The sequence below is a fragment of the Taudactylus pleione genome, unplaced genomic scaffold, assembly GCF_031769625.1.
Source record: "Taudactylus pleione unplaced genomic scaffold, aTauple2 ptg000655l, whole genome shotgun sequence".
Classification (NCBI taxonomy): domain Eukaryota; kingdom Metazoa; phylum Chordata; class Amphibia; order Anura; family Myobatrachidae; genus Taudactylus; species Taudactylus pleione.
The window spans coordinates 207,732-279,820 of NW_028285057.1; the positions used below are offsets into that span (position 1 = coordinate 207,732).

General features: G+C 47.1%; 1 protein-coding gene across 2 annotated transcripts; it reads left to right on the forward strand.

Annotated features, from left to right (window-relative positions):
• The first annotated feature begins 11,314 nt into the window (after nucleotides 1-11,314).
• Nucleotides 11,315-58,747, forward strand: LOC148478420 (MOB kinase activator 2-like). 2 transcript variants are annotated; one of them, XM_088455422.1, is made up of 6 exons: nucleotides 11,315-11,496; nucleotides 35,248-35,339; nucleotides 41,695-41,846; nucleotides 50,645-50,738; nucleotides 56,265-56,389; nucleotides 57,522-58,747. In XM_088455422.1, the coding sequence occupies exons 2-6, from the start codon at nucleotides 35,302-35,304 to the stop codon at nucleotides 57,797-57,799; spliced, it is 687 nt and encodes a 228-aa protein (XP_088311548.1). In that variant the 5' UTR covers nucleotides 11,315-11,496; nucleotides 35,248-35,301; the 3' UTR covers nucleotides 57,800-58,747. The 2 variants fall into 2 exon arrangements, with proteins under 2 accessions (XP_088311548.1, XP_088311547.1); XM_088455421.1 differs by having other exon boundaries at nucleotides 11,316-11,496; nucleotides 41,692-41,846.
• The last annotated feature ends 13,342 nt before the right edge of the window (nucleotides 58,748-72,089 follow it).

Sequence of the window (72,089 nt, forward strand, 5' to 3'; positions counted from 1 at the left end):
CAGGAGATATCTGTGATTCTAGTGTATGGGGACAGCGGGTCACATTGGGAGAGGAAGGTAAGCAGGAGATATCTGTGATACTAGTGTATGGGGACAGCAGGCCATTCCGGCAGAGGAAGGTAAGCAGGGGATATCTGTGATACTAGTGTATGGGGACAGCGGGTCACATTGGGAGAGGAAGGTAAGCAGGAGATATCTGTGATACTAGTGTATGGGGACAGCGGGTCATTCCAGGAGAGAAAGGTAAGCAGGAGATATCTGTGATACTAGTGTATGGGGACAGCGGGTCACATTGGGAGAGGAAGGTAAGCAGGAGATATCTGTGATACTAGTGTATGGGGACAGCGGGTCATTCCAGGAGAGAAAGGTAAGCAGGAGATATCTGTGATACTAGTGTATGGGGACAGCGGGTCATTCCAGGAGAGAAAGGTAAGCAGGAGATATCTGTGATACTAGTGTATGGGGACAGCGGGTCACATTGGGAGAGGAAGGTAAGCAGGAGATATCTGTGATACTAGTGTATGGGGACAGCGGGTCATTCCAGGAGAGAAAGGTAAGCAGGAGATATCTGTGATACTAGTGTATGGGGACAGCGGATCACATTGGGAGAGGAAGGTAAGCAGGAGATATCTGTGATTCTAGTGTATGGGGACAGCGGGTCACATTGGGAGAGGAAGGTAAGCAGGAGATATCTGTGATTCTAGTGTATGGGGACAGCGGGTCACATTGGGAGAGGAAGGTAAGCAGGAGATATCTGTGATACTAGTGTATGGGGACAGCAGGCCATTCCGGCAGAGGAAGGTAAGCAGGGGATATCTGTGATACTAGTGTATGGGGACAGCGGGTCACATTGGGAGAGGAAGGTAAGCAGGAGATATCTGTGATACTAGTGTATGGGGACAGCGGGTCATTCCAGGAGAGAAAGGTAAGCAGGAGATATCTGTGATACTAGTGTATGGGGACAGCGGGTCACATTGGGAGAGGAAGGTAAGCAGGAGATATCTGTGATACTAGTGTATGGGGACAGCGGGTCATTCCAGGAGAGAAAGGTAAGCAGGAGATATCTGTGATACTAGTGTATGGGGACAGCGGGTCATTCCAGGAGAGAAAGGTAAGCAGGAGATATCTGTGATATCTCCTGCTTTACCCTTGTGATGAATGGCCTGATAACTTCATTTTTACAATTGCAGGTGAAAATGTGCATTTTCATCTACTTTTGTAAAAATGAAGTGATGATGAATGGCCCCTATGTATCTTATATGCTTCTTAAGGTTTGATTAAAATATTTGCTGTATATGATACAAGTATATGTTTATAATACTATTTACTAAGCAGTGTTAGGAGATAGAGGGAAAAGTGATAAGGTGCCAGCCAATCAGCTCCCAACTATCATTTTTCAAACACAGCCTGTGAGATGACAGTTGGGAGCTGATTGGCTGGCACCTTATCACTTTTCCCTCTGTCTCCTAACACTGCTTAGTAAATAGACCCCTACGGTATATTCCAGTTTACATTACTGATGTCAGCACAGCCTCAGGCAGAATAACATGGAGGTGGGTAGAAGGCAAGGGTAGTTTGTGGGTAAATGTCAGTGCAGTTATGTTTGGTGTGGGACATATATACTGAAAAGGTAAATAAGCAAAATCAAATAACCTATTGAATTTTTGCTCTGTAACAATGGCAGACATGCAGGAGGCCTGTGAGGTAACATATGATATTACAGTGCAGCATGTTTATCTAAAATGGCTGATCTGACCCTGCTACTGTGATACAAAAACCTTTGAATTTAAATTCCTATCTTTGTCATTAATCAGCTTAAAGCAGACTACATTGGAATCAGCCATCCTGTGTGCTGATCCATTATTCATGAAAATGCAATGTGTCACTAACTAAGAACGACTTCCATCTCAGAGGCACGAGGCGATGAAATCCTTGTGGCTCTGTGATATCACTAGCTCCTAGGATAATTGTTTGGTACAGTTTAAGGGGTATATTTATTAGTGAGAGTTTTAGAAATGGAGAAGTTACCCCTAGCAACCAATCAGATTCTACTTAACATTTAACTACCACCTTCTAGAAGATAATAGCTAGAATCTGATTGGTTGCTATGGGCAACATCTCCACTTCTAAAAACTCTCACTTTAGTAAATATTGGGTCTATTCATGTAGAACATAAAGCATACATGCCTACCCTCCCGGTTTTCGCGGGAGGCTCCCGAATTTTCGGGTAACCCCCCGCACCCCCAGAAGGGTAGGCATTTCTCCCACATTCTGCCCACTTCCTAGTGAAGTGGGTAGAATGAGAATTCCCGCGGCGATCGCGAGTCTCCGTGTAGGGGGCGGGGCTTAATGACGTGATTCTACATGAATACGTAATTTGGCCCCGCCCCTATGTCATTCTAGCCAATCGCGGCAATTTTACCGTGAGGGAGCGGGGCTTATTTACGCGAATCATCAGACCCCACCCCCGCCGCCACCCGCCTGCTTCTCTTGCCCGGGCTTCTCCCGGGAAGAGAGATTAAAAGGTAGGCAAGTATGACATGAAGTGGTTACTAAAAGATATCACTATATAACACATCACATCTATGCGATATATATTGAAGTTTAGTAGCCATTCATGTAGATCAGTTGTGTCAAACTCGGGCCCCTTCAGCTTTTGTTGGACTACATATCCCAGCACGCCCTGCCACACTTTTAGCATGTCCAAATAGCAAAACTGTGGCACTGCATGCTGGGATGTGTAGTTCCACTGCAGCTGGAGGGCCCGAGTTTGACACCACTGATGTAGATTTACCTTTCTGGCGTCTTCGGGCGCTGTCTGGCCCCTCCTCGAACCCTGGACGCAGTGATAATACAGACATTTTGGTTGCCCGATATGCCTGCTTCTCACTATGGATGCCCTGGTGTCTGAGAGCAGCAGGTTAGGTCAGACCTGCTGCAATGGATGCTGGGAAAAGGGGGTGGAGCCAGCATCGGATGCCGCGCAGACAGCAGGGAAGTATGCAGCTTCCATGCTCTATTTGGCTTGCGGTACAGATTATGACATCCTCAGATGGCGAATCTGTACCGCAGGAGAGGAACGTAAAACTGAGCTTTCCGTTCCTTCATGAATCGCTCTCACCATACAATAGTATGGTGGTGCGATGCAGGCATGGAGCGGGGGTGCCGCTGGGGAAGTAATACACTTCTCCACGGTTACTTGCTCCATGAATTGCACAAAGCAGAGAAGAGCCCTGATTTCAGCTAAAGAGGGCTCTTCTCTGCTTCATAAATAGGCCCCTTTATCCCTAAGTTATATCTAATTCTTAATAAATACAGAAAGAGTTGTAGCACGGCACGGTGTATATTTCAGCTTTAATCAGCCGTGCCTTGTCTATTTCCTGTGGGGATGACAAAAATGAAATTGGTTTAACAGCAGTGACCGGACAAAGCTGCCGCCACTGGGCTGACACGTTTGCTATTACACAACCGGATCATGCTGCTGCTCCATAATGTTTACAGTTTGGCATGTGCACAAATATGACATTACAACTGTGTGTCAGGCTGCCTGAATGTAAGAGCACATACCTGGGACTGTGTGTGACTGCGTACAGGACGTGCAGACAGGGGTGTACCCACTGTACCTGTACTCACATTCTACTCTCACTTTTTACATGACAGGTATATTTTGAGTAGGTAGAGTTATGCTGATTAATAATAACATACGTCCGTTTCCCCAACCTCCAAATCAGAATTGTGTCTTTCTCTGTGGGGAAATTGTGTTTTCCTCTCTTTCTTATATTATAAACAACATTATGATACTCACGTGACTCTGCTTCATGTTTACCTATATACTCCACACGGTGCTGAAGGGCAAACTGCAGCTAAAAACAGCACAAAATAAAAACTAAATAAACACAAATCAATACAATACAGCGGAATCCAGGCAAGGGATTTAACATAAGCGTCAAAATACCGATGCCTATGTTAATTCCGACGGCAGAACATTGAGGACGCCAGCCCACACGAAGGTAAATCCGGGGCGCCCTTAGCAATAGCCACGCAGGGGGGTTAGGATTAGGGGCTTTAGCAGGGTTAGATTTAGATTTGAGGAGGGGAGATCAGGGTTAGGCACCTCTAGGGGGGAGTGTTAGGCACCACCACGTGAGGAGGTTAGGGTGAGGCCCCCCCCCGGGAGGGTTAGGTTTAAGGTGTGAGGAGGGGGGTTAGGTTTTAGGCACCTCCAGGGAGGACTTAGGTTTAGGCACCCCCAGGGGGGAGTTTAGGGTTAGGCACCCCTAAGGGAGGGTTAGGGGGGGGGGAGAGGGGAGGGTTAGGTAACTTACCTGACACTGTCAGGATTTCATCCTCTCGGGCTGACGCTGTTGGAATTTGAACCGCCGGCATTTCAATCCCATTCCTTTCAAAATTTGTATTTATAGATTGACAGCGCAAACGCGGAATAACTACAGCACATTTGCTTGACTGGGAATAGAGGATATATTGCTAATAAGATATTACTCATTATTATTATCTCTTATTTATACGGCGTCAGAAGGTGGCCGCAGCACCTTACCGAGACTCATTCCCAAATCACTACCTGCATTTTTGTTTATAGTAAATAAATGAATGAGACGTTAACCATATAGCACCCAAACTCTCAACATTAAACTTATAACATATAGGGGCATATTTATTACTTATTGGGTTTTAGATCATTTTAATTTCTTGCTTGTCACTTATAGCCTGTATTTAATTCAAAGTAAAGTGATTGGATCTTCGATATCTGCTGCATTCCCCCCTAGATACATCCTGGGGATACCTAATATTTGCGGCTGCCCCCAAAAAACTGGTATTTTTTGGAGGATATCCTGCAAATATGTGTTGATAAATATGCCCCAAATGAACACACAAGACATTAATCATGGAGCAAAGACTGGCCACGCAACACAATACAGGTCACCCTCCAGTCCACTCACTCTGAAACCCACCGTTTGATAAACTGACGGCACTTCCATCGCCCACTTAGCACCAGCTCAGTCAAAGGAAATTGCTGATTGATTGCAAATAACCCAGCACCAATACCTTTTCGGGATTAACAAGTGCAATAAAAGAAAGGGGGTTAGAACAGGATGCAATTCACAGGTATTATACTAGCTAATGGAAGATGCAACAAAAAAGGCTTCAGCTCATATAACTCATGTGCAATGTCGGATTATAATAGGGCCAGCTGGTGTGAACACCCACGGTTTGCAGGGTAGGTGTAAACAAATGTAAGGGTTCAGTTTATTAAGCCCTATATTTGGCTTTTTGCTGTTTATCAAGGACTACCTCCTGGAATGAATGCTATAACCAGCAGTAGTCCTCTCTGGAGCTACCAATAGACCAATTAGTCAAATAATGCCGTTTTTTTTCCATTGGTAATTAAAATTTCTATGTTTTAGTAATTTTATTCAGTTATTTTTTTGTTTTGTTTTTATAAATTCTTTTATTTTCAGTATTCATATACAGCTGAAAATTTACAGTATTGAAAACATGAGATAATAGCAAAAACATAAGACTATCAGTCATATATCAAGACAACAGTAACACATCTACTCAGAATTAAAATCTCATTCTTTTGAAATCTTTGATCAGAACCATTCGGACATAATCAATTTGACCATTCTTTTATTGTATTAGTCCGATCTCATTACTATAATGCAATGCTAAATCTGAATTGAGATCATATATTACCATCTGTATTATGGGGGATGCAATCGGGAAGCCAGCTGACGTAAGCCCGACAGCCGGCTTCCCGACTGCTTTATCCCGGTGAGGGTTAAATAACAGGCATCTAAATCTAGACACCTGTCATTTTTCTGACGCCAGGAGACCGGCGCCCGGCATCCCGATCGAAGGGATTCCGGGCACCACGAGCGGACAGCCTCGGGGAGGGAGGGTTAGGTTTAGGGCTCCCGGGGGGACTTAGGGTTAGGCACCCTCCCAGGAGGTAGGCTAGGGGAGGGTGGGTTAGGGTTAGGCACCCCCGGGGGGAGGTTAGGGTTAGGCACCCCCCTGGGAGACTTAGGGTTAGGCAGCTGGGAAGGGGGGGGTTAGGTTTAGGCACTTACAGGGGGTTTTAGGGTTAGGCACAGGGGGGAGGTTAGGGTTAGGCACCCCTAAGGAGGGTTAGGGGGGCTAGGTTAGTAAGTACTTACCTAGAGACAATCGGGATTTCCAGCGCTGTCGGGCTGCCGCTGCCGGGATCTCTCCAGCTGTCTGCCTCACTCTGCCGGGATTCGAACTCATGGCCATGCGGCCAGCGGTATTTCATACCGCTTCCGTATTATGGTGCTACAGTAAAACAAAAAATAAAAATGACTCAACTAATAGAAACGAAAAGGAATAGGTAGACAAGACAAATTATTTTTTTAATGGAGTCTGCATTAAAAGCCCAAGTTCGGTCTTCTAGTGAGTGTGCTTGTGTGACCTCTCCATGTCCCATCACTGACACATGCGCTGGTCGCGCCTACGTGGTGTGCCCCGAAGACCCAAACCAGGAAGTTACGCTACCACTACTCTTCTTCGGTGTCTCCTGGCAAGAGCATAATAGTAAATTTAGGAAATATTAATTTTCATGATGCAAATTTAGATGACAAATATTTCTCACACATTGAAAATGCGGATTGTGATAGATATACCACTCTACATCTGATCCACTTGTAGTGCCACATGGTTTTGTCAAGGTGCACAGTTATACCCCTTTCACAACAAGCTTCTGACCTGGGTTATGGTTGGGACCCCAGGGTCCAGACTTATACCCTTTTCACACTGACAAATTAACCCGGGTTATTGCTGGGTCAAATCGGGTTGCGGTTCGGTGTGAAAGGGTCCATGAAAAACAACCCGGGTTGAGTGACCCGGGAATCCAACCTTGGTAGTGAGCAGGGTTGGAAACCGAAAAGACCCAGGTCACGGTGCAGTGTTAACGGTCCGACCCGGGTCAACCGATCCAGGTCATGCCTAAAATTAGCTGATTGGCCACTGTGGAACAGTCACTGCTCACTTTTTATGACCTCACAAGTTTAGCAGGGCAGACCCAGGTTCAGTGTGAATGGGGCCTACCCAGGAATAACCCAGGTTGAAGATGCATGGGAAAATGGGGTCTGACCTGGGTCTCATTCAGGACTGACTGTGTTCAAAATCCCTGGTTGGACCCATGATTTTAGTGTGAAAGGGTTATTGGTGAGAAAGAATCAACCCGGGGTTGAGTGTATCCCGGGAATTCGATCCTGGTCGTGTCCTGGGTCAAACGCAGGACTGTCCAGTGGAGGCTGCTGTGTGAAAGGCGCGATCCGGGTTATCCGACCCCAGTGTGAACACGGTTTCAGCAGCTGCGACATGACTTAGAGCCGTGTTCAATTACCAAAGTTGGACCTGGGATTTTGATGTGAAAGGGGTATTGCTTGCTCTTTTTTGCTAACTCTCAATGAGGCTTATACCTCTTTTCTAACCGAGAACCACTGTCTATGGAATATAAACCAGCACATAATTACATGTGGTCATGTACAGATTGTTGGTTTTAAAAATGTAGGATTCGATTTTTAGAAAGTGGAAAGTAGGGGCAGTATGTAGATAGGGGCAGTATGTAGATAGGGGCAGTATGCAGATAAGGGCAGTATGTAGATAAGGGCAGTATGTAGATAAGGGCAGTATGTAGATAGGGGCAGTATGTAGATAAGGGCAGTATGGAGATAGGGGCAGTATGGAGATAGGGGCAGTATGTAGATAGGGGCAGTATGCAGATAAGGGCAGTATGTAGATAAGGGCAGTATGTAGATAGGGGCAGTATGTAGATAGGGGCAGTATGTAGATAAGGGCAGTATGTAGATAGGGGCAGTATGTAGATAAGGGCAGTATGTAGATAGGGGCAGTATGTAGATAGGGGCAGTATGTAGATAAGGGCAGTATGTAGATAAGGGCAGTATGCAGATAGGGGCAGTATGCAGATAAGGGCAGTATGCAGATAGGGGCAGTATGTAGATAGGGGCAGTATGCAGATAAGGGCAGTATGTAGATAAGGGCAGTATGTAGATAGGGGCAGTATGCAGATAAGGGCAGTATGTAGATAAGGGCAGTATGCAGATAGGGGCAGTATGGAGATTGGGGCAGTATGTAGATAGGGGCAGTATGTAGATAGGGGCAGTATGCAGATAAGGGCAGTATGTAGATAAGGGCAGTATGTAGATAAGGGCAGTATGTAGATAGGGGCAGTATGTAGATAAGGGCAGTATGGAGATAGGGGCAGTATGGAGATAGGGGCAGTATGTAGATAGGGGCAGTATGCAGATAAGGGCAGTATGTAGATAAGGGCAGTATGTAGATAGGGGCAGTATGTAGATAGGGGCAGTATGTAGATAAGGGCAGTATGTAGATAGGGGCAGTATGTAGATAAGGGCAGTATGTAGATAGGGGCAGTATGTAGATAGGGGCAGTATGTAGATAAGGGCAGTATGTAGATAAGGGCAGTATGCAGATAGGGGCAGTATGCAGATAAGGGCAGTATGCAGATAGGGGCAGTATGTAGATAGGGGCAGTATGCAGATAGGGGCAGTATGTAGATAAGGGCAGTATGCAGATAGGGGCAGTATGGAGACAGGGGCAGTATGGAGATAAGGGCAGTATGTAGATAGGGGCAGTATGCAGATAGGGGCAGTATGGAGATATGGGCAGTATGCAGATAGGGGCAGTATGTAGATAGGGGCAGTATGTAGATAGGGGCAGTATGCAGATAAGGGCAGTATGTAGATAGGGGCAGTATGGAGATAGGGGCAGTATGCAGATAAGGGCAGTATGTAGATAAGGGCAGTATGTAGATAAGGGCAGTATGTAGATAGGGGCAGTATGTAGATAAGGGCAGTATGGAGATAGGGGCAGTATGGAGATAGGGGCAGTATGTAGATAGGGGCAGTATGCAGATAAGGGCAGTATGTAGATAAGGGCAGTATGTAGATAGGGGCAGTATGTAGATAGGGGCAGTATGTAGATAAGGGCAGTATGTAGATAGGGGCAGTATGTAGATAAGGGCAGTATGTAGATAGGGGCAGTATGTAGATAGGGGCAGTATGTAGATAAGGGCAGTATGTAGATAAGGGCAGTATGCAGATAGGGGCAGTATGCAGATAAGGGCAGTATGCAGATAGGGGCAGTATGTAGATAGGGGCAGTATGCAGATAGGGGCAGTATGTAGATAAGGGCAGTATGCAGATAGGGGCAGTATGGAGACAGGGGCAGTATGGAGATAAGGGCAGTATGTAGATAGGGGCAGTATGCAGATAGGGGCAGTATGTAGATATGGGCAGTATGCAGATAGGGGCAGTATGTAGATAGGGGCAGTATGTAGATAGGGGCAGTATGCAGATAAGGGCAGTATGTAGATAGGGGCAGTATGTAGATAATGGCAGTATGCAGATAGGGGCAGTATGGAGATAGGGGCAGTATGTAGATAAGGGCAGTATGTAGATAGGGGCAGCATGCAGATAGGGGCAGTATGTAGATAGGGGCAGTATGTAGATAGGGGCAGTATGCAGATAAGGGCAGTATGTAGATAAGGGCAGTATGTAGATAAGGGCAGTATGTAGATAGGGGCAGTATGCAGATAAGGGCAGTATGTAGATAGGGGCAGTATGCAGATAGGTGCAGTATGCAGATAAGGGCAGTATGTAGATAAGGGCAGTATGCAGATAGGGGCAGTATGGAGATAGGGGCAGTATGGAGATAAGGGCAGTATGGAGATAGGGGCAGTATGGAGATAGGGGCAGTATGCAGATAGGGGCAGTATGTAGATAGGGGCAGTATGTAGATAGGGGCAGTATGCAGATAAGGGCAGTATGTAGATAAGGGCAGTATGTAGATAGGGGCAGTATGCAGATAAGGGCAGTATGTAGATAAGGGCAGTATGCAGATAGGGGCAGTATGGAGATTGGGGCAGTATGTAGATAGGGGCAGTATGCAGATAGGGGCAGTATGTAGATAGGGGCAGTATGTAGATAGGGGCAGTGGAAAACACATGATGTGATGTTACCCTAGCACAGAACATGACAGAGACAGTTCAGAATGTTGTAGTCTCCCAGTCAGAGCACCGACACCCAGCACATCACCTGCTTTTCCCCCTAGTACTATCACATCACCCAGTAGTATCCCGGCCCCTGATTCTACCTCTTACCTGGTACTACCCCTGCACCTGGTAATATCCCAACGCCTGATACTACTCATGCACCTTGTACTATAGCAGTGCCCAGTACCATCCCAGCACCCACTACCTACCCAACGCCTGGTACTACCCCTGCGCTGGTACTACCCCTGCACCTGGTAATATCCCAGCGCCTGATACTACTCATGCACCTAGTACTATCCCTGGTGCTATCCCTGCACCTTGTACTATAGCAGTGCCCAGTACCATCCCAGCACCCACTACCTACCCAACGCCTGGTACTACCCCTGCGCTGGTACTATCCCAAATCTGATAAAACCTCATCACCAGGCATTACCCCAGCACCTGGTACTACCCCTTCACCTGGTAATATTTAAGCGCCTGATACTACACTATTACTATTCCAGTTTCTGGTACTATTTTTGCACCTTGTACTTTAGCAGTGCCCAATACCATCCCAGCACCTGGTACTATCCCAAACCTGAAAAAACTCCAGCGCCTGGTACTACACCTGCACCTGGTACTATCGCAGAGCCTGGGACAACACCTGGTACCATCCTTGCACCCAGTACTATCCCTGCATTTGGTACTATCCCTGCACTGGTATTATCCCAGAGCTTGGTACTATCCCAGAACCTGGTACTACCCCTGCACCTGGTACTATCCCTGCACTGGTATTATCCCAGAGCCTGGTACTATGCCTGCACCTGGCAGTATTCCTGCACCTGGTACTATACCTGCACCTGGCACTAATCCTGCACCTGGTACTATCCCTGCACTGGTATTATCCCAGAGCCTGGTACTGTCCCAGAACCTGGTACTATGCCTGCACCTGGTACTACCTTTGCACCTTGTACTATAGTAGAGCTTGGTACTACCCCTTCACCCAGTATTCCAGTCATTCATACCGATCCCTTGTCCCAGCACCTAATAATTCCCAGCACATGCAGAATGGAGGATAAAGCTGCCTGCTATGGATGGAGGTGGTAGACATAATTAATGATATGATAATGCTTCCCTGGTTACCATAGGAGTGGACAGGCCCTCCCTCCATGCCTGTGATTGGCCCGTGGGTGAGGCCAGGCTGTGCGGGCAGGCCTGGCTATGTGGCTGGGTTGGGAAAGGGGGAGGACTGGGGGCTGTAACACGATCTGGTCGGGCAGGTTCTCCCTCTTTTGTCTGACACTGGGCTCCCGAGAAGCTGGAGAAGTTGCAGACGGAGCCAGTGCGTGCTGCTAAGAGCCCAGGACCGGACAGGCACAGGGCACAGGAGGAGAGCGGGCACAGGAGGGCAGCAGGACACGGGCACCCGGAGGCTGGAGGTGAGCACACTGACTTTCCTGCTGTCCCAGACCGTGGGCCCTGATGTATCCAGGGAAAGCTGGTCTGTACTGTGTCCAGCCTCATGGATCCCTTGTACACAGCTGGTGTATACTGTGTGCTTGTTTATACTGTATTCTGGTGTATATACTGTGTGCTTGTGTATACTGTATTCTGGTGTATATACTGTGTGCTTGTGTATACTGTATTCTGGTGTATATACTGTGTGCTTGTGTATACTGTATTCTGGTGTATATACTGTGTGCTTGTGTATACTGTATTCTGGTGTATATACTGTGTGCTTGTGTATACTGTATTCTGGTGTATATACTGTGTGCTTGTGTATACTGTATTCTGGTGTATATACTGTGTGCTTGTGTATACTGTATTCTGGTGTATATACTGTGTGCTTGTGTATACTGTATTCTGGTGTATATACTGTGTGCTTGTGTATACTGTATTCTGGTGTATATACTGGGTATTGGTGTATACTGTATTCTGGTGTATATACTGTGTGCTTGTATATACTGTATTCTGGTGTATATACTGTGTGATTGTGTATACTGTATTCTGGTGTATATACTGTGTGATTGTGTATACTGTATTCTGGTGTGCATATACTTTGTGCTTGTATTTACTGTATCCTGGTGTGTATATACTGTGGGTACTGGTGTATACTGTGTACTTGTGTATACTGTTTTCTAGTGTATATACTGTGGGTACCGGTGTATACTGTGTGCTTGTGTATAGTGTATTCTGGTGTGTATACTGTATTCTGGTGTATATAGTGTGTGCTTGTGTATACTGTATTCTGGTGTATATTCTGTGGGTACTGGTGTATAGTGTATATACTGTGTGTACTGTATTACGGTGTATATACTGTATTCTGGTGTATATGCTGTGGGTACTGATGTATATACTGTGTGTGCTGTGGCCCCTGACAGAATAGTGTACATCTGTGACCTATGTTAGTACCCAGAACGTGTTGTACTGTGCTGTGGCCCCTGACAGTATAGTGTACATCAATGACCTATGTTAGTACCCAGAACATGTTGTACTGTGCTGTGGCCCCTGACAGTATAGTGTACATCAATGACCTATGTTAGTACCCAGAACGTGTTGTACTGTGCTGTGGTCCCTGACAGTATAGTGTACATCAATGACCTATGTTAGTACCCAGAACGTGTTGTACTGTGCTGTGGCATAGGTTGCTGCTTTGATGTGAAATATAACCCTTATCCACATCCTGAATACAGATCCACTTGTCTCTGTCTTCTCCTTTTGAAGGTGTGCAGGCATAATTTCCTCCATCCACCCCTTAGAATCTATATGGTTTTCTATGTTTTTAATAGGATCCACTTTTTGGTATATTGTGTGTATTCTATTGCTTTGTGGTGTTCGACCGTCGGCTTCCTGACTGCATCCTGGAATCAGTATGTATTACTGCCGGCCGCATGGCCGGTGGTTCAAATCCCGACGCTGGAAGCCTGGCAGGGTTGAAGATCCGACAGCGGATTTAGGTAAGTAATGCTAACACCCCCCCTAACCCCAACCCTCCCTTAGGGGTGCCTAACACTAACCTCCCCCTCTAGTGCCTAAAACTAACCCCCCCCCCCCATCCCCACAGCCTACACCTAAGTCTCCCTGGGGGTGCCTAACCCGAACCTCCCCCTGGTGGTGCCTAACCCTAACCCCCCCTTTCCCTAGCCTAACCCTCCCGGGGGGAGGGGACCTAACACTAAGTCCCCCCGGGAGCCCTGAAACCTATACCGCCGCACCCCGCGGCTGTCCGCGCCCGGCATACCTTTCAACGGTATGCCAGGCGTGGGCCTCCCGGCGAAGGTCTAATGACAGGTGTCGGGATTTCGATGCCCGTCATTAGTACCCTGCCGGGATTTGACAGTCGGGATGCAGGCAGTCGTCATTTTGACCAACTGTTTCCTGACTACATACCGTTTGGAGGTGTGTATGTTTGCTATAGTGTGACATGCATGTATAACTCGCCTAAGGTGCAGGCCAGGGGTGCCCTTTTCTGGAACTTTAAACAATGAAAGCTCAGTAAAAGATTATGAAACAATATTAGGACAAAAGCGAAATATTTTATGACCGGTCAGAATTATTTCAGTCACTAGATTGTAAGCTCTCCGGCGAAGGGGCCTCTTGCCCCCTGTGTACTCACCTGTTCCTTTATACATGTATTTTTGTGTTTGCCTTTTGTATGTTCCATATTGTGCTTTTATGTTTGTCTAACATATTTGATAGTAGTTCAGTACTTTGCGTGCGGTTCAATTACATTTTATGTCTAATGCATAATTCCCCCGTGTCCTGCGCCAATTGTAATTGCAAGCAGCGTATTGCTAAATAAGTATTATTTGCACAAAGTACTGTAGATGGTCCCTCGGTGTGTCTCGTCATAAGAGGAGCATTTCTGAGCAGTCTCACCTGGTGGCTGAGGCAGGTTGTAACAGGAAGCCAGTGGGATGGATAAGCGAGTGGCTGTCTGATTGGCATTCCATCCACCTCACAGCAGGTCTGTACATGTGCCCGGCAGACATCTGCTACACCACACACGTAGGGATTCTATAGAGAGCACACACAACCCTATTGTGAAAACCATATTTTCAGCACTGGAAGGAACTGTATGATCGTCAGTCTACAGATGACCTGAATGTAGTCTCATGTCTGCGGACATAGTAACGTATAAAGTTTTTGTAACTTTCTTTGGCTTGAATACAAATTTAGTTTATAACAGCGGCCTTAGAAAAACAATAATGACATAAAGTCTTCCAGCTTTGCTGCACCTTAAATACTGCTGACTATTTGTTGGAAATCGGCCACGTTAATAAATATGCTGGGGGCATTGTATATAATTATTGCAGTAATAATGACGTTTTACAATGCTGTCAGGAAACTGACGGTCGAAATGCCGACCACTGGCTTCCCGACTGTCGAATCCCGGCAGGGTACTAATGACAGGTGTTGAAATCCCGACGCCTGTCATTAGACCTACGCCGGGAGCCCGACGCCCGGCATACCGAACGAAGGTAAGCCAGGCGCTGAAAGCCGCGGGGGGGAGGGTTAGGTTTCAGGGTTAGGCTAAGGAAAGGGGGGGTTAGGATTAGGCACCCCTGGGGGGAGGTTAGGGTTAGGCACCCCCCCTGGGAGACTTAGGTTTGGGCTGCGGGGACGGGGGATTTAGGTACTTAGCGGGAGGTTAGGGTTAGGCACCCCTAAGGGAGGGATAAAGTTAGGGGTGGGTGGGTAGGGTTAGCATTAATTACCTAAATCCGATGTCCGGATCTTCACCCCTGCTGGGCTTCCAGCGTCGGGATTTGAACCGCCGGCCATTAGGCAGGTGGTAATACATACTAATTCCACACACAATCCTCTGCACTTCTAGGTGAAAGTGCAGAGGCTTGTGGGTATAGGGCTATATAACCACTGGGGTTTGCTTCTTATACCCATTAATGTACTTTTACTAGCATTTTAAAACGTGTTTTAATGACCAGGCCCGCGGTAAGTGGATGTTTTCAGAAAAATTAAATGCTGTGAAAACTCCCCTGCTGTGAGAGCCTGAAATACTGCTGCCACTTATAATAATGTGGTCTATGGGAATGTGTCACCGCTCTACAATTCCACATTTTATTGCTGGAAAAACACCTGTGTGCATGTGACCCTCAGGGAACATTCTCTCGGGCTGTGTAACACCTGGTAGTGGAGCCTCACCTGCATGGTGCTCACCAGGAGGGGATCATTCGGAGACATACTGATAAGTGGAGCACTACAAACACAGTAACAGGTTTAACGTGCCAGATATACACTGGCCTCAACAAATCGGTGACAAATCGCCCCCCCCCCCCCCCCCCCGTGTACTGCTTTTCCCCCTCTGCCCCACCCATTTGAATTTACTCACAATGCTTATTTCCCCATAATTTAGCACCTTGGTAGATCTAAATAAATCGGGCAGGTGGGAATAATTGCCCCGGGGCTGAGTTGCATTCTGTTCCCGCTCCCGTCCCTATTACAGACATATGAAAGTGTGAGAGGGAGACTGTTCATCGTAATCCCAAGTGCAAATGTTTGTACACAGTCAGTAAACAAGCAGCAGAACACAGCACGCAGTGCGCACATATGGAGCGATGATCCCTTGTCCTAGGGACTTTGTTTGGGCTGCACATGGCGTTGGCGGAGCTCTTGGCAGCTCATGGCAGCCGTTACGCCAGGCAGTTATATAGCCAGTACATTTTGTGCTGGGGGATCTCAGCGTTTTCCCATTTATTAATGACCAGCAGCAGTACAGCCCTACAGTGTTTCTGCTGTCAATTTGCTTTCACTTTCAAGGTTTTTTCCTTGACTTAATGAACTTGAAACTGTGTGGGATGGACTCCAGACCTGGGAAACAATGTACAGCATGCTACACTACACCAGCCTGCTGAGACGCCTGAGATAAGGTATCCCAGGGCCCTTATCTGGGAAACTGGATACTTTACTTTCCTTTGTTCCTGCAAGTTCCAGTTTTAAACTTTCAAAGTGACCCCCCCTTTCCCCTAATGAATTTACGGTGCTTAATGTACTGCTACAGGAAAGTTCCTGCCATAGATTCTCTCTTGGGAAATACTGCACACTCTGTATTGGGGCTCTCCAACTTTGGGGGAACTACAAATACCAAAACCTTTGTCTTGCTGAGGGCATGCTGGGGCTTACAGTTAGTGCAACGGTTGTGGCGCTGCAGATTGTACGAACGGGATGCGGTCAATATCCCGACAGCGGGGATTCTGGTGCTCAGAATGTCGGCAACGTCATCCTGACCACCGGAATCCTGAAGGTAAGTAGCGGGGTTGGGTGGAGGGTTAGGGTTAGGCACTATGGGGAAGGGTAGATTTAGGCACTAGGGGAGGGAGGTTAGGATCAGGCCCTGAGGACGGAGGATTAGAATACTGACTGATGGCATCCCGTACCTATCCCTGTCCGAACACAGCGTAAGATGCCAACATGTTATTTGGTGTGTGGATGCTCCCTATGGAAGAAGAGGTCTTCACTACTTGCCCTAAGAGTGCAATGAGTGTGCTTCAAATAAATAGGGTTAATAAAGGGAATTAAATAACAAAACATTATATTCCATCGACTGACATTCTGTCCATTTGCGCCTGGACTTCTGTTTTCCGGCGGTGCCAATAACCATCACTACTGGTCACATCCGTATTATACATCAATCTGACTTTTGTGTGATTGCATTGATGAGATTTTCCCGGCTCTGTTCATAGGAAAGGAAGTGAAGACGTTAGACGTCATTCGCTTGTTAGATTGTTTCCAACAATAATTGCAGTCAAGTGTCTTCTGGCATGCGATGCGAGTGGGCCCTTGTAAGTGCATATAATATGTACGTACGTTAGGCAAGATGCTGCTTTTTGTTGACCTTTTATAACTTGGGAGCTTTGCCTATGCCGCCCAGTCAGGGCACAACGGTGCAAATTCATTCCTGTCTTTACCTGCAAAATCCAATATTATTTGCACGTTCCATGCGCAGGTCCTGCGCTGAGGCCCTGATTCATCACTGGTCGCAACTGCAGCGTGCGCAAACCGGCCGATGGTGCGATCACGTATGGAGATACAAACCCATGGCAGAGTGAGTGACGGGACGTCAGCGTTTGGGGGTGGTGACGGGGGAGTGGTAGGAGAATAGCAGGCGTGCCTGTCTGTATGAACGCCGTTTCCTGGGCCACTGCGAGGGCATACGCAGCTTGTGTACTCACTGCGTGCAACGAGGTTAGCAATATCTGAGACAGGTCAGAGCTGCTGTAATTGTGCGTGAGGGACCGATGTATACGCAGGATTGCGAGGTCTTACGGATGTGCGAAAGTGGTAGTGGGCGTCTCTATACCGGGTGAGCAGTTGCAGACATTAGCATATGTTCGCAGCAAAACTACGCGCGTAATCGCAGCTTCGATCCGTAGTGAATCAATTCTTGAGTCCACAAGTCTTCCCTTATGTCATTTACTAGACATCCGTATTGTTTAGGGCTACTTTATTTATTTGTAAACCGTTGTGGCTTTCCTTCTACTCATGATCCCAGCGCCGTGGGGCAGCAATACTAACCGCTGTGCCACTCCGCTGTCCCAACATAGACATTATTATTAACAATAATAATAAGATTTTTTTTATATAGTGCTCACGTACGACCCTGCCCCAGTGGAGCTTACAATCTATGGGCCTGATTCAGAGCCACTCGTTCGCTCCGAGCGATGTTTGCACAACTGCGCATGCGTACGGATCGTAATACGCATGCACGAACCAGTCATTGCGGCCGAAAATCGTTTGTTCGCTAAATAGCGAATGCCTTCTAGTTTGAGTGACAGAATGAGGCGTATGTGGGTGGTAACAGGGGAAGGTGCTTGAAAACGGGGAGTGGAGATCAGAACGCAGGCGTGCTTAAAGGTCAAAACGGGCGTTTTATGGGTGTGCATATTTAAAACAGCAGCGTCATTGACCACGTCACTGGGTTATTTTATAGCCAGAACTGCTCGCAAAATTGTGGTAGCAAAAACCAACCACAAGAATAGCGAGCAGTTCATACCCTGGTCGATGTACTCGATTAATCTAATAAATAGCGGACATGACGTAGGATGCGAGCGGCCAGGGGGCGTAGTTTCCCAAAAAACGACCGCAAGTTTTGTACGCTCGATCAGACCTAGAGGCGTGAACAGACCGCAAACAGCGAACGGTTCATTTGAATAGCCACCCCTATTTTCAGGACGAGCGAGCGCTAATTGCGTCCGGCTCTGAATGAGGCCCTATATTCCCTACCACATGTACACACACCCGCATTACACTAGGCTTAATGTTGTTTTCAGAAGCCATTTAACCTACTTGTATGTTTTTGAACTGTGGGAGGAAACCAGAGCACCTGGAGGAAGCCCATGCAAACCTGAGGAGAACATACAAACTCCATGCATGTGAGGCCTTGGTGGGAGTCGAGCGCAGGACTTCTGTGGCAACCGTGCTGCTCCCATGGTTATGTATTTTTAGGTGTGTGACCTACGGTAAAATATCAGCTAAACGACAGCTTTACTTTGTGCTACTGAACCAGTATCTTCTAGTTCTTTACGTAATATGTATGCTTTTGTTAGATTTAACAGTATTATATTTTGAATAGATGTGGTCTCCTTTTACATTGCTCAGTAGCACAGCATGGGGCTCACACAGGCAATGTCTGCTGCTTGTCATTCACAATGCAGAATTAATGAACCTGAAAACGTGCAACATAAATTATGTAGACTGCATGCTGTACTGCTATGTGATAGTACATGTCCATTTAATGTTTTTATGTATTAGGACTGATGGTGTATACTATTTTTCTGTGGTTTCTTCAAGCTGCTATGAATGATTTATAATTTTGCTTAATGTCCTGTGACTACCATGGCAACCACAGTCACATTGCACATAGTGTAGCTGCTATGAATGATTTATAATTTTGTATAATGCACTGTGACTACTATGGCAACCACAGTCACAGTGCACATGATGTAGCTGCTATGAATGATTTATTATTTCGCATAATGTCCTGTGACTACCATGACAACCACAGTCACATGGCACATGACGTAGTGCACCGATGGGCTTTGGAATGCCCCTATGAGCTTGGTCTGCTCCGTGTTCTGTAAATTAACGCCTTTCTTCATCCCCCTGATTTGACATGCTGAAACTTGTGATCCTGTGTCTCTGACAGCCATACAGATTTTAACCACTTGCCTGGCACGGTCACATCAGATGCGACCACACCAGGCTGGGCCTTCCCTGACATGGTCACATCTGATGCGACCAGTCAAAAGTGCCTACTAGGCGGCTGCGGGAAGCTAATCTTCCAGCAGATGTTTACATCAGAGGGACCTGCTGGTCCTTTTGCAACCATGGCTGCCCCTCCAGCGTGTCCCGATCACTGCTGGCGGGCGCGGCTCAGGGCGCCAGTGTATCCCGATTCATTGTGGCTAGCAGTGATCGGGCAGCCTGCATGACCCTTCTCCCTAATAGTTGTAAGCAGAAGCTGTGGCTCCTGGTAGCTGTGACTCCTGCTGTTTCCCCCTGTGCACTCGGCTCTGCATAATCTACTCCCGGCGTGGCTGCTTGCTGCTGTGTCCATGGTCCATCCCCTTCTCCCTGCACAGCGGCTGCTTCTGCATCCCCGGACCGGCCAACCCTCTTCCACTGGCTCAGCGGCGGCTGCTTTATGCCCAGCCACCTCCTCCTGGCACGGCTGTCAGTTCTCCGTGTGTCCCCGTCTGCTTGCGTGAGTAGTGTACTACAGCAGCCAGCGGCATTCATACCCCCTCCCTCCTGTTCAAGCTCCGCCTCTGTCCTGATCAATGCTGGACACAGTGACACAGTGATCGGGCATTGGATTGTGTAAGATATGTATGTGTATGTAGTGTTCACTCTAGCCCCGGCGGCAGGCAGGGTGCCGGAGCTAGATAGGGCACTTCTACACGTGCACGCACCCAAAAAGGGGGCGTGTCTATAAGACGCGTCACCCGCATCCTGTCTTAGTGGTGAGGGCAGGGTGCTTTTTGCCCTCCTGAAAGAGGGAAGGGCGCAGCGGCCCGCTAAAACAGCCTAGTGGGAATGCTATGTATGTATGTGTATATGTATGTATGTGTGTATATATATATATATATATATATATATATATATATATATGTGTGTGTGTCCGGCTCTCCCCGTATATGTCAATAGCGCCGGGTGCCCACACAGATGGGGATTCCAGTCGATCAAGTCTCGATACGGTGCCTCTGATTAGCGATGCTGTACTATACATTATACTAGGGCTCACCAGACCTCCGATAGTCTGACAAGTGGTTTTGCCGTCGCTGACTGGCACTGTTGTTGCACCAACGATGGCAGCCCCCAGCTGATTATAAGGAAACATCGGTGGTCGCAGTATCAAACAATCTATGGTTTCTGGACCAGTTGTCAATTGCCATCAGTACAGTATACCATAAAAATTGCTATTTTCTACTTCAGGGTCCATAGGGTATCCACAGGATACCTTGGGGTATAGGTGTGACGTCAGTCGCAGGGCACCAAAGAGTTAAGCTTTCAGCCTCCCAGGATGCACTAGGTCCCCCTCCTATACCCCGCCCCCGGGCCAAGGCACCTCAGTTTAGTTTGGTGCCCGGCCGGAGTCGGGTGCACCTGTTGGAGTGGGGGCTAGAAGAGCCCCTGAAGCTTTTTCTTCATGTAGCTGTGGCTGCACATCTGGATGAACAGCATGGACAGTCAGTCCTGACGTCCATGCTGTCTTCCCTACACCCCGCCGGTACCAGAACGCCGGTACTGATCCGGGGATGCTGGTGGGCGTCTGGGGTCACAGCTAGCGGTGACCCCAGATGCTCCGGACCATGGCCGGATTCAAGGGGGACAGAGGTAAGCAGCGGGGTCCCGCGGTGGGTCCCCGCTGATCACATGGTCCTAAGTCCCCAGGCAGGGGGCTCCCTGGGGACTGGCTGCAGCGTGGAGCCAGGCGACCAACCTGCGCTTCCACTACCCCCTGGGACAGCGGACCGCAGCAGAGCGGTAGCGCTGCGGCGTCCCAGGGGTTAAATGCATGCCAGGGGAGCGCGCCTTCCCTGTCTCACAGCCGGCGCCTCCCCCGCTGCACACAGCCCTCTCTGCACTGTGCTGACTGGTCCTGTGTCAGCGCTCCTCCCCCAGGCCAGCTTCTCTCTGCTCCTCGGCGGCCATCTTCTCTGCAACGCATGGTGAACGCTGCTGGAAGTCTGGAAGGAAGCATCGTGGTCTGGGTCCCCCCGCATACCTCTCCTCCGCTGTGGTCAGGTCTGTGTATGCAGCGCTGTGTCCTACCAGGCCCTGTGTCTGTGTAGTTGAGTGATCAGCGCTGTTAGTGCAGGAATTGTTATTTCTCTGCATTGTATGTGACTGTGCTAGCGCTGCCTGTAACTTTTCTTCTCTAAACTGTCAGCTTTATTACTGTCCCTGTTCTTTCTGCTAAAGCCCTTGCGGTGCGGTGCTGCAGGGTGGTCTCTCGCCTATTTAATACTTAATTGGTGAGAGAGGTCACATACGTGGTGCCATCATGTCTGAAAGTGATTTTCCCCTCCGGCTACAGTGTACCACGTGCTAAGTACCGTTAGCGGAGGGGGAGGGTAGCGCGGAGGGCCTTTGCCGGCAGTGTTTGTCCATGGCGCGGCCTATTACGGTTACAGCACCGGTACAGGAGCCGCCCTGGGCTTGTTTCGCTCAGGCGTTAACAGCTTTAGTGGGCCAGTTAGCTCCGCAGCCCGCGTTTACTCCGATGGGTTTGTCCCAGCAGTCTGTGGTGTCGTCACCCATGCAGGGGTTCCCACGACAATTGGTGGTACCCCACAGTCTCCCTATTTCCCCGCTCCCGGGTTCTCAGGAGCCAGCGTGGGTTAACTCCCTGACGAGTTCTGTACAGCACTTGTCGGATGTGTTGCAAGGGGAGTCTGTGATGCGGCCTCATAAAAGGCCGGTGGCGTCTCTGTCCGCTCCTTATGAGGATGACGAAGGGATGTCTGATGATGGGGAGATTCTGGATCCTTACGATCAGGAACCTCTCCATACTAAGGACGCTGATGCTAAGTCCAAAGTATATATTCCTGGACTTATTCGGGCGGTCCGCACAGCCTTGGTGATTGAGGACGAAGTTCCCCCAGCGGCTAAATCTAAGTATGCCTTTTTCAAAGATGTGAAGGGCGATGCCACAGTCTTTCCTCTTTCGGGTCAGTTGGTGGACCATTTAGAGGAGGCGTGGAAACAACCTGGCAAAAGATACCAGCCGCAGAGACGCCTGACGGTGGCTTATCCGTTCGCGGATAATTATTTTGCTAAGTGTGAATCCCCTCCACAGGTGGATTCTCACGTGACCCGTCTTGTCCGTAGTGCCACATTGCCGATGCCATCCATGTCCTCCCTTAAGGATGCTACGGACCGCAAGGTAGAAATCTGCCTGAAGTCCGCTTATTCCCTTGCAGGGGGGGCAGCACGGCCGGCTATGGCCATTTGCTGGGTTGCCAGAGCGATGGAGCGCTGGGCGGATTCATTAGAGGCTTCTTTTGAATCCGACTGTCCGGCCGAACAGGCGGAGTTGATTGGCAATCTCCGTGATTCGGCCACCTACATCAACGAGGCGGCTCTAGACATTAGTACTCTGGTGTCTAGAATTTCTTCAGCAGCGGTAGCTGCTCGTCGCACCTTGTGGCTGCGATCCTGGAAGGCGGACGCAGATCCAAGAAAGGTCTGGAAGCGTTGCCGTTTACCGGAGAAGTTCTCTTCGGTCCGGATCTGGATAAGATTGTGGCCACGCTGGCGGCAGCCAAATCTGCTTGTCTCCCGTCGGCCGCTGCTCCTTCTGGTTCTGGACCATCGTCCTTTCGGTCATCTAGGGCCCAGGGCAGGCCCAAACCACAGTCGTTTCCTCGACAGGCTGGCCCTAAGAAATCGGTCAAGCCCCGGAAACAGGCATGGAGTACCAGACGTCCGGCCCCCAAGCCAGATGACAAGCCTGCGGCCTGACGGTCCGGGTCTCCCCTTGGGGGATCCCAGGGTGGGAGGCCGCCTGCTGCAGTTCTCCCGGTGTTGGTCGTTCACTACGACAGACACTTGGGTTCTGGAGGTGGTCTCTCACGGGTACGCCCTCTTCTTCCGGCACAGACCCCCGGCTCGATTCTTCACCACGGGTCTACCATCAGACCGGAACAAGGCTACGGAGCTGCGGAAGGTATTGCACACTATGCTCCAGGCTGGAGTTATAGTGCCTGTTCCATTCTCCCAGAAGGGCCAGGGTTTCTATTCAAATCTATTTTTGGTACAGAAACCCAATGGGTCATATCGTCCGATTCTCAACCTCAAAGCACTCAACAAGTCTTTGCGGGTCCCGAAGTTTCGGATGGAGACCCTACGGTCCATCATTCTGGCGCTGGAACCTGGGGACTACATGGTGTCATTGGACATACAGGACGCTATGGCGGTCATGGCGGCTTCTCTGCGGCTGCAAGGAGTCCGCATGTTGCCGTACTTGGACGACCTGTTATTGGTGGCAGGATCTCCAGAGCTCCTGTTACACCACTTGGACCTGACCATTGCACTGCTGCAACGGCACGGCTGGCTAATCAACTGGCAGAAGTCCACTCTAATCCCGTCTCGGAGGATTCTGCATCTTGGAGCCTTATTGGACTCGGGACAGCAAAGGATCTTCGTGACGGAGGACAAGATCTCTGCTTTACAGTCAAGGGTGCGCAGTTGTCTGCACAGCCGCCGGGTGTCCTTACACTCTGCAATGAGGTTACTGGGCTCCATGGTGTTGGTGTTCGACATGGTGGAATACGCCCAGTTTCACTCCAGACCTCTGCAGCACCTGATCCTGTCCAAGTGGAACGGGCTGCCTCAGTCTCTGAAGTTCCAGACGATTGTGCTCACCCCGGAGGTTCGCCTGTCCCTTGCGTGGTGGTTAAAGACGACCCACCTCAACAAGGGACGTCCGTTCTGGGTTCCAAATTGGGTCCTGTTGACAACGGACGCCAGTCTTCGGGGCTGGGGAGCAGTTTCGGGTCCACACTTGTTCCAGGGCAGGTGGACGCCGACAGAAGCGGAGCTTCCAATAAATATCTTGGAACTCTGTGCGGTCTTCAATGCTCTCCTGCAGGCACAGCGGTTTCTCCAGGGTCACCCGGTGCAGGTCCAGTCGGACAATGCTACCACCGTGGCCTACATAAACAGGCAAGGAGGAACTCGCAGTCGGGCGGCTCTCGTAGAGGTCTCTCGGATCCTGGTTTGGGCGGAGCGCAATCTTCCGGCCATATCAGCGGTCTTCATCCCGGGAGTGCTAAATTGGGAGGCAGACTTTCTAAGTCGCCAGGACGTTCATCCAGGGGAATGGTCCCTGCACCCGGACGTTTTTCAACTACAGGTGGACAGGTGGGGTCTTCCAGAAATCGACCTCATGGCGTCCCGGCACAACAACAAGTTGCCGGTGTACGGGTCTCGCACAAGAGACGAAGGGGCGTCTCTGGTGGATGCTCTGTCCGTCCGGTGGACGTTCAGGTTCGCATACCTGTTCCCTCCGGTCTCCCTTCTTCCACGGGTAATCCGGAAATTCAAACAGGAAGGAGGGACGCTCCTGTTGATAGCTCCCGCGTGGCCCAGACGGCACTGGTTCTCAGACCTTCAGGGTCTGTCCGTGGACAGTCCTCTGCTGTTGCCGCTACGACCGGACCTTCTGTCTCAGGGTCCTTGTCTTCACCCGGACCTGACTCGGCTGTCTTTGGCGGCGTGGCTGTTGAGACGGCCATGCTGAGGTCCTGGGGGTTTTCCAGCTCTGTGGTGCGTACCATGTTACGAGCTCGGAAACCGTCTTCCGCGAAGATATACCATCGCATGTGGCATACGTTCTTCCAGTGGTGTCGACCGAGAGGTTATGCACCGCGGGAGTTTCGTCTGTCTCGGATTCTCGCCTTCCTGCAAGTGGGACTAGATCATGGGCTTCGCCTTGCTTCTTTGAAGGTACAGGTTTCGGCCCTATCTGTCTGGTTTCACCGTAGGATTGCTACAATCCCGGATGTGCGCACCTTTATGCAAGGTGTTCTCCGTATTCAGCCGCCCTTTGTTCCACCTGTGGCGCCTTGGGATTTGGCTGTGGTCCTGAGGGCTCTCCAAGGACCGCCGTTTGAACCACTGGGCTCAGTGGATATTAAATGGCTAACAGCTAAGACTGTTTTCCTTCTGGCCGTTGCTTCAGCCAGACGAGTTTCTGAGTTAGGGGCTCTTTCTTGTAGACCCCCTTTCTTGGTTTTTCATGGGAACAGGGCAGTGCTCCGCACTCGGCCCGAGTTTCTTCCCAAAGTTGTTTCCCAGTTTCATGTTAACGAGGAAATAGTTGTTCCGGCCTTTAAATCACCGGGTCTTTCCGTGGGTGAGGCCTCTTTGGATGTTGTGCGGGCCTTAAGGACTTATGTTAACCGCACTTCTTTGTTTAGGAAGTCGGACGCTTTGTTGTCCTCTATGGCTTCTGTAAAAAGGGTTGGCCTGCTTCAAAGCAAACTTTGGCAGCCTGGATCCGTATGGCTATTTCTGAAGCTTATCTTCATGAAGGCCTACCGGTCCCTCCTTCTCTGAAGGCTCATTCCACTAGGTCTGTGGGTCCTTCGTGGGCAGCTCGACGTGGTGCCTCGGCAGTTCAGATCTGCAAGGCTGCTACGTGGTCTTCTGTCCATACCTTCGTGAGGTATTACAGGTTTGACACCTTCGCCTCTCAGGATGCTTCCTTCGGGCGGCGGATTCTCCTTTCTGCACAGGAGCGTCCCCACCCTTAAAGGATACTGCTTTGGGACATCCCCAAGGTATCCTGTGGATACCCTATGGACCCTGAAGTAGAAAATATGAGATATGGTAAGAACTTACCCTTGTTATCTCTATTTCTACGAAGTCCATAGGGTTCCACAGGACTCCCGCCCTGTCGCACCTGTGCTGCAGATGGGCTTTGCTCTGGTCACCGGTTTTCCGTCTCCCTCTGGTGAGAATGTGATTCTTGTATGTGTCCAGATCTTTGTTCTCTCTCTTCCTTCTCCTCCTCCGGCCTATGGCTTGGTAACTAACTGAGGTGCCTTGGCCCGGGGGCGGGGTATAGGAGGGGGACCTAGTGCATCCTGGGAGGCTGAAAGCTTAACTCTTTGGTGCCCTGCGACTGACGTCACACCTATACCCCAAGGTATCCTGTGGAACCCTATGGACTTCGTAGAAATAGAGATAACAAGGGTAAGTTCTTACCATATCTCATATTTTTACGGTATACGGTGTTTAAAAAAAAATATATATTTTTTTATAAAATCGTGTTGGAAGTTCTAACAATCTTGTGCTTGACCTAATTCAATCATAAAAAAAAAAAAACGACAATTTCTGAGCGTTTAAAAAAATAAAAATAAAACAAAATGTCAGTTAAGTGGTTAAAATGAAGATGATAATTTGTGGAAGGACAGCTAAAAAGAGGTACTTGTTGTTTAAGTCAAGAAAAAAATCTTCTGTGTGGAATAGCTGCTTTCATATGTAACCCAGGTCATGATGGCCATAAACTACATAACAGCTATTTTAGTTGCTTTGTGCATTTGCTAGTTAAATATATCTTGCATGGGCTTACCTGCAGTGCCCTAGCCTAGTGCTCAGCAAATCCAATAGACTGAATAATGCAGCAGCCCACTAATTGGCTGCCTGTACTGTTTGTGTTCCCTCTAGGGTGAACAGCGTGCATGGCAAAAAGGAGGTGTGGCCACTCTGGGAGGGGTGTGGCTTCATGTCACGCCCCTTTTTCATCAACTCTAGGGGGCATACCCAGCATGGAAATGCTGGGCTTCCCCCTAGCTCTCCCCTCTCTGTGAATAGATGCTGTTGGCATGCGCACGGCATCTATTCACCCGCCGTGAGCGCTAAACCCCAACTTTTCCCACCCGTGGGACACTGCAGCCCGCGGGTAGTGACAGCTGAGGGCAGGCTGTTTTAGCAGGGCACCACTATAAGGGCATGGAGCATTTTGTAATTTTATAATCTGTCATGGTGCGGCAGTAACACTACTGTTTCTGAAGCACACTTGCCTACTTTATTGGAGTTTCCGGGAGTCTCCCCAATTTCATGACATTCTCCCACACTCCAGGGAGAGTAGTGCAGCCTACTGAATTCTTCCCGTTTTCACTGTACAGTGGGCAGCCTGGCAGGTCATGACGCGTTTCGCAGTGAATCACAAAATTGTATAGCAGGGGATGGGTCTGTGAAGCTGTGTTTAGCCGTGTGCACCTCCTGCTACTGCACAGAGTAGAAAAGTATGAGTGAAAGCTTAAACTTCATGTTCATAGTGAATTTATTCTTATTGTATTTATTGACTAACCACCGGCTATACCTTTATACCCCTTTTCCACCAAAATCCCGGGTCTGACCTGGGATTTGGAACACTGTTCCAAGCTGGGTCAGACCCAGGATTTACCCCGTTCCCGCTGCGGCGCCGACCTGGGAATATCTCGGGTCGACGCCGTTCACACTGCACCCGGGTGCAGTGCTAGCGCTAGGCGATTATGTCATCGCCAAGCTCCAGAGTCTCCTGCTCTCCCCTGAACGCCAGACCCGAGAGGATCCGCGACCAGGGGTGGGTGTCCTTCAGCGGGGGGGGGGGGGTGTCCTTACGGGAGGCTGTCTGATGTTACGGCTGTCACCGTAGACACGGGAAGAGCTAGATTACAGCTTCCTCGTATGAAACGGGGATGGGGTAAAAACCTCAACGGTCCGGACCATACGGGGAGGCTGTAATCTCTCCCTCCCCGGGGACAGCTGTCACAGACCGCTTCCGAATTAATCCAATCAGCATGCTGTAATCTGGTTTCGGGTCGGGACACTGAGCGAGACGCAGGTTTAACCCATGTAGAACTCTGCTCGGCACCCAGAAAGAAATACGACCCAGGATTTTTTCCTAGGACTCTTTTCCACTGAGCCCATAACCTGGGTTGACACGCCAATAATCCGGGCAGTGGAAAAGGGGTATTACAGATCAGTGCTAATGGAGGAAGAGCGACCCTAGCTTTGACATGAAATGAAATCCTCCCAGTACAGAAAATAGCAACTTTGAAAGGAAAATATTGTTCACCTGTTTGCAAGCCCAGAGAGTGCTCACATTGGGGAAATGTATCTGATGGTGGAACTGGTCACAAGTCACTGACTGAGCCGGAACTGTGCTTCTTATTCTGGGTAAACATTGCTGATATTGATCCTGGTTCATTTTAGGTGTGAAAAGGATGCAGAATACAAGGGGAGAAACCAGAGTAACATCATTTACTAGACTGTGGGGTCTATTTACTAAGCCTTGGATGGAGATAAATTACCAACCAATCAGCTGTTAACTGTCATTTTTTCAAACACATCCTGTGACATGGCAGTTAGGAGCTGATTGGCTGGTACTTAATCTCCGTTGACTTTATCTCCATCCAAGGCTTAGTAAATAGACCCCGCTGTATCCCCGAAAGGTTATTTGCCAGTCTCCTGGATAATTGGAACACTGTTCACAATGCTTTCAAGGTCAGAGCGGAAAATGCTAGCGTTATCTGATAACCTTTCCAGGGTGAATGAACCATTTAATTGATTGAAAGACAATCTGCTTCTCATGATTAAGAGAATATTATCAGACCCCCCCCCCCCCCCTCCATATGTTGAATAAGTACCGCGTGCTCCTGTGCATAACATGGCATTCCCTAGGACTGGTGGCTTTTGGTACAGCATGTAACAGCCAGAAAATATCCTATACCTACAATTCCAGTGTTCATTGATAAAACAAATTATGCGGCTCAAGTCAGACGGATGTAGAGGCAGGTTTCCCCATTCTGCGCTATCTTGCTGCAGGACTATTTTTAAACCTGTAAAAAAATAACTGGAAACCTTATACATATTTTCCATGACGCAGATTTTGGATCGTCTTTCCCCTCCTGACTATCCAGGATGGTAATTGGCAGTTGCTGGTTGAAACGTTATAACTTGGGGGTGATGGGGTACTCTGGCTGGCTGGAGTAACCAGGAAATGTCTCAGATCCTGCAGAACCTCCTGAGAGTTGTATCTCTGCCTTCCATGGTTTAGAAAGAGAATTTCCATCCGGCGTTATTAATATTCTTATCCTTTATTTATATGGGGCCCAAGTGTTCCGCACAAAGGACCTGATTCAGACCCGCTTGTTAGATGCGGCCGCTCGCTCCCAGCGTATGGTAATTCAGCTAAGTGACGTCAAGGCAGCCGCTCGCACGGCAAGGCATACACACGCCCACTACGTCTTGGCGAGCGATCACTTTGTGATTATAGACGCCCACCAGCCTGTCTTGAGCCGCCCATTTGCGTATGTCATCTCCAGGAAGTATATTCAACTATCGGTACATCGGGTTCCATCGGATCTGACCGCAGCGCTTGCGGTTGACTGTACCCTACCGCAAGCACTGCGAGCACTTCAGTGTATTATTCAACCAGGTGACGTGTACTATGATGCTGCCTGTTAATTATGCACGCCCAAGAAACAGCGTTGAAACACTCTGGTACACCTGCGGCCGCACCTCCACTCCCGATTTACTACTGGCCTCTCCCACAACCACCCACCCACAAACGGCCTCTCCTATCACTCATTCCACTGGGCTGTCTTTGCAGGGCGAGTGAGCACATTACGATCACTCGTACTACTTTGCGCACCCGCACTGCAAACTACACGCATGCGCACATTTGCGAACATTGTCTGCAACGAGCGGCCGCTTGCTAGCGAGCGGGTCTGAATCAGGCCCAATGTACATAAGTGAACAAGCAACAAGTGACTTCTAGTAGAACACAATGCAGAACAAGGGTACGGTTAATATACATTGGGTTAAATTCAACGCGAATTGAATAGTGTCAGGAAGGAGCTCCCGGAGTTATTCAATTCAGTGCGCTGTTAAGCCCGACTGAAGGATTTCTTCTCGCGCCCCTTCTGGGCTGCGAGCAGAAATCCGACAAAGCTACTGGCGTGATGCTGTTTTTAGTCCTTAGCGTGGCGGAAACAGCATCGCAGCAGACTCTAAAGTCGGAGAATTCTTGTTCCTGCGACTAAACACCATATTTAAGACGCGAGGACGAGCATTCTCCGACATAAAAGCGTGCTGAATTCAGTAGCTCCGGGAGCTCATTCCCGGCGCTATTCAATTCGCGTTGGATTGAATTGAGCTCATTGCTGCATTAGTGATCATAACACTCAAATAGGCAACAGGGCGTAAGCAACCAGGTGTTAGGCGGGGATGTAGAGGTCTCAATCCTGACAGCGTAATCCCGGCAAGGGATTTAACATAGGCATATAAATACAGACACCTATGTTAATCCCGACGCCGAGGACGCCGGACCGATTGTTCTCTCTGCCGGGTAAGTATACACTTAGCCTGGGGATGGGGGATGGTTAGGTTTAGGGACCCCCAAGGGGACATAGGGTTAGGCACCCCCCCAGGCACGGTTAGGGGTAGGCGGGGGTTAGGCAACAGGGGAGGAGGTTAGGGTTAGGCATCCCTAAGGGAGGGTTGGGGGGGGGGGGAGTCTGGTTGGGGTACTTACCTCAAGGTGTCAGGATTTCGACCTACCGCTGTCGGTATTTGATCCGGTGGCTAAACAGCCGCCGGCATTACATACCGATTCCGTTAGGCGCCTGAGTGAGGAGTAGTTGACAGTATAAGGAGTAGCACAAGAGGGTAGAGGGACCTGCTCATGAGCGCTTACATTCTACATTTTCTAGCACAGCCTGCAATATGACAGTTAGGAGCTGACTGATTGGTAGTTTGTCTCTCTCTAAGGTTTGATAAATCTCCCTCTGTGTGCGGCTTCCAGTATTGTACCTCCTTGTCCTGCAGCTAGGTTTGCTCAGCTGAAAATCCTGCCCCCAGGGAAAATATTGCACCAAATCGTCACTTAACTGTACTGTATAGAGATGTAGCCTTACTTGTGTGTTTCCTCTTTAAGGAATTGGCATTTCTCATAAATAACACATTATTTTTCATATCTAACTTAATAGTCTGTTTCTTCTGCGTACTGCCTTCATTGTAACATCATGAATACATTAAGTCTACAAAAAAAAAAAGAAGTTTGTTTTGTTCCTAAGAGGACAACACTATCTGCCCATATTACAGTGGTTGGGTGGGTGCTTTACATCAAATATAATGTATAACTCATCAAGAGAGAGATGAAAAATGTTCATGTTTAGCCAATTTTGCTTTAAACTATTAAAATATGTGATATTGCTGTCTATTCTGGCTGCATTTAACCATTAAAGAATCCCCGGGTGACAGTGCTTTCCCCGCCTAACAGCTGGACTCTCCAGCTGCTCAGTGATCCGGTACAAGTGTGTATGTTATTACTATGCTATTACCTATCTGTCCTTTTTGGTTTGGGGAGGAGCAATTAATAACAAAATAGGACTGCGCAGTCCTGGTGTTACTGATGTAGTGCTTTACACTGAGCCATAGGGCCGTATTCAATTTGAGGCGAAATGTCGGAAATACGTCATTTTCGCCTATTTCAATTATCCCCATATTCAATTACATTGACTTTTCACCGGTTTACCAAAAAAAACCAAACTAAGTGCTATTCTTCACCCCTTCTTCATAGCCGCAAATATGCACCTGCCGCGGCTATTAGAAACCCTGACTCCCTTCAGCAGGTAAAAATGGGGGTACCCATAGTGATCCCCCATGTCTAGACATCTTTAGGGGGGTCCCTGGAACATTTCTCGGAAATTCACGTTTTTTTGCTGATACTTACCTTTCCGCCGGCTCCCGTTTTCGTTGATTTATAATTGAAGACGGGGATAAAGCGGGCACGCGCCCGATACTTTATTCCCGGAAAACCTGCGATGTGGAGCAAAAAGTCCAGCACGGACTTTTCGCTCCCAAATTGAATACCCCCCATAGTTAGTATGTGTGTGTATGTACTTTAGCCGCTGTGAGAGAGAAGGTCATTTTGGTGGGGGTAGCGTTCTCTCCCATGCACACCACCCCTCTGCCTTATCGGGAGCCTGCTTGGAGCCACTGTGATACTTCTATGGAAAGTACTTCTCCACACCAAACGCCCAATATGAACTTTTACATATACGCACTTGTGTATGTTACGAGATTCCTTTTATGATTGCATTTTAGGCTTTAGTGGCCCATAAAAGCTGGTGCCACGTCAGATCTCTTGTGTATTTTTACTTTAATTGTTTGAATACGGTTTTATGACTAATGCGCATATTTTATAATGTCAGTTATATTATTTGCTTTGTGCTAGCTATGTACTGCTAAGTACTGAGAAATATTTTGCTTTTGACTACTTTTGTGTTTTTACGCCTGCAATCCAGTTCTTCCCTTTTGTCAAACATGTTTAGTTATTGCAGATTGTCAAGAAAACAAGGATCGTTCTCCTGTGTTTACATTTGCTTTATTTAAATGTAGCACGTATACGTATACGTTTTACAACCTGCGAACGCTTTGCATGTCAATGGTAAATACTTTGCTAAGTATAGACCGTTTCCAAAGCACTTTTTCCACACCAGGTAATGTACAGCCTTGTACAGCTGACAGGCTTGACAAGCCACCGTGCTACTATAGAAAATATAGATAATTAATCTGTTTGCACATTGATAGGGAACATACATGTCTCTAATAGGTTGCTAGATTTCTGCATTTGCATTTGATTAGGAATCCTGCTGTGTGAATGTTTTTACAGTCTGTTCACTTGTGAATAGTTCTATTTATGTAGTCACTTTATCCAAATTTATTTTTCATCCAATTATTAAAAACAAAGCAAAAAACCCCCCATCATTTTGTGTTCCCATTATTCAGACTGACCTGGTGCAGAATGCACACGTGTGCGATAACCATCGCAGCCAATTAGATGTCACCTTTCATATTATAAGCTTCGCTAGGAATATCCTGGAATCTTATGTGATTGGTCAGCGTTGCAGCACATTTGATGCATATTATCCCATTGTGTGTTTTTGCAGGGGTTCCTGTGAATATTTTGTATCTGAGAATTCCATAAATATTGAATTTACGTGATTGTCTGAATTATGCCCTGAGACATTCCAAAGCTGCCCCCCGTTTACGATCTCTATAAGTACCCCGCTGACCACTGGCATTGTTGGAAAGTATGTACATTCTACCCAATGTACTGCTTGGTAGTGTAATGCCACAGGGTTGGGACTTCTAACTTTTTATTTTTTTTTCCTTTGGGAGGGGGGCGGCTGTTAAGGTGCAGCCACAATAGTCCACTAAAGTAAGTCAAACATTTTATTAACCGTGTTTTTAGGACTCAATCCTATTAGGTGCGAAGGGGGCGAGTTACGGTTTTAACATCGTACAAGTCGCCCCCTCCTCGTGGCCCGATCACACCACAGACTAACACATATTTGCTCTCAGAACTATGGGGCTGCAAACAAAAATGTGCGAGTTTGGCGGTTTCGTAAGTGCACTGTACTGCCATGCTTACTCACGCCGCAAGTAATTAGCTCCTAATTGGATCGAGCCCTTAAGCTTAGTACACACGTAAAGATTTTCTGTCCAACCATCCAACTAGTTGATTGGTTGGAATGAAAATCTGGTAACGTATGGGAGTAACTGATGATCAGCAATTTGCTCCTAAATGCCAGAAAACAGATGAAAATGGCCGTCAGACAGGTTTGAACAAATTGTTTAGATCAAACATTTAACAAACAACAGTTTTTGTCCATTTTCCGGCGTTTGGGAGCAAATTGCTGATTGTAATTTGCTTTCATACCTTACCAGATTTTCATTCCAACCAATCAACTAGTTGGATGGTTGGACAGAAAATCTTTACGTGTGTATCCAGCTTTACGGTGCATACACACGGTCAGATTTGTGAGATGAATGATTGAACAAATGAAAATGAATGGAATCGTCCAAATCTGACTGCAAACACATCAGATGTCAGATATCGTTCATCTGACAAGCGGGAACGCGCATCGTTCATCTGACAAGCGGGAACGCGCATCGTTCATCTGACAAACATGTCAGATAGATTTTCCTTCAGATATGAACGATTTTTAAAATCGTTATCGTTCAGATCTGAAGAAAAATCTGACCGTGTGTATGCACCATTAGGATTCTGGGTATTAATGACTCCATTCCTCTTGTTCTGCGCGCTGGGAGATGTGACAACAAGATAGTCACAATACCTGTTTAGACGTTTCTTAAATTGCAAACATTTGTGACATTGTTATCCATTGATTTACTAGCCTCACTCCCACTGTTACCATCCCAGACTTTGTCACCCCTTCACAATTTTATACAGTGTAACATGCCACCTGCCTAGAGGATGCCACCATTTTGGCGGCAGAACCAGTATTCCTGAGATTGCAGCATGTGCCAGGAACTAGCAACAATCTATCTGTCTTCATACAGATGCGTCCATATACTCATCCTCAAAACGCGGCAAATAGCCCCATGCGTTCCGCCACACAGTTTTGTACCAAACATGGCTCAGTCGCACAAAAGTACTGGCGCTGGCATTGCATGCAGCAGCTGTGTGCGATTTGGATGCTTACCTGACTAAAAAGGCAAAAACCTGAGGACAGAGACCATGCATGGCCCCACGCAGCGTAGTTCTTAATCTGCGATTTATACCACCTGCAATGCGACAAAAATAGTCATCCTAACTTCTCAGTGCACTCTTAGTGATGCAGATACAGTGTGACACAGAGGTTAGATTAGTAAATAGGTGCGAAAGTCCAGGAATCGCTTCCAGTGGCAGAGTGTCTAAGTCACGCATTTCACACTGTCCCTCACAAACCATGGGTAAAGCATTGGTTAAAAAGTTCCTTGTGCCCAGAGCATGATTAGGATTCCACAGGGCCAAATATATAACACAGGGTTAGGGTGATGTAGGACCCAGCTTGGCTCATCCCTCGGTGCCTTTTGAATTCATAGATCTGATTCTTAATGGATATTGGTTTGGTGTGAAGTCTCCATCAACAGATAACTTAGACCAGCCCGATCCTGCCCTCTCAGAAGTGCCTGGAGTGTGTATGTAATGAGGTGTGTAGTTGCTCTCTAGGTAATCTACATACTTATTGTAGGATACTCCATTCTTGGCAGTGAATAGTACCAGGTTGGTCATTTGCATGACAATGCACCATTGTTCTCCAGGCCAGTACAGAGGACAGATGTAATAGACCCACTGACAGTCTCTGGTTATTCATTCGCAGGTCTCCGAACTGAAGGTGGGACTGCAGACCTCTACACCGAAACCATACGGCACAATGGTATTTCAAGCGGTCGGCAGACTACTGGGGAAACAGTATGTATTATTATTATTATTATTATTATTATTATTATTATTCTTTAAAATAATATCCCAGTGCATATACATGAAACCAATCCACCTATATTAAGGTGAATGAATTGTTTTGTGACTGGTTTTCTTAAGGATGATGATTATTAGGAAAGACAATGTAATGGGGTCTTACTGTGCAGAAGTGCAGTTTTGTCTGATTTTGTTACGTGATTTAAAGCAACAAATTTTTTTTTTATAATTTTTTTCTGTATTTATCTTTAAAAAAAAAATATTATTATTTTTTTTTTTTTAAATCAAGAACCAACCTGGTTTTGACTTTAAAAAACAAAATTGCTGATATGACTGTTTATGGTGGTGATGAACACATTACTTACAGAGATGACATGGTAAACACACACAATCTATAGTCCAAAAACAATAATGATGTATTTGGCAGCCATACAATGACATCTCTTTGTGAAAGTTCCGTGGACAATGAACTAATTATTTCACAAGTCATTGAAGTCGCTTGTTTGCAAAACTGTGGTCCTGGTTCAGAGAAGTCTGCTAATGTCTGTGTACGCAGCTGCTAGGCGGATATATGCAATAGTCACAGCCGCAGGGAGATGTATTGAGACGCCCACCTGCAGATTTACAAATCTAAGCATCTGCGTAAAAAGTCCTAGCAACAGTAGCAGATCATTCCGTTGCTGCCGTCCTCAGTAAGTCTATGGTCCAGCAAAATTCCATGTGGGAGTGAGATGCTGAAGCCATGTTTCCTGCGTATGGGATCGCAGACGCAGGCAGCATCATGCCCTAAAAAAATGGTCGCTGTGCACCTGCGTTTTGCAGAGGTGTGGATTAACAGATAGACAGTAAAAATGTCGACAGTTAGACACCAGATGTTAGACAGTCAATAGGTCGACAGGGACTAAAGGTCGACAGGTACAAATGGTTGACAGGGTCAAATGGTCGACACCAAAAAAGGGTAGCAGCGTTATTTTTTTTTAGCCCTGATCTTCACCCTAACATTCCTCTTGGTGCCTAACCGTCGGGGTAGGTGCCTGACCCTAATCATCCCTTCTAGTGCCTAACCCTAACCGTCAGGGTAAGTGCCTAACCTTCTGGTTAATTGCCTAATCCTACAAAAAAAAAAGTGTAGACGGTTAGGGTGAAGATAAAAAAAAAAAAAAAAAGTTTTTTTATATATATATACATATATATAACTATGTGTCTACCTTTTTGACCATGTCGACATTCTTAGGTGTCGACCTTTAGCGCGTCGACCTTTTGTCCCAGTCGACCTATTGACTGTCTAACATCTGGTATCTGTCTAGACATTGTCGACCTTTTTAGCCCCACCAAATGCTGCTGGCCTGTCAGCCACACTGCGAATAAGCAGCGTGAGACTACGGTAAAGTACTTTGACGCATGTACAGTGCGACTTAGACGCGGAAAGTGCGGAAAGCTGATCGCATTCAGCAATCCACAACCAAACTGCACTAATGATTCTACGGACATGCTGACCCAATTCCTGGACCTGACCCTGCAAATCCTACCAAACGACCCCATTACTGACCCATCACATCTTACCAAACGATCCCATTACTGACCCATCATATCCTACCAAATGACCCCATTACTGACCCATCACATCCTACCAAACGACCCCATTACTGACCCATCACATCCTACCAAACGACCCCATTACTGACCCATCACATCCTACCAAACGACCCCATTACTGACCCATCACATCCTACCAAACGACCCCATTACTGACCCATCACATCCTACCAAACGATCCCATTACTGACCCATCACATGCTACCAAACGACCCCATTACTGACCCATCACATCCTACCAAAGGATCCCATTACTGACCCATCACATCCTACCAAAGGATCCCATTACTGACCCATCACATCCTACCAAACGACCACATTACTGACCCATCACATCCTACCAAACGACCCCATTACTGACCCATCACATCCTACCAAACGACCCCATTACTGACCCATCACATCCTACCAAACGATCCCATTACTGACCCATCACATCCTACCAAACGATCCCATTACTGACCCATCACATCCTACCAAACGATCCCATTACTGACCCATCACATCCTACCAAACGATCCCATTACTGACCCATCACATCCTACCAAACGACCCCATTACTGACCCATCACATCCTACCAAACGACCCCATTACTGACCCATCACATCCTACCAAACGACCCCATTACTGACCCATCACATCCTACCAAACGACCCCATTACTGACCCATCACATCCTACCAAACGACCCCATTACTGACCCATCACATCCTACCAAACGACCCCATTACTGACCCATCACATCCTTCCAAACGACCCCATTACTGACCCATCACATCCTTCCAAACGACCCCATTACTGACCCATCACATCCTTCCAAACGACCCCATTACTGACCCATCACATCCTACCAAAGGATCCCATTACTGACCCATCACATCCTACCAAAGGATCCCATTACTGACCCATCACATGCTACCAAACGACCCCATTACTGACCCATCACATCCTACCAAACGATCCCATTACTGACCCATCACATCCTACCAAACGATCCCATTACTGACCCATCACATCCTACCAAACGATCCCATTACTGACCCATCACATCCTACCAAACGACCCCATTACTGACCCATCACATCCTACCAAACGATCCCATTACTGACCCATCACATCCTACCAAACGATCTCATTACTGACCCATCACATCCTACCAAACGATCCCATTACTGACCCATCACATCCTACCAAACTATCCCATTACTGACCCATCACATCCTACCAAACGACCCCATTACTGACCCATCACATCCTACCAAACGACCCCATTACTGACCCATCACATCCTACCAAATGACCCCATTACTGACCCATCACATCCTACCAAACGACCCCATTACTGACCCATTACATCCTACCAAACGACCCCATTACTGACCCATTACATCCTACCAAACGATCCTACTACTGACCCATCACATCCTACCAAATGATCCCATTACTGACCCATCACATCCTACCAAATGATCCCATTACTGACCCATCACATCCTACCAAACGATCCCATTACTGACCCATCACATCCTACCAAACGATCCCATTACTGACCCATCACATCCTACCAAACGACCACATTACTGACCCATCACATCCTACCAAACGACCCCATTACTGACCCATCACATCCTACCAAACGATCCCATTACTGACCCATCACATCCTACCAAACGATCTCATTACTGACCCATCACATCCTACCAAACGATCCCATTACTGACCCATCACATCCTACCAAACGATCCCATTACTGACCCATCACATCCTACCAAACGACCCCATTACTGACCCATCACATCCTACCAAACGACCCCATTACTGACCCATCACATCCTACCAAACGACCCCATTACTGACCCATCACATCCTACCAAACGACCCCATTACTGACCCATTACATCCTACCAAACGACCCCATTACTGACCCATTACATCCTACCAAACGATCCTACTACTGACCCATCACATCCTACCAAATGATCCCATTACTGACCCATCACATCCTACCAAACGATCCCATTACTGACCCATCACATCCTACCAAACGACCCCATTACTGACCCATCACATCCTACCAAACGACCCCATTACATCGCTGGTAGATGACAGTAAATTGTATTTTTATCATTTTATCTATGCAGACTTCCTACATTGAGAAGCATTTTGCGATGTAAAAATAGACTTGTATATCTTTTGTAGGTGTCACAGTTGTGTGACCGCACTGCATACTGGCTGCAGATACTATCACTAGTATTTATATAACAGGATGGATCTATATATGATTGTTTCCTTACCATAGTGTAAGGATGGGAAGTGATCTTACTGTACTGTGATGTTTGGGGGGAGAGGCGCAGGAAGGCAGTACTGTATGTGTTTGTATATAGAGACATTGTGGTACATATCATTTGGCGTTGAAGTTACAGTGACAGACAGCAATTTATCAGTTAGTTTGCGTTGGGCATTGTGTATTTTAGTGTAGAACAAACATAGCATATTGTTAGTTATAAAACGTCAGTCATTCTGTGCTCTATCAGTATAGTTGTGAGATGGTAGCCTATGAAATCACCGGCAAATAGTGACATCACTAATGCACTTTGTGGCTCATTAAACCCTAATGAATTGATAAGCTGAATATTGTATAGAGCGCTGTCATGGAGTGCGGGGCGACTTGTAAACCCCCAGCCTGCAATGAATTATGTATCTAATAACAAATGAGGGTCTCGGGCAAATCTGAGATCTGTTTTATGGTCTTTTTATTTTTTTTTAATGTTTTCTCATTCCTGGTCGTTGAGTGAAAATCTGTAGTAGTCACATTCTTGTCTACTTGCCATACGGACCCTCTGGGAGTTACGAAGAGGTGGGCCTGACTTTGACGCTATTCACACCATAAATAGGTGGCGCAAGGCACGTGAATCATTACATCACCAAAGCATATCGACGCCCGCCTTGAGGGCAAGTGAGCGCGCTTGCGAGAGAGTTGCCGGAGCTCGTGACAGTCCGTCTGCTCTCGCCTTATATTGGGAGTCTCCCGGATATTCCTGGAGTGTAGGCCACAGTTGTTATAATTGTGATTACAGAGCACAGAGTTCAAATATAAACCACTTTATAAGCTGTATTTATTAGGAAAGCATCCAGGAAGATCCGCCCAAAGCTTAATTACAGATTTGGGAGTAATTAAAAGGAGAGAAGTGCAAGTAGGATACTGAGCAGTGTAGCAGGGGTGTCAGCGTTTAGGCTGATTTTAGGATAGACCATTACAGTGTTGAATTGCTAGCACCTAATCTGAGCCTGTAACCTATCATTTCCTGCGTTCTCCTAAACCACTCATTAAATAGGATAATAGGCAGGTAACTTCCAAACGCTTTATATGCTAGTGATTTAGGGCGGGTGTTGAATTGATGAATCTGATGTAGACTTTTACTCTAGATTAGGCAATACTCTTGTACTGCTCAGCGTGTATCAGCAAGATGTAATTATCTAGTCTTTGGTGAGATGCTGCCGAGCCTCCAATTAGTGTCTTAACATCAGGCATGTGTGAAAGTGTCATCCAGAAGTAATACAGAAAGAAATCATTTATATTAGTATTTTGATTCATGGCCGATCTATATTTATTATATTTGTGTCCACGGTGCCATTGCTTTTTGTATGAAGTGCACTTTTTCATAAATGACAGTAGTAACTATTGGCTTTAAGATTACATAAAGTTATTGTCATATTAAATTTGGGAAGGCATCAAAGCAATGATCGGACAGTAAAAGTAAAAATGATGTTAAGCTGTGGAACCATAGAGGGTCTCCACCTACAGCGAATTCGGTCTTCAAAGCAGACTTATTTACTATGTCACCCATCTGCTGGCCGCAGATACCCTGCTGTAATGCAGCCAAAGCATGTGGAAACTGTGCGTGTTGCCTAAAAATGTATTCATTTGATATGCAGCACTTGTATGTGGGTGTGCGGCTGTGTAAACGGAACGTGGGGTGTAAATAAGCTGCGTGGTAGCACTTCACATGCTGATGGAGAGGCTCAGTCACACACAGATTATACAAGTGTCACATACCGATATCACATTAATCAGCACAGGCTCCTGGTGCGTCCTAGTCACATCACAGTGTAACTTAGATGCGTTTTCAGCAAAAAAGACGCCAGGCACTAGCAGAGTCTCGCGGTACCAAGCGTGCCGGGAGGGGCTGTTTGGCGCGACTGCAGCAGTGACGAGGGAGGACACATCTGTGGGTATGCTATCCCCTTCCGTCACCCTGGCATGATCAGAGCCACATGTGATCCAGTTATTTGGCATGAAAGCCGAACCACAGGGTTGCCTCTCTGATTGTTTTAGCGGGGCGCCGCGTCCTGCCCATTTTTTAAAGGGCAGAACGCATCCTGCCCTCAGTGGCGCCCTGCTAAAACAGCCAGCAGGTGCCATCCCCGCCCGAGGGACGCAGTGTCCGCAAATGCCGGACACGCCCCCAGGAGCGATAAAAAGTGGGCACATCTTAGAGACACCCCCTTTCCCCCATTGGCTATGGCCCCTTTTCGGATGCACTCTCAGATGTGCCCTTTTCTCTAGTCCAGTTCGTGTGTGTACAGTATAATATATGGCCACAGGTACACACAGGGAAAGTCACAAAAGACTAGGGATAATTCCTTTAATGCACGGTACCTCGTCTACGTTGAATTCTTTCCTTTTAAATGATTATGACGATCTGTGTGTAACTCTAAACCAACCAAACACATATTTTCTCCATTTCAGCAGCAATAAAATAAAAAAGAAGGCGGCAGCGGCAGACAGCGAGAAGTTGTACCTGGAGCCGCGATATACATGTGCCCGGATACTGGAAGCTGATATCTTGATGCTGATAGCATTACCTAAAGGACTGAATGTGGAGGAGTGGCTGGCCAGCAATGGTAAGTACCATAAGTGTTACATGTACCGGCCTGGCGGCGGCAGCTGTCTTGTGTTCTTCTGCGTTTGCCACGATCGTTCAGTGTTATTCTTTAGACCATACATTTCAGCCCTCTACTGTATTATCCTCAAAGGGGAAGTCTGGTAACCGTATCCTGCCAGTCATACAAAGGAAAGTGCAGTCTGCTATTGTGCGGCTCACACACTATTATAAATGTCTCCATGGGGGAATAGTACAGCCTCGGAAGGAGGTTTCTGGCAATGGCATCTCAATTTCTACTTTAAAGAACTTGAAGGATTCCATAATTGTGCTAATCTACGTCGTGGAAAAACGTCCGGGTTTAACGTAATCCCGACCTGTACATGATGATATCCATGTCTCCTCCATGTCTCCTCCATGTCTCCCTGCAACAATGGATAGAAGTCACATTGTTAAAGTCTAGTTAAATCTAGAAAAAAAACCACTGTTTATTTTAAATATCTTTCTCTAGATTTTTTTGCTTTGTATTTATTACAACTATACATAGTAGATGGTTGTTGCCAAACCCCATTTAGCCTTAGATATTTTAGCTTTACTTAGCGTCAGAATGGCGCTTTATGCGGATTTTTCGGCAGTAAGTTATGGCTCGCTGGACTTTCATACGTGTTTTCTGTGCCGTTACTGTCCGTGCCTTTCTCCAGAAAGCAAGAGCATGCCGTCTCAGCTGGTAATATGCGGGATGGGGTGCAATGGGAGATGTGATACCCGACCAATGAAAGTGCTGCTTTCATTGTGCAGATAAGTGCAGGTCATCTCTATGGAAACGGGTTCACCCCGCGTAACTACCTGGGACTGAAAGGTGCTTTTTATGAGGGGACCAGGATACGTACATATTGTTATTAATTTTTCATGGTTGTGTTCATCGCAGCGCTTTTTTTTTGCCTGCCTATCCTGCGCTGGTTCCAGGCGTTTTAAGGCTCCATACTCTGGGGCATCAAACAGAAAATGTGCGGCTCCTAAATGCATTCGGTGAAATTTAATTTTATTGAGATACGTGCAAATAGTGCATGGAGACGAGGTGCACCATATGTTCTTACACCTGCATCTCTGTCGGCGTGCGGGATGCCGACGGCCGTAATACCAGCACCGGAATCTTGACAGCATGCCGCCGGCATCCCCAAGGTAAGTAATGGGGGGTTAGAGGGAGGGTGGTTTAGCCGAGGGGGAGGTTAGGGTTAGACACTAAGGGGGGAGGTTAGGGCTAGGCATCGGGGAGGGGGAGGTTAGGGCTAGGCACTAAGGGGGGAGGTTAGGGCTAGGCACCGGGGAGGGGGAGGTTAGGGCTAGGCACCGGGGAGGGGGAGGTTAGGGCTAGGCACCGGGGAGGGGGAGGTTAGGGCTAGGCACCGGTGAGGGGGAGGTTAGGGCTAGGCACCGGGGAGGGGGAGGTTAGGGCTAGGCACTAAGGGGGGAGGTTAGGGCTAGGCACTAAGGGGGGAGGTTAGGGCTAGGCACCGGGGAGGGGGAGGTTAGGGCTAGGCACCGGGGAGGGGGAGGTTAGGGCTAGGCACCGGGGAGGGGGAGGTTAGGGCTAGGCACCGGGGAGGGGGAGGTTAGGGCTAGGCACTAAGGGGGGAGGTTAGGGCTAGGCACTAAGGGGGGAGGTTAGGGCTAGGCACTAAGGGGGGAGGTTAGGGCTAGGCACTAAGGGGGGAGGTTAGGGCTAGACACCGGGGAGGGGGAGGTTAGGGCTAGGCACTAAGGGGGGGAGGTTAGGGCTAGGCACTAAGGGGGGAGGTTAGGGCTAGGCACTAAGGGGGGGAGGTTAGGGATAGGCACCGGGGAGGGTTAGGGCTAGGCACCAGGGAGGGAGAGGTTAGGGCTAGGCTTCGGGGAGGGGGAGGTTAGGGCTAGGCACTAAGGGGGGAGGGTTAGGGCTAGGCATTGGGGAGGGGGAGGTTAGGGCTAGGCACTAAGGGGGGAGGTTAGGGCTAGGCACTAAGGGGGGAGGTTAGGGCTAGGCACTAAGGGGGGAGGTTAGGGCTAGGCATCGGGGAGGGGGGAGGTCAGGGCTAGGCACCGGGGAGGGGGGAGGTTAGGGCTAGGCACCGGGGAGGGGGGAGGTTAGGGCTAGGCATCGGGGAGGGGGAGGTTAGGGCTAGGCATCGGGGAGGGGGAGGTTAGGGCTAGGCATCGGGGAGGGGGAGGTTAGGGCAAGGCACTAAGGGGGGAGGTTAGGGCTAGGCATCGGGGGAGGGGGAGGTTAGGGCTAGGCATCGGGGGAGGTTAGGGCTAGGCACCGGGGAGGGGGAGGTTAGGGCTAGGCATCGGGGAGGGGGAGGTTAGGGCTAGGCACTAAGGGGGGGTGTTTAGGGATAGGCATCGGGGAGGGGGAGGTTAGAGATAGGCATCGGGGAGAGAGGGTTAGGGTTAAGGGTGAGGGTTAGTGTTGGCTTGCTTACCTAGAAGGGTCGGGATTCTGACTGTCGGCATGCTGCTGTCTGTATTCTGACCGGCGGCATCCTGACCACGGGATCCCATACCCAATGCCAATGAAGACGTGTGCCTCCTTGCCCGGGCACTGCATATTTAGTAGGCTGGCATTATAGTGTGTGTGACCTGGCACCTGGCTATAGGCAGCCATCTTGAAGTCCTGTCTAGAGGAATGACTAAAGATGACTGGACATGGGCTTGGATGGCGCCTTCAGGCCCTGACTGTGAAGCTTGGGTGCTTGTAGTTAGTGCCCCTATGTGGGACGTGTGAGGTGTATACACCTCATATTTCTTAGTTTAGCTGCTCATGTTATCATGTCTGCTGATCTGAGTGGAGCTCATCTGCCCTCAGGTCCTGTATTGTCTGCCAGAGTTACTAAGTGCCGGCTTTCTGTGCTTCCCTCCCTTATTAGGCTTTGTGTCAGTATACTGATTAGACTGCTGTGACCGCATTGTGCTGCCTTGTTTGGTTTGTGTGTGTTGTCTGCATTTCTGTTTGTTGCCTGGTGTGTAAAATTGCATTAAAAAAATCTTATAATAAATAAACGCAATTTAAAAAAAATAAATAAAATATGGCGAGTGATTGTGAAGTGAAGTGTACATTTTGGAATGGATTATATGTTATCTTGTCCCCATTGGTTGTAGTAGGGAGGCCGGGCATGTCCGACGTGTGGCTGGTGCTCTGGGTACACTAGGTCCTGTTTATCATGCAGTGTGTCCTGTTCTCAGTGTGGTATGTGGATGAGCTCAGCACTTTACATCAGTGCACATACCAAGCGCCTGAGTATAATGTCAGGTCTATGTACTGTTGTTCTAACCCGTAGTTATGTCACAATTCCACAGACTACTGAACAATGTAAAGAAACAAAAAATGTCAAAGGTATGAGCAAGAAGTGGTTGTAGAGCAGCTGTGGAACTACAAGACCCAGCCTGTCTAGATAGCCTCTGCCTTTTTTTCCATCTTCCGCCTCAATGGCCTGTCAGCTGCGGTGGAGCTTTTCCGCCATTTGTCCCTGGCTGGCTGCTTCTTCGTGGCAATTCCCTTCTGACTATCTCCTCCTCTCAAGGCCGTGGTTGTCCTGTCACTGATGTGCCCTCTAGGGGCAGGAACACGGTATGTCCTGGGTCTTTAAGTGACGGTCACATGACTGCTGACTTCACTTTGGCCCTTAATATATTAATTAGACTGTCTATTTAAACCCCTCTCTGAGCACAAGTTGGTGCCAGACTAATGGTATTAAGTATGAACCTGTGACCCTGACCTGACCCTATGCCATGACTGACCACTCCCCTTTGTGATTCTAAACCACGCTACGTTTACACCTACTCTCCCAGCGAGTGACATTATGGGGGCAGTTAGAGGGCGTGACCTGCGGCACTCGGCAGAGAAGCCGATACCACCTACCAGCAGCTCCCGGTGGAGGCCCAGGGGCCTGTTAGACTATGCATGGCTACACTGGCAGTACCAACCCTAAATCAATAAAAATGTTAGCTCCCAGGCCATGATGGACCTAGTAATTCCATGAAATTGCGTATTTCTGCTGATTTAAATCCACATGAAAGCTGACCGCAGGTTGGAGTGGTTTATGTTAAGGGGCCTAGCCAATAGCAGATAAATTGAACGACTGAACGATATATCGTTCAGTCGTTCAATTTATCTGCTAATGGAAAGGCCCTGAACGATGACAGACGTGCACTCCCGCGGCCGATAAAATGTGTCTTTCGTCTCTCCAACATGTTGGTCAATTATCGCTTATTGCTGACATATATTAGAAATATCTGCCAGTTTATAAGCGGTAAACGACGAACGATATTTTTAATGAAAATTTATAGAAACATTAAAAAAAATCCACTCCCTGAATGAGGTCATGTAATATCGTTCGTCGTCTGCAAAAATGTGTCATGTACATGACAGATATCTGTCACCGCAGCCCCAGGAGTTTTCAAGGGCTAATCTTTTGTCTTTCATCGTTAGAGAAAGATCTGCTAATGGATAGGCCCCTTTACAGTCACTATTGCTATGATCATTTTCTGAAGATCTCTGTTGTGGCTTCTGTAAATACTCCTGTAACAGCTGAGAGCGCATTCCTGTGCAATTTCCCAGCTACTGCTGGAACTGGTGCTGGATTGCGAGCATGACTCATGAAGGACACTAGACATTGGATGCAATTTACGGGTGGGACCCAGGCTACCAAACCAGTTTTGTAGGTGGCTGTGGAAAGCATATGATTTGGATTTGTGGCTGGAACAGATTTTACCCTTCTGAGATTTCAGTGAGTCAACATCCGTGGATTCTAGTACTCATCGCCCACTTCCAACATACACAAGTTTGTATGTTCCTGCTATTGCTCATATGTACTAAGCCTCGTAGGGAGAGAAAGTGGACAGTGAAAGTACCAACCAATCAGCTCCTAACTGTCATGTTACAGGTTGTGGACGGGATGTACTAAATGAGAAAATGCGGTAAAACTCCCGAAAATAAATTTTTCGTGGGGTTTACTGCATTCCCCAAATGTACCAAGCACCGGAATGCAGCTTCGTCCCGATGGGTTACGCCACCTTCAGGTGGCCTTACCCAATAGAATCCTATGGGCTTCTTATCGGGACGCTCGCCCTTGGGAGGGATCCGATCAGATCCCTCCCATCACCCCCCACCATTCTGTGCATGCCAGAGGGACTTCTGAGTGTAAAACCCGGAAGTCCCTCTGTCCGGAGCCATCGGAATGGACATTTCTTATCGGGAGAGCTGTCCTTTGCGATATTCTTGGTACACACTGCGGTAATGAACCACTTTATGTACCCGAAGACAGGGGGATGTACAGCATCGCTAATGCAATGCTTAGTACATCCTGCCCTTTGTTCGAAAAAAAAAAAGATGACAGTTAGGAGCTGAGGAGCTGATTGGTTGGTACTTTATCACTCTCCACTTTATCTCTTTTCAAGGCTTAGTACATCTCCCCCCTATGTCCCATGATGCTGAGCGAGCCCTGAGATTACATGTTCTATGACAGCTCCTCTGTCTGTTACAACCGTCCAGCATTGCATCCTTTAATAGCAGCATTCAGTACAGATAGAGGCATCACCATTATGGTGAATTACATGCTAAAACTTAATGTAGCAGCTTTAGGAAGAATGAGATCCTATTGGAATTGTTTCACTAACAAACAGCACACGTGTATTGACTTATTTTGACCAATCAGCATTGCTTTAGTTGCGTAATTAGCTCTATTCGCTATCAAGGGCATGCGCAAGCTGTGGCAGGGCATGCTGGGATGTGTAGTTCAACAGCAGCTGGAGGGATGCTTCTTGCCCAGCCCTTCTCTAGAGCAGTGGTTCTCAAACTCGGTCCTCAGGACCCCACACAGTAAACGTTTTTCAGATAGCCCAGTAGGTGCACAGGTGTAGTCATTACTCACTGACATGTTTTAAAAGATCCACAGATGGAGCTAATTATTTCACTTGTGATTTTGTGAGGAGACCTGGAAAACATGCACTGTTTGGGGTCCTGAGGACCGAGTTTGAGAACCTGTGCTCTAGAGTGATCAAAGGTGATTGGTTGCTATGGGCCCATAGCAACCAATCACACTTCTTCACTTTGTTATGGTATGGAAAGAATGTATTTGTATTTCTGTTAGAGCATGTTCATTATTAGGGGATCGGCTTGTTTAATATGGACGGTGGTTATCGATTGGACACATTTTCTAACTTGTGTACTAAATGTCTGATCACAGCCAGGTCAGGCTTGCGGTGTAACAAGGCAATGGGCAGCCGTGGTTGGCAATACTATATAATTTGTGACTGATTGATGGGGAGGTAGCTCCTGCACAGGATGGGTCTCAGACAGGCCAACTGTACATAGAGCCCGATTCAGTAGTGAATGCAATTTCGATTATGGACGCAAATCGAGCGATTGTTTGCCCTCGCTCATGCGTATAAGCGATTACGGACTCGCAGAGCAATCCATCGCAAAGTGAGCGACAGGCTGTCAGCATTTGTGGGTGGTGACAGAGGGGCTCGTCAGTAACATGCAGGCGTGTCTGTCCGTTTGAACGCCGTGGCTTGGGCGTGCATAAATTAGCCACTGCCATTGCATAGGCAGCATGAGAGCTCTCTGCGTGACAGGAGACTTACAGTGCCTGCGGCTGGTCAGACTTGTTGTAAATGCTGCATGACTGCACGATGTCCGTCGAAGGTACCGATGTTTATGCAGGAGAGCAACATTGGACGGATATGAGAAAGCAGCAGTGGGCGTCTTTATGCCGGCGGAGCTTTGGCAAGCATTAGCATATTATCGCAGCTGCGTTCCGTGCAAAATCGCAGCTGCGATCTTCGCTGATTCAGGCCCATAGTGGAGAATTCATAGCCTTCTATTATATGCTAATTATCTACAGGGTAATGTAAGTGTAATATCAGTGTGCCAGGAGGTCACGTTTACCCGTTTCTTGTTTGCTAGGCACCCGCATATAAGATGGACGTTATGTCACAGCCCGGTGCTGCAGATTCACCATCTGTTGCTCATTTTGATGCTGAGGTTTTTTACAGACAGAGGGATTGCTGGATCCGATTTCCCATTTCTCATCCAGATCCTCACCACAAACTCTGTCCTCATAGCTCCCTCTGCCATAGCCTGCTCTCATAGCCACATGTGTATCACAAAGGTTAGACAAAATATAGAGGCAAAGCCCCTATGAGAGCCGTCCATGTGTAAAAATAGATGGCGCCTGTCCGTGGTGCCATGTTAACCCTCTGTAAGTTGCTATGTTTCCTCTGTAATTCTCTAGTAAGAGTGTTTCCTAGGAAGCTGACCTTGAACCTCAGGCCTCTGCGTTTGGATGATATGGGGGGGATACTACTTTAATAATAACTGTACATTTTGTTGGTGTTTATCGTTAGCAGTAAAGTAACTTAAATAATTAACTTGCTTTGAAAGGGTACAGTGTGGTATCCACTGTCCCATTATATGCAGTGCCTTCCTTTTATCCCATTTAATTATGATGAGGGTACTTTGTTTTGGGTTAAGGTGTAGCTATGCAGGCTATGTACATAGGGGCTAATTCTGAGTTTGGAGCAAAGTAAAATTTTAAAAAAGCAAGTAACGTTATACCTGGGACAAACCATGTTGCACATACATTTATTATATTTGCATGCAGGGTAAATACTGTCTGCTTTTGCATGTAGCCCACAAATGCTGGACAGCTTTATTTTTACACTGCAATATAGATTTGAGCTAGGACACGCCCCATTCACATCTGAGCTAGGACACGCCCCTCTCACATCTGAGCTAGGACACGCCCCTCTCACATCTGAGCTAGGGCACGGCCCTCTCACATCTGAGCTAAGGCACGGCCCTCTCACATCTGGGCTAGGGCACGGCCCTCTCACATCTGAACTAGGGCACGGCCCTCTCACATCTGAGCTAGGGCACGCCCCTCTCACATCTGAGCTTAGGGCACGGCCCTCTCACATCTGAGCTTAGGGCACGGCCCTCTCACATCTGAGCTTGGGCACGCCCCTCTCACATCTGAGCTAGGATGCGCCCCTCTCACATCTGAGCTAGGACACGCCCCTCTCACATCTTATATCTGCCTCCTCTGCAGTGCAGCATAGCTTTACCAAGGTGCAGAGCTAAGCTGGATACACACTATATGATACATCGTTCCGACGCGGATAGTAATGGTATATCGTAGAGTGTGCACGCCAGATCCGTCATTCATGGCGGCCGTTCATCGCAGTGTCCCATCTGTTGTTCTGTACAGCAGATGGGATGATGCAATGAATGACGCTGTACAGCTCCATGCAGCATGTAACGCCACATCGCACTGCCGTACACCGGATCATGCAGTGTGTACGGTGCGCGCGATGCATCGTTACATCACATTGAACGTCGGCCGTGTACCCGGCTTTACTTGCTCTATTTGCTTTGCGGTACATGGACCCTCCACAAGTTATCGCGACGACAGAACACGAAGTAATGATAGTGTGTGAGAGCTGTAAGTCCTGCTCATGTTGCTGTATTACAGGGGATGGTTAATACTCTCTGAGTACAGAAGGATAGCGGCTAGTGACATGGCAGAGGAGCAGTGGTACTGTGCATCGCTGCAGTATCCAGACTAACCACCACAAACAGGACAGTGCAACCTGTCAGAATAAAAAGAAAAACTGACAATGACATAGCCGGGATTTATTTATTAAGGTGGCTCAGCAGTGCAGAGGACTTAAGCAACAATCTTCTCCCTTGACCGTATAGATATAAACTACAGGCAAGCAATATAAGGCGTGGTGTCTACTTCCATTTACACATTTGTTCTTTTACTTCTTGTTTTCCAGCATCTGCCTTCTACAACCACGTCAGTCTCATGTACGGATCCATCTCCGAGTTCTGCACCATTTCCACTTGCCCCACCATGAAGGCCTGGTCAACGTGAGTATCCCGCTGTGAGGGAATATCTGTAATGTAAGGAAAGTAACCGGTCATCTGTGCAAAATGGGGCAGACCTCCCTCCTTTATAGCATGGGAGCTTTACACTGGTACGGGTCACGGCCTTACGCATGTCAGAGAGGCTGCGTGTAATGGCAGCGTAGCTGCTGATGCGACCGCTTTGGGACCCGGTGGTGAGGGGACCTGTACAACTGCGTGTCTGTAAATGTGCAAGCTCTGGGACAGAATGACTGGGCAGTTGCTAATAAAACCATGGTACATTAATCTATATTTAGGCCAGCGGTACCCTTGCCCTCTGTCACAGATGATAAATTCTGTACATCAGCATATAGGCGGTGAGGATGCTTAGCAGAGTATCTGATGTCCCTGTCATTAGTGCTCTGTAATGGGAATTTAATCTAAGAATTGCTTGGTCTGCACAATGTTTTCTGACTGAGATCCCATAGGAAACCGCTGACCTTGCATATATATATATATATATATATATATATATACACATACACGTCCTTGGACAGTGGTAATAGTGCAGTTATAGACAACATACCTACTGCACGCTGGATGGCCACAGGTGGCTCTCCTGACTAGGACTCCTTTCCCCTAGGTCATTTATTGCTCGGGACTCTGGCTGTGCCCAGCAGGATCAGTCAATCATTAACCTGCCTCCAGGGCTGTGCGTGCTCTGACGTCATAGTATGGAGATTTTATAGAGGAGGAAGTCGCACAGGGGTCCCGCAGTCATTTATCCTCTCCCCGTGAGTCCGCTCCAGTCTGGTTATACATTCTTTATAAAGCTCTGGGCAGTATGTTGGCAATACATAAATAGAGCATAATAGGTGCAGGGGCCTCACTTGGGGTTCAGAGGAAATCCAGCTACAAGGTTCAGATTTGCACCTCAACAATGCAGGAAAGGGGGGGGGGATAAAGTTTGTGGGCAGATTTAAAGTTGGGGAGGGGGAGATTGTAGCTCATCTCAGCATAAAATTAAACTGAATGACATTTGTGTGCTGCAGGCAAAATCAGGCAGTATTTTCCTGCTAATAAAAAAAAATTGCAACTCCCGACCCCCCGCATCACAGCATGGTTTGCTCCAATTTTACATAAGCACGATGATGGGTACAACTGCTACGGCTTACAGCATTTTCTTATTGTGCATTTTTACATTACTCCAGTTTTCATACACGTCTCCAAAGAGGGCAGCTGGCCATTACCTGAGCTACCTATATTTTAATTTGGGCTTACTGTGACCAGTAGTTTTACTGATTTTACTGATTTCCTGGGGTGTGGTAAAAAAAAAAAAAAAGTCGACATGTTCAAATGGTCGACAGTGTTGTTGTTCTTTAATTATTTACCCTTAATCCTAACCCTCCTCCTGATGCCTAGCCATAACCCCTCCCCCTAGTGCCTAAACCTAACTCTAGCTTAACATTTTGACCATTTGTGTGTGTCAACCATTAGTTTGTGTGTGTGTGTGTTTACAATTCGTGTGTGTCGACCATTTGAACATACCTGCCTTTTGTTAGACGGCCTTTTGGGCCATAGGGTGTCGATCTATTGACTGCCGACCTATTCATCTTTCATCCGGATTTGAAATTCCTGCTGATTTTAGTAACTGGTGCCCGTTTTCATTAGAACCGCCCCTGTAGATGTAATATTCTGCAGAAAGTACAAAGCAATCGGATGGAGAACACGTACACGTGTGGGCTTGCGCGGCCATTGTACATCTGGAATGTGGGCTGCACCTTCATGGATAACAATCTTTTTACCACTTCACGTCAAAGATAGTCGCAGGAAGTCTTGTAAAGGAGACCGGCCCACTAATGGAATTCAGGCTATTACAGGAAAACAAAACTCTGTGTACGATTGTAAAGGAAAGGCAAAGGTGGAATGTCAGTTATAACGAAAGAAAAAAACAAACTATGTCTGTAAGAGCCACCGATAGCTGAAGTAGGTGTGTCTGCATGCCTCTGACGGGGGCAAGTGCACCTTTTTGATTTTGTTTTCTTTTTAAAGTGGTCAGTAATTATGTAGCAGAGCGGATAAAGGTTAAAAAACAAATATATTCAAATGGGTGTCAAAATTGTGACCCAGCACTTTGAGGTCAAAGCGGCCCAATTGTGGATAAGGTTCCTCTTTAGCTCCTGCTACCATCTCAGGTTACAAGTGAGTGAGCGCTTACTCACCATTTACTATCTACAATTGTGGATGAGGTTTGCCATGTGTGTCAGCGGGGATACAACCCTTGATGGCTTACCTTGGATAGGAAATCTATTTGCCAGGACTATCGTTCACTACCAAATTAATGATGAAGGGAAAGATCTGCGCTTGGGGTCTGATTCATCATGGATCGCAATTGCAACCGTGTCCGCAGATCGGTTGATGGTGCGTACTGCGCATGCGTGAGTTAGCATTGCGATCGCTCTGCCTTTACCTACACAGATACAACGCCATCGTAGAGTGAGTGACGTCAGGTCAGCGTTTGGGGGGTGGTGACAGGGGAGTGGTCGGAGAAACAGAGGCTTGCATAAATTAGCCACTGCGGTAGTGGGCGTCTCTATGCTGGCTTTGCCATTGCAGTCATTAGCATATTTTTGCAGTGTAATCGCAGTAGCTAGCGATCTGTATCGGCCCATCGGTCCAGTATTTTGCACTTGTCTTATTTTCGAGCAGCATTTTAGATGTCACTGCAATGAGGAGCTTGTAAAGCTAGATCCCAGCAAGGCCTAAAGAAAGAAGAACGGTTTCCGTCAGCAGAGTTTATAGCAGAACATCCATCACACTTGATCCCCAAGGGGTTTGGATTTGGGAAGTCCAATGTTACATGCAAACGCTGCCTTGTTGATCCTAAGTTGCCATGTAACGTTAGTACACAGAAACAGCTGACTCCGGCCTAAGGGACATATAATTAGCTCTCCGTACACCTGCTGCCAGCCCCGCTAGGAATTGAAGTGCTTTCAAATACGCACCCTCTGCTGAGTTTAGCCTGTCATCTATGGCTGATAGCAAAACCTCAGTGAAATGGACTGAATTAATGCTTCATTTCTTTGTTGCAAGGTGGGTGGTCTACCATGAACAAAGCAGATGGTATTAGTTGTCTGGAAATGATGAACACAACAACAGGGGACAAGAAAGCAGAGAGCTACATCAGCAGATAGCGTGATCTTACTGATTCGCCAGGAATTGGTGGCCACATGGAGGCACACATCACTTGGTGCCTCACACAGATGTGTCCTCATACACTGTGGCCTTAGTCGTGCCAAGTCCGGGTGACTCGACCGCGTTGAGCAACTTCTCACTCTAAGAATGTGCGTCTTATTCTCATAGGAAGCAACAAAACTACTTTGCTACATTGCACTGATCAATGTGATGTGCGACATTTGTACATCTGTGTGCGACTGAGTCTGAATCTTTCTACGAACTACTGCGATGCCGCTGCTTTTTCTTACGCTAAATTCCATTGTGCTTCATCTCAGTGTTTAGAATTAATTCCTGTGAGATTAAAGTCACAGTTCGGCGTCTCTAGTACAGCGTCGTTTCGCATGTGAGTAAACATATTGCAGGTGAGCCTCTGTCGCATGACTAAGGTCTATTAGTATAGTATGCCCATAGGGGGGTGTAGTCGGCATGCCGACGATCAGAATCGCAGCGCCGGAATCCCGACAGCAGTCATATTCCCGGCTCAAGAATCCCCACCGCTGACAGCCTGACGTTAAGTGTTAAGGTTAGGTTGAAGGTCAGGGGTTAGGGCTAGGCACTAGGGGGTGGGTTAGGGTTAGGCTGCGGGAGGGGAGGGTTAGGTTTAGGCTGCGGGGGTGGGGGTTAGGTGTAGGGTTAGATACTTGCCTACAAGAATCAGTATTCCAACCATTTGTGATTCCGGATCGCAATTCTGAGCACCCGGTATTCTGTGCGCTGGGATCCCGTATCCAACCCGCCCATACAAACAGCTTACGACTGCATTTACCAAGATTCTTTGTGATATATATATATATATATATATATAAAATATTATATTAGCGTTGGTTATCTGACCGCTTGTTAAAGAGTAAACATTTACGCCTGCTGCAAGAATTTTTAATTTGTCATCTTTGGTCTTAAATGTAATCTGTTTTATTTAATTTTTTTTAAAGACCATTTGTTCAATGTATGGAATGAAATGACGTTGCGCAATGCTAGGGAAGAGTCAGCCTTTAGCAGAGTGTGCTGCAGCTTTGCCAGTTACAGACCCCCCCCCCCCCAATCACATCCTCACCTGAGTACACTACAGTCCTGATAGCCGCTGTCACATGACCCCATGGCCACACACAGGAAGAGTAGACTGCATAGACATAGGTCCAGTCATTTGGGCTGTGACTGCCTCTCAAGGGGTCCTTTGTATTTGAGTCGGCTGGCGGGTCAATAAAAAGTTCACGTGATGATTGGCTGAGCATCACCTACACAGCCCTTATCCCCTCTTCTTCTTCTAATAATAATCATCAGCTGACCAGACGTTTTGGCTTGCACCATCTCAGTTGAATGAGCTGATATGAGATGTCGGTCACAATTTAGTTACATTAAAGAAAAGAAAAAAAAGGTTGTTTATTAAGTGATGAGTTCCTGCAACTGTGACGGCGACTGCAGTATGCTGAGGAAAATTATTTCCATCGTCAAACGTTTGAGCGATGCTTAAAATGTAAACACGTCGGCAGCCATTTTGTTAAAAACAACTTCTCTTAAGCAATTATTATTTTCTGTGTTTGTTTTTCCCTTAAGCGGCTGTAAATGGTGTATCTTGTACTGGGTGTACATTAATGTATTGTAATAAAGTGGCTACTAGTTTCTAAGGCGCCTATGTACTAAGCTTTATTATTACTATCCTTTATTTATATGGCGCCACAAGTGTTCCGCAGTGCCTTACATAGTACATAAACAAGAAAGCAGTGACTTACAGTACAATACAATGCGGGACAAGGACCTGGTTTATACACATTGCTGCTTAAACGACCAGAACACTGAAAATAAGCAGCAGGGTGTAAGTAACAAAGTGTTAGGTGCCCTTGTGGGGAGTTAGGAGTAGACAAAACTATAAGTAGCGAGAAGCACTTGAAGGAAGACGGCCCTGCTCGTGAGAGCTTACATTCTAAAGGGGAGGGGCAGACAGACAGGGGTGACACACATAGGAGCAGTCAGGGAGGAAGGAGCATGAGCAGCAGGTTAGGATGAGAGCTGGAAAGCTTTGATGAACTAGTGGATCTTGAGAGCCCTATTGAAGATTAGACGGAAATAAAGTACCAACCAATCAGCTCCTAACTCATTTTTCAAACACAGCTTGTAAAGTGACAGATGCTGATTGGTTGGTATTTTATCTCTCTCCAAGGCTTAGTACACAGATCCCTAAATTATGCAATCATTGTCCTTGACCTTCAGAGACCCCGTACTGTACAGTGTAGACTAGCTTATAGCAATGTGTGTGTTCAATGTCCGCCATTGCCTTGGTCAGAAGATTCATCTCTCCCATGTTTGTGTCTCCAGCCAGATCCAGTGGACGGACGAGAAGGGGCGTAAGAGGAAGTGCTCGGCCCCGCAGTATGCAGACTACGCTGCCAGTATCATTCAGAAACTGCTGACAGATGAAGACCTGGTTCCCACTAAACACAGTGAGTGATTCTCCTTTTCCTTTAGGGCTTTTCTCGCCTCTGCCTAATATTCTGCTTCTTGTTAAGTCAAATACAGAGCAGTAGTATTGAAGTTCAGTTTAGAAGAGTAATAACCGCAGCCTCGGGCAAAACGTCCCTTTGCCTATAAAACAATTTTCCTCTAGATGAGGAGTTGAGTGCATTAAATTAGATTTCATTTGTTATGGCAAAACCCAGTTAGATTCTTTCCTTTAGAAATAATAAAAAATTGCATTTCTAAAAAAATAACATTGTGCTGTAATAAAGCTGCTACTAGTTTCTAAGTACTGCAATCATTGGTGGGAAATCAGTTGTACGTGATTGAGTCTGTGCCGTTCCAGTGCCACATTGTGCCTGCCCAGCATTGCAAGTTTTCCTTTTTACTCCATAAAGATTGGAGAGAAAACTAGGCAAAGTCAGCACTACCATAACTGGCCGATATGTGCACGTTAAATTGAATCTCCCCTTTGTCCCTTACTTTCAGGGACACTGTACTGTACTGTATAGACTAGCTTGGGGAACAATCGTGTTCATGTTTCACGTATTAGCCTGAACCCAGGCCACCACAATTCACTCTAGGCATGCAATTAGTGATGCCATGAGGACAATGTAATAAGCCTGTCCTAGGGCTCCCATTATTCCAAAATGAAACAAAAAGAAAACACTAGTACCCCAGTAACCTCTGAAACTAGTTCGGGAAATAAAATCCACTCCATGCTTTCTCTTTGGTATACGTTAAAAGGAAAATGGTTAAAGGAACATACCTGCTCCTTTACTGTGAAAGTTCTCTCATTTAGAGACTGGATTCTAATCAAATGATCATAACTAGTCAAAATAATTGTGATGAGGAAGAAAATAGGGACTGCCCTGGGAAATCAGGATGCTGGGGAGCCAAAGCCTGACATCCAGGTGGAGCGATGTTGGTGAAGGTGTGTGTTGCTCATTAATACAACCAACTGCTTACAAAGAGATTTGTTTTTATCCTTTAACATGAATGAGAGTATGAAATTGACCTGAAAACCCAGAACTCTTTGCTGTAAGCCCGATGCCTACGTTTGATATAGATTTATTGCCTAAATTTTTATTTTTGTCTCTTTCTGTTTATTTTCATCAGGCAAAGAGTTTCCAAAGGCCTTTAAACCGGCTATCCAGAAGACCTTCCGGCTACTCTTCCACCTGCTGGGACACATTTACACCTGTCACTTTAAGACTGTGGTTAGCCTCGAACTGCACCCCCACCTCAACACTCTGTACCTGCATCTGCTCCTGTTCTGCGCAGAGTTTCACCTCCTCGACTCCAAAGAAATGGCCATGAGTGAAGACTTAACCACAGCCTTGATACATTCTGGTCCCTCTCCCAAAACCTCAGGAAGCCACACCCGGAACACTTGAACCAAACCAACAGGCGGGGCTATTTTTTTAATATAATTCCTACTTATACTGCCACCGGGACTTGTTACTTTTACGTATATAGCAAAAGCATATAATACCTATTTTCGCGTTATCTCCTTCTTGGCGTGGCACTATAAGCACAGCTTTTACTTGCCAAAATAAAGGTTGCGGAGTCTAGCAGTGGATGTTGCAAAGCATTCTGGGAAACGCGTATAGAGACGGCTGGCTGCGCCACATAGAGCTGGTTGAAGCTGAGTACAGGGACTGTTCCTCTTGGCGACATCTGCTGAGCCGGGCAAAGGATGCACAGAGACTTTGTTATAAGGCGGAAAACGGTGTCTTCGTTACACCTGATGGCATATTCGTGTAACTGGCACTGGACAACTCATACAGGCTTACACTTTTATATGCTGGCGAGGTCAGACGCTCCAGGACGGGCACTTCTTTTTGATATTTTTTTTTTTATTTCTTAAAAAGCATATTTTAAAAATTAAATTATAAACGCGAATTACATATTTTAAGGACTTGGTTGTAGCTGACGGTTATTTGTATATTTTACTTCAGGGGATATGTTACCTTTTTCTTACGAAACAAAAAACGCACTTATCTTTTGTAACTTATTCATTTTAAGAAAAATAGCAAAACAAAAAAAAAATTATATAAAAATGAAATCCTTCTACCTTGGTACGTGCTGCCTCTTCTATTATTGAACCATTATCTATTGCCATCATGTATATTCTTTCAGTGACCAGCTCATTACGAGTGAGGCCAGCTCAAGTTTCTCGCCCTCTATTGGACGGAAAAGCATGTGAGATAAGACTTTCATGGTGGGGGGGAAGGTTTTTTATCCTATGCAGACCATTTTGTCACAGTAAGAAGCCATTGATACGTAGCTCACACTATAATGCAAATTTCCTTTTGTAAAAAAAAAAAAAAGCTGCTAATAAAATCCACAAATATATTTATGAATGGTGGAAAATGATTATAATCAGACTGGAAATAATCATTCATTGCCAAATTTAATAGAAGTGATGATGTCACGTGGCATGGCGTCACCACATCCGGCTTCCTGAGACGCTACAGGAGTATGTACGGATCCCCATCGGCAGTGTGCAGGGCCACTGGGCTTGACTGTGAATGAGTCGGCGGGGGTGTTCTAAATTCCGGGCCAGACCTGGGACTTGGGTGTAAAAGGGGTACTTTCCCCACCAATGATTTATAAACTGGGGTTAGATGGTGCTTATTACACTCTAAAAACACAGTAGCTCGTTACTTGTAAATGCAATTACCCAGAAGCCCGATCTTCTTCTTCTGGAGTGGTGTATCTGCATAATGACCCCAGGGAGCCTATCGTGAGAATACTCCTAACACTCTAGACTGCATTTTACCTGTCTTTTAAGTAGACGGACTGTAATACTGACCCTAATGCTACAAGTCAGACTCTCATCACGTGTCATATTCACGGCTCACTGAGAAGGTTAATGCAGTCGCCTGCCTTGAAACTATTCTTTGCCCGGAGGTTAAACTCAAGATAAGAGCAAGTAAAACACGTAGCTCAGTATAACCAATAACACTGTGTGTCATTCCAAGTATATCCAATAACAGGATGTTTCATTCCAAAATTCTGCCCGTATCGCACGCCCAAATATGTTGATTGTAAATGTTTACAAGTTAGGAGCGGTTTGGCTCATATATCAGCTGAGAGCTTTTTGTTGTACTGTAACAGAAAGGTGAAAAGCTGTGACCTGCAATAATAATACGGTCACCTGTGTTATGGGACCAAAATTAACCCTTTAATGGATGGGTTTTTTTTTTTACAAACAAAAAAAAGAAATAAACAAAAACTAACATAAAAGAACAAACCAAACCGGTAACAGCAAATAATGAGCCGTCATCAGCAGTGTGTATCCCCAAGGCAAAAGGTGAAAAAAAAAACACACAATTGTTAGATGGTTACAACACATTCTAGAGAACCCAGCAAGCCTCCAGCACATTGGGTCAGTGTGTGTATAGAACCGCCAGGGCATAATGAAACATTAATTGGAAGAATAGTGGGCACCCGTTGGCCACAAAAGCAACCTAGGCCGTAGAGAGCTCCTGCACCGATGCATATGTGGAGTTCTGCCATTGGGCATTTCCTGGTAGCATACTTGAATCGATGATCAGCTGTAGTGTTCACGGAGCCATCCACCGCCTGGCAGTGCCCACTCAACCCAGCGCCAGGAGGTTATTAATCTAAATCTAGATGCTGGTTTGCAGAGTCTTTAATGCATAAATGAGCCCTGGGATCCTGCATTGTTTCTCAAACCTGGTCCTCATGGAACCTTAACAGTGCATGTTTTCCAGCTCTAGCTGGAGCACAGGTGTGTTAATTAACACAATAGTCCTACAGGTGGTACTAATTATTCCTGAGTATGCCTTGAAAACGGGATGCAGTCAGGATACCGGTGGGCGCTATCCTGCCTGTCGATATCCCGACACTTCCATACCGACATGGGACCAACGTCTATCATTAGCCCCACTACGGAATCCCGACACCCGCCATTCCGATGAAGGTATGCCGGGAGACTAAAGCTAGCCACACACTAGACCAATTATATCCAACCAGCCAACTAGTTGATTGGTTGGAATGAAAATCTGGTAACGTATGGGAGTAAATGATGATCAGCAATTTGCTCCTAAATGCCAGAAAACAGATGAAAATGGTCGTTTAGACAAGTTTGTTAAATGTTTGATCTAAACTATTTGTTCAAACAACAGTTTTGGTCCATTTTCCAGCATTTGGAAGCAATTTGCTAATTGTATTCCTTACCAGATTTTTATTCCAACCAATCAACTAGTTGGCTGGTTGGACAGATAATCTTTAGATGTGTGGCCAGCTTTAGAGTCTAGCCGTGGGGGAAGGTTAGGTTTAGGGACCCCCGGGGGGATTTAGGGTTAGGCAACCCCCGAGAGGGTTAGGGTAGAGGAAGGGGGGGTTAGGCTTAGGCACCACTAGGGGGGGTTAGGTTTAGGCACTAACAGGGGAGATTACGGTTAGGCACTAGGAGGGGTTTAGAGTTAGGCACCCCTAAAGGAGGGTTAGGTTACTTGCCTTCGGCTGTTGGGATTTCGACCTGTCGGGCTGCCGCTGTCGGTATTTGATCTGCTGGCATTACATACCGATTCCCCTGAAAACACTCACCGTTAGGGTCCCATGAGGACTGAGTCTCAGAAACGGTGCAGTAAAGGAATGTGGATTCCGGTCCTTATGCAGCGCACCGCTCAAGACCAAAATGCAGAGCCCAAGGGGCAGGGCCGCAGCAAATGCCAGAATCCCGCAACAAATATTTTAACAGCAAATGATTATTGGATCTGAGTGGAGCTGACACAGGAGATGTTTATATTTTTCCTATTATAGTAAGAGATCAGTTTTGCTAATTTTCGATCCAGTAACTCTACCCCCTTCAGAACAACACAAGTGATGTGAGAATGCAGAAGGAAGTCGCCCTGTATACACTGCACAGTTTTGTATTGTGCCGTGTATGCAAAAATGATCGAGCAGTCTGGACTTATTCATAATAAGCAGTGGTGAAACTATTGTGGCTGCAGGAGATGTGATGGCTACAGGGCACGAAGGTGAGGGGTTCCCAGCAAAACCCTTATCTGGGCCCCTACCAATATTTTACATTGGGGCCCGTAGTTGCACTGTACTGCTCCTGGTGACTTTTAGCTACACCTGGCAGCACGTGACTGGTGCTCCTCTGCACCATAAAAACACCACATTTATGCCTAAGGCCCATATCTGCCAGCCATGTAGGCTAAACAGCTAACTGAATCAACTAGAACCAGGCCGGGAATTAAGGGGGGTACTAGAAGGACAGTTGTATCTAGGGAGCCCAGATCACTCATGAGATTGTTTACTCTATGGGCCTGGTCACTCAGGAGACAAGAGTCCAGTCAAGGTTCTGACTGCTGCTGCCGGCCCTTGCAGGGGGCAGGCATGAAGAGAGAGCCCAGAGGTCAGTCAGCGCAATAAAGGGTTTTTTCTGTTTGCATTTGCGGCAGAGTGAATGGTAGAGCAGCAGCAGAAGACAGAGAAGGTAAATGAGGGCAGGCGCTGGAGCCGGACAGACATGGCGGGAGTGTGGTGCTGGAGCCACAGAGATGGGTTGGGGATGTGCTGGAACCTGAGAGAGACAAGGGAGAAAGTGGGGGGCTGTCTGGAGCTAGAAAGACAAAGGATGAGGCTGGAGATACAGAGAGGGAGATGAGGCTGGAGAGACACGGGATGGATGGTGCTGAAGACACTGGTATGGGGAGACATAGGGGGAATGATCCCATGGTCGACTGGCCTGTACCAATTGGGGAGGGATGGGGGCCCCAAAACCATGACTGTACTGGCTCCTAAGATTTTTGTTGCAAGCCCTGACTAGAACTACAAGCACCAGCATGCACATGGACGTTGTGTAGTGCCAAACTTGTGAACTACAGTTGTTCTCATCTTGCAATAAAATCTGGGCCCCATTCATACAAAAATGGTATTTCCCCCTTACTAAATGAAATAGTAAGCTCAGATTGAATTAAGGTGTCTTGCGCTTTGTTAATAGCTCATAAAAAGTTAAATAGTAAAAAGTGCCAAAATGAGCGCTCATTTTGGCACATTGTAAATGAAACAGTAGTGCCACTTATAATGGTGCCACACGTATTATCTAATTAGTTGTCCCCGGTATCTTTCTTTCTTTAATTAATTAATACAGGAGGCACCACTTATTTCTATTTGTTAATACTCCTTTAGTAGTGTACACATATGGCATTACCTGATTAAGTATGCGCTGTTGTCCGTGTGTAGGGTGTTGGATGTAGTCCTACAAGTGCCAGCTGCAGGACCAGTCATTGGGATGTACAGCCATGGGCAAAGGTTCTGAGAATGACACAAGTATTGGTTATCACAAAGTTTGCTGCTACAGTGTTTTTACACCTTTTTGTCAGATGTTACTATTGTATACTGAAGTAACATTACAAGCATTTCATAAGGGTCAAAGGCTTTTATTGACAATTACATTAAGTTTATGCAAAGAGTCAATAATAATGTAATTGTCAATAAAAGCCTTTGACACTTATGAAATGCTTGTAGTAATGTTACTTCAGTATACTCTAGTACAGTATTGGCTAACCTTGACACTCCAGCTGTTGTGGAACTATATATCCCAGCATGCCCTGCCACAGTTTTAGCATTCCCTAATAGCAAAACTGTAGCAGTGCATGCTGGGTTATGTAGTTCCATAACAGCTGGAGTGTCAAGGTTAGCCAACACTGCTCTAGTAACATCTGACAAACAGGTGTACACACACTGAAGCAGCAAACTTTGTGAAAACCCATTCTTGTGTCATGCTCAGAACTTTTGGCCATGGCTGTATGCTGCGCCTCCCAGTAATGTACTATGAGGGAGATGTATATTATCCCCCCCCCCACCCCAAGTATGCCACCATTTAGTTACAGTACCACCATCAAGGGGTCTGTTGATCCCTACACTATACCATGTATATTCTCCCCACAGACGTAATTTTCTCAGATACCCCGAGCCAGCTCCTAGTGACCCAGATCTATACTTATGTTATGGTTCTGCCCACAGATGGTCAGCCCTGCTCTAGTAGTAACGGGACAGCAATCTAATCGGGTCTGGGGGCGGGGCTATGCTCCATGTACCGGAGCCAAGGAGGGGGGAAAAAACCAAACCATCGTGGGGCTCTGTGTCATCGATGGCAGAGAACCATTCGATCACAAAACTATCGGTGGTTAACCGTCAATTGTTGGTAATCATCGATGGCCATCCTTACGCTATGTTCAATTTGGAACACATCGTGAGCATTCTGATTGTATGGAATAGACACGTGCTGGCAAACACGAAGGCAGCCATTGCTATGTGTATTCATTTTGTGTATTACAGCGAGAAGCAACTACATTTAATTTTAATCTCTGCTAGAAAAATAAAAGCCAGCATTTGGTCCCAGAACATCTGTCCATGTAAGCAGCGTTATATCGAATAAAATTCTCTCTGCGGCCAGCTCGCACAGAAACGCAGCGCAGGTTACTATTTATCTTGTGAGATGGAAATAAACTGTTGAAGCGCTGTCTAACGTAGTCACAGCAGGGTCCTCAAGATTCTCTAACCTAAACATTATACTGACTCCTTCCAGCAGGCACTCAGATAGTTTACCTTGTAAAATGTCTAATTGCAAAACAATCGTTAAATGTTTGCATGAACAGTATACAAGTCTTTCAGCCTTGGAAATAATCGGATTTGCTACCTTTTATGTAGGTGGAATCTGCTTCTAGGTCAACAGGCTTATTAACCTTGTTGTTTGAAGGCAAGCAGTTGAAACCGGGAGCATATGTCTTCATGTGACCGCCCTAGCAGGAAAAGGAACAGTACAATTCCAGCTTGTTCCTAATCCCATACTCCTAGGATGCACCCTAGGTAACCAAACAACTAGCCAGGTGAAATGACATTCGTACATAACATTTCGGCATTCCCAGAATTCTCTAAGCTGCAGGATCTTTGGCTCCTCGGAAGACCATATGGGTAACCTTACTTTGGCCCTTGAAAGAACATAATGCTTTCTTTGTGGGGTAACTCTGAGTAACGAATATTATTCCTGCAAGAGAAACTTCTGGTCTAGCTGAAAGTACAGGCAGTATTTGGGGCTGGATTAACAATGGGGTGGGCGGAGCCGCAGCTCAAGGTCAGTGGCGAACACAAGGGGAGTTTCTGAGTGCCCAGAAAACTTCCCTGATGGATCAAAACATTTTTTTATTTTTGATTATTTCTAAAAAAAAAATGTAAACAGAGACAGATTTTCCCTGTGAATCTGAGCTACAGCGCATGCGAGTCAGCTCTTCAGAGTCAGCACTGGTAATGGTAAGCTCCTACAATGTTTACGGGATCACCGAACCTGAAGAAGTGTAAAGGGGACATTACAATGAGCTGTGAGTCTTGTGATTAGCCACACAAAATGACCATTAGAACCAACCACCAAATAATCAGATTTGACCACAATGTGGGCTCCCAGGGTGCAATAACCCGGCTACTGGTCTGGTCTTTTAGCCATCAGAATTGAGCTGTGTGCGGCCAGTATATCCAGGTCTCTGTTCTATTGCATTTCTTTCTTTGACCAGCTTAAACGTGCACAGTCTGTACAGAATGAATTTCCCACCGTCAATGCTGTGATAAGATGTAAAATAATTCCTGTTACTACTATTAGTGCATAATATTAGTCATTTGCGCCATCTAGTGGTTTTCATGTGTTAATCGTTTTCAAACTAGCACTGCTCCTTAGGGGTAAATTTACTAAGCTCGAATGCCATCAAATGCGGCAAAATCGGCCATGAAATGCATATTTGGAATTTACTAAACACTAAAATAATCCGACTTTGCTCCAGTCGATGTCTAAACCTCGGCCAAGAACACCTGAAAATCGGACGATAACATGTTTTCAAACAAATAGATGATCAACTCAACTCGGCAGCCTTTTGCCATAGACATCAATAGGACCTCAACATTTACTAAAGATTGGTATTTGTTATAACAGCCGATGAGTAGTGCAAATCGGCCGCAAAAGTCGCCAAATACAAATCTCATATAGAACACCTTTTTCAATTCGAGTTTCGCATCTCAACCAACATACTTATAACCATCACCGACAACTCAATTCTGTGGCTAATAAAAGGGGATTAAGCACAGGAACTGGCTGACACAGATGCATGCACAGATCAGGGGCATATCTATAATGGGTGCGGGGGACACACGGGCCCCTGGGTCCAGATCGCACATCCTGCACCCATACTTCCTAATACCTCTCCGAACAGTGGCGGAACTCCCGGAGACAATGGAGTAATTTGCCGCCGGGCGCCAGCTCTGAAGGGGGCACCTGGCTCCACTGTCCCCCCGCTGTTCCAGGCACTGCATGGAGGAGCACCGCTGATTGGGCTCCAAAGCCCCAGGGTTTGGAGACCCAGTACTGGTTGTGCTAAATGCAGGGGACAAAAGACGTTAATTTACTAAAAACAGATAAATAAAGAAGCACTTACAAGTGTCACCGGGGGATAGAGGGGAGACGCTGCCCGGCAGCAGCAGCATTGCAGTGGACAGAACATAGTAAAGTAAAAAAAAATAAACAGCCCCCTCTGCCTGGCCATCCTGTCCCATTGTAGCCGCTGCAGACCGGTGCTGGGCAGGAGTTCGGGGTCCGTGCCAGCAGCTGCAACCTTTGACAGCCGGCCGAGTAGGGTGGTGGGGGGGGGTGCCGCAGCCGATACATTAGCCGGGCTGATCCGGGAGACAAATAGAGGAGAAAGAGAATCTATTTTCAGAAGAGTTGTCAGATTTTCGGGAATAGATACCGAGAGAAGGAATGATGAATTCCTCCTGTAATTAGGTAGAACTCCATGCGAGCTCTAATTACCTAATTATCTCCAAGGATATTTATTATTGAATAGACCCCTGTGTCTATCTCCCTCTCTGTGAATCTTTCTGTTGTCTCTCACTGTGTGTGTGTGTGTGTGTCCTTGATTTCTGTCTCTTACCCCTTTCTCCTTCTTCCTATAGCCACCCACACAGACTACAGGGATTTATATATATACTGGTGTAATGTTTATGGAGTACTGCAACCTTCACAGTGACCTGTGAACAGTACTAGTGGGGAGAATGGCGGGGGGGCTATTGGTCAGTGCTAAACTCTCTGTGTGACCGTTGTTGGCAAAGGCGATGTGCCACCTTAATGCCTCAGCAACTGTTCATTTAAAACAGTGCAATGATGCAGGTCTATGGTCACCATCAAGTACATATGTGCTGCATGCCTGCAGGTATGGCGCGCAACCATCTGTCCCCGTCAGGCAATAAAAAAGTCATAGCCCTAGCAGAATTGAAGCAAAACTAAAGGGGAGACTGTTACAGGGTAAGGGAAGGGGTGTGTGAGGCAGAAGGGTATTAACGTCCTTTATTGGAGGCAGTACAAGCTGAGATCGGGGGACACGCAGATGACAGACATGCCTTTCGCCGGCTCCCACAACGCATGTCAGAGGAGGGACAACATTAAAAATTATATAATAGATTAAGGGCCCATCTGTTTACCATACTTGCCTACTTTTGAAAAAGCATTTCAGGGAGATTGTGAAAGCAGCACCTATGAGCGCGGTGGTAAAGTGGGCGTGTACTGATACATCTGAGGGGCGTGTCATAATCCTGACTTACATCCAATTATAAATGATCCCCAAAGCAGTTAGTAAGATCTACTTGTTGATGAAAACACACTGATACTTTTCAGAAAATACCTGTAGCCATAGGGATCAATGGGGCAGATGTACAGTACTTCTCCCCTCCCTCCCCTCACCCCTCTTCTTTACCTCCCTCATTCCTGTCACCTGCCTAATTCCATTATACCCTCTCTTTAACAGCCTTAGTAGTTCTAACCCCCCCATGTACCTGCCTCATTTCCATCATTTTACCTCTCCCTCTTGCCTGCCCCCTCCAACTTTACCATGTCCTCTGTTTATTTCCCTCTATGCCCCAGACCTAAGCTTCCTCCCTCCCTCAGTGTAATCATACACACAGGGGCGCGCTTTCTACATACCTGTGTGATGCCATCAGTGACCATGATGTGACTCCACTCCCTCTGCCCGGCAAGTGGCAGCAGCTTGTGCAATGCGCACACAAAAAAACCACACGGCCACAAAAACGCAACCTGCTGCTGGTCGAATAAAAATAGCAAGCCCAATTCCACTTGTTACAAACGGAATTGGCAACTATAATCGGCCACACGCTACTAAATGCTGTGAGCCCTGGCACTTTGCAGCTTGTTGCTGCAGCCATTCATGGATCCACACAACACGCAGTTGCTCCTGGGACCTCCTACCCCAGGGGGAGTCCCACAATTTTGTGACATATTTTTTTGTATATGCTCATTGACCTGAACATAATGTCCTTGTATGCTGGCTTTGTTCGACTCCTCTTTTGCTTATTTCTCGTCATTCCAGTGTGCCGACTCCAGCTTCATTCTTGAGGCCCCTTGATGAGCCCATGTAGCTTATACGGAATCGGTATGAAATAGCGACGGCTGAATAGCTGCCGGTTCTCATACTGATGCTGGAAGCCCGAAGGGAGGACATCACGACAGCGCCTGGTAAGTAGGCTAACCCACCCTTGTCCCCTCCTAACCCTCCCTTGGTGGTGCCTAAACCTATCCCGCCTTTGCCGCACCCTAAACCTAACCCTCCCGGGTCAGTGCCTAACCCTAAACCCCCTTCCCCTATGCTTCCCCGGGGGGTGCCTAACCCTAAGTCCCCCTGAGGGTGTCTAAACCTAACCCCTCCCCTCAGCCGGGGATAGTTAGGTTGTAGCTAAGGGGGGGGGCCTTAGCTACAACCTAACTATCCCCGGCTTACCTCGTTCGGGCTGCCGGTCATTGGGATTTCGGCATGGGGCTAAAGACAGGCGTCTGCATTTTGATGCCTATCTTTAGTCCCAGGTCAGCCTTCGGGATTCCTATGGCTGGCATTTCGGGCAGCGGTAATTTAACCACATCCTGCTTATACAAGACTTCAAATGTACCTGGCCCAGGGTAGCTGTTGTCTCTTAGCGAATGTTACCTGCAATCTATAACACTAGTGCAGGGTACCGTGACCTATGTAGAAGACCATAAACACTTTGATCTGGACCCTGTAATCGGATGAACGGAACTCTGAGCATGCCAAGACTGCAGAAACTGAAATTCTAGCCTACATAAATGGAAAATTCCTCTCATATATGCCGAGGCTTGCCGGCTATGCTCCACCAAAATTTAGCAAATCCAATCTGGATTTGTCAGATTCCAACCCCTTCACTTGCTTATTGACCAATGCCAAAGCTTAGCGTGGTCTAAAGTAGGCCCCTGCCCACTGTGTAAATTGATTTAATGGTGGCCTCAATCTATCCCTTAACGCAACAGTATTCACAGTCAGAATAGTGGTTGTCTTCGATAGACAAGCTATGGAAGGGTCCATGTTACTGTCAGTGGAGGTCCCTATTTTGCAGCATCTTCAATTGCTAAAGAAAAAAAGTGTCACGGCTGCCGACACTTGAGACTCTGAGAAGGAGTCAGGCCTACTGGGCACTATAAAGGTGGCTTAAGGAATGACTTGTTCATGGAATCTCAGTAAAACGGAATAAAAGTAAATAGAATTTATTCACAGGCAAATATATAGCAACATTTCACATAAAGTCTCAACAACACAGAAGTTCAGATATGCAGTAGTCAATATAGGAGTAAACCCCCATATGTAAATAAAGTCTCTGATACTAATGTGGTGGGGAACCGTGAGTCCATTATGAGGCTAAGACCTCAGGATGGTATAAAGGACATTACTAGAGTTGAGCCCTGCAACGTGATGAAAATCCGGAACAGGGCTGAGCCCTGCAAAGTAGTGAAGATACGGAACAGGGTTGAGACCTGAGACGTGGTGAGAATCCGAGGCAGGGTTGAGCCCTGTGATGTGAAGCAGGGTTGAGCCCTGTGATGCAGTGAAGATCCGTGACAGGGGTGAGCCCTGTGATGTAGTAAAGATCCGGAGCAGGGTTGAGCCCTGTGATGTAGTAAAGATCCGGAGCAGGGTTGAGCCCTGTGATGTAGTAAAGATCCAGAGCAGAGTTGAGCCCTGTGATGTAGTAAAGATCCGGGACAGGGTTGAGCCCTGCGATGCGGTAAAGGTCCGGAGCAGGGTTGAGCCCTTCGACGCGGTAAAGGTCCGGAGCAGGGTTGAGCTCTGCAGCGTGATGAGGATCCGAAGCGGGGTTGAGCCCTGCGATGTAGTAAGGGTCCGGAGCAGGGTTGAGCCCTGCGGCGTGACGGGGATCCGGAGCGGGGTTGAGCCCCGCGATGCACGAAGGATCCGGCGACGATGACTGTAATGGTGCAGTTGACAACTGTAGTAGAGGTGAGTTCAATGTCCACGGAAGTAGAAGACAACAGGCAGAGTAAATAATCCAGCAGGGGATGCAAACACAGCGATGGAGCAGGATAACGATACTTAGGCAATGGCAATGCTGAGCTCTGTAGAACAGCTGGTAACCAGTATCAGAAGTTTAACCGGAACACGGGCAGAGTATAGCAAAGTCCACAGCAAACCACAGGCACAGCGGGGGATCTGGCAGGAGTCCAAGAAAGACCTGAAAGTAATGTTGCACAGACACTGAGACACAGTTAGTAACAGGCTTTATACTAGAGGTCTGTGATCCATAGGAAGTTCAGAACATGTGACCCAAATGAAATCAGGTTTGAAATAATAAGCAATCAGAGATCCCACAACCTGATAACACCTTTGAGACAGATGATCATTTTAACTCTATCCCCTGTATGTGGGGAACGCCAGCAACCAGGATAGCTCCTCCAACGAGCACAATGGAACTTTGGCAAATGTAGTTTATCTTTACATATTGAGATAGTCACAGTCCTGACAAAACGGGACTGCAGCCTGCAGAAAACATGAAACCTGCACTCACAGTTGGTCCGTGCTTCACTCAAAGGATCCTCCAGCTCCAGAGAAAACTGAAAGTGACTGTAGCTTCTAACGCGTAATCAGTGAACTGTCTGGAATCTCTGATTCTCTGCTGAACTTGTGATTTATGTCCTGAAGGCTAAATCCTCAACTCTCAGTTCCTTGTTGGGGTCCTCATAAGGGCACAAGTAAAACCTCATGGTCATAGCTTTAGGCCATCTCACCTCCTTGGTGGAAGGCGACAACTTAACCAGTTCCTGCACCAATGATGCAAGACCCTTAGGCCAAGTCAGTTCGTCGGCTGAAGGAAATATTCTTATTGTCACCAGTGCCACTGCCATGTTCCACAGGGTTCCATCTTATCGTCCATGCTATTTGCAGTATACATGCTACCAGAGAGTCAAATAACCAGACATCATGGCCTGGTCTACCACTGCTATGCAGTTGATACCCAGGAATGGATTAGTGCCAGCTGGCTGCACTAATCCAATCCTGATAAAACAGATGTTCTTAGTTGCAAAATACTGAACATATTAGGTATCCGCCATGATCAAAACCTCATTCTTTCATCCGAGGAACATACCCAGAATCAACCTCTTAATTCCCTCAGAAGATCTGCCAACACTATTATTTGTATCATAAAGCTTGGACTACTGCAATACACTCTACATGGCTCCACCAGCAAAATAATTGCACCGCTTGCAGCTCGTACTTGTACAAAATGTAGCTGCCAGACTGTTACTCAGGCTTGCCTACCCTCCCGATTTGGTCGGGTGCCGCTACCGACCCCCCGGAAAAGCAGGCAAGCCTCCCAGCTGCCGCCTGCCCCCCCCCAGCTACTAATAGAATCCCTGCAGCGGGAGGGGGGGGATGTGATTCGCGCTGAATCTCTTCCCCACCCCAGCATGCCATCATTTACGGCATTGTGAAGAGGGGGTGGGGCCGTGATGCCACCCCCAATGCGGTATCATTCCCAGCCATGCCCCCCACTGTGCGCAGACATTCAGCTCCCTCCCAGAAGGAGGCCGCTGAATGTCGGCTAGTATGCGGTTACCTAACCAGCACCGTTGCTGCCACAAAACACCCATTCTCTACTCCCTTCATTGGCTGCCTGTAAGATGGGAAATCAATTTCCAGATTTTCTTACTGACTTTCAAAGCCCTACATAGCCAGGGTCCAAGATACATGAAGCAGCTTCTCATTCCTTACTGTCCCATCTGATTACTGCGATCTGCAGATGAAGGCCTTGCCTAAAATGTCCCTTATTTAATTAGGGAGTCCAGCTTTTAGCTTTGCAGCTGTGACTCTATAGAACTCACATCCTTGCACAGTGTGAAAGGCCTCTGTTGGAAATGATGTGTATGCAGGTGTAGTTACGTAGGCACACACCAGCGGATGACTCAGACTATGAACAGCCCAGTTACTTAACCAGTGGTGTTGGTTTATTGATAGATAGCGGTACAGCTGTACTCACTGTTATATGCACACTGGTGATGGAGCTGTGCTTGTATATATATGTATGCTGCTACCGGGCAGCAGTGCAGGATGCTAGAACAGCGTGAAATGCAGGTATTAACCAGGTCTCTCATATAGGAGCTAAGTAGGAGACTTCTGTCTCCCCCCATATCACTGTACACAGACAAGATGGCCCCTGCACATGCCCAGTAGTGATCTCGGCAGCCATATTGGAACAGGGCATTAAGCTTAGGAGAGACTTGAGTGAAAATAATAAAACTGTTAGAGCACCTGAAGAAGACTTGAGACCTTTTTTTATCAGCTT

Coding starts and splice junctions, on each gene's coding strand:
- LOC148478420 (XM_088455421.1), top strand. CDS start 35,302: ATGGTATTTCAAGCGGTCGGCAGACTACTGGGGAAACA. Junction 41,847..50,644: donor GGAGTGGCTGGCCAGCAATG/GTAAGTACCATA, acceptor CTTGTTTTCCAG/CATCTGCCTTCTACAACCAC. Junction 56,390..57,521: donor CCTGGTTCCCACTAAACACA/GTGAGTGATTCT, acceptor TATTTTCATCAG/GCAAAGAGTTTCCAAAGGCC.